General features: G+C 37.9%; 2 protein-coding genes and 1 pseudogene across 2 annotated transcripts; 1 reads left to right on the forward strand and 2 right to left on the reverse strand.

Annotated features, from left to right (window-relative positions):
• Positions 1 to 8,397: 8,397 nt before the first annotated feature.
• On the reverse strand, positions 8,398 to 9,256 carry LOC111908568 (uncharacterized). Its single transcript, XM_023904386.1, has 2 exons — positions 9,082 to 9,256; positions 8,398 to 9,002 (listed from the first exon to the last, which is right to left on the reverse strand). Exons 1-2 carry the CDS (start codon positions 9,254 to 9,256, stop codon positions 8,398 to 8,400), a joined length of 780 nt encoding a protein of 259 aa, XP_023760154.1.
• A 213-nt stretch (positions 9,257 to 9,469) lies between these two features.
• Positions 9,470 to 10,865, reverse strand: LOC111908567 (uncharacterized). Its single transcript, XM_023904384.1, has 2 exons — positions 10,431 to 10,865; positions 9,470 to 10,291 (listed from the first exon to the last, which is right to left on the reverse strand). The coding sequence occupies exons 1-2, from the start codon at positions 10,863 to 10,865 to the stop codon at positions 9,470 to 9,472; spliced, it is 1,257 nt and encodes a 418-aa protein (XP_023760152.1).
• Positions 10,866 to 30,231: 19,366 nt separating this feature from the next.
• On the forward strand, positions 30,232 to 33,089 carry LOC111908566 (plastidial pyruvate kinase 2-like; annotated as a pseudogene).
• Positions 33,090 to 69,728: the final 36,639 nt, after the last annotated feature.

Here is a 69,728-nt window from a genome sequence, read left to right on the forward strand (position 1 = left end):
AATGGGTCAGCCTTGGTGCCTTCCACCCGTAATACCGGGAAGATACTTACCTCGGTTGTTGAAAACAATAGCTACTTGGCTACCAATCCAAAAATCTCACACTATATATATATATATATATATATATATATATATATATATATATATATATATATATATATATATATATATATATATATATATATATATATATATATATATATATATATTACCTTAATTAGGATTATGACACAAACCTAACCAAGGGCCCAAAAACCTAAGTCATATATATATATATATATATATATATATATATATATATATATATATATATATATATATTACCTTAATTAGGATTATGACACAAACCTAACCAAGGGCCCAAAAACCTAAGTCCAAACTCCTCCAATATGGCCCAAAAGCCTTTCTTCCTAAATGGGCAAAATGTGTAAGGTCCAAAAGAATAATGGGCCACAAGACCCAAAAGGCCTAACCATGCCACCTATGGTCCAAAACAAATACAAAGTTCCAATAACTCTTAATGGGTCTAGGCCCAAGGCTAAATAGAGCCCAAATAGATCAAAAGCCCAATGAAGCCCAAACTCCACTGGGGAGCATATTCCTAATGTACATCATCATTACGGTTAGCATACTGGATCCTTTGGCTGTACATGCAACGTACAAATCAGTACCCCCAGCATACAAGTTGGTTTTGCAAAAATCACCATTAAATGATTACTTCATGTAGTCATTTCGTCAGACTCCAAATCTAGGTCATATTAGAGGTCCTAGGGCATAAAGTTTGCAACCTTATGCTTTTGCATGCCATATGGGAACCCAACACTTCATTTTATCCATTAAGTCTCTCTTTAAGACATTAAACTCATGCATGGTACCATAACATCCATCAAGTTAGTAGTTTTATGCTTTTAACCAGACAAAGGGACCTAGATCTAACATCCTTAACCCCTGGAGTTGCTCAAACTCACAAAAGAGGATCCATGGAGCAAAAATTAACTCATAAGTAGCACTAAATCACTCTAGCGAAAGGAATAAGCAAGGTCTAGAACTTTTATTTCCAAGAGCTCCCCAAGATTAAGTAGATGTAGGATCTATAAGCTCACCCACATTCAAGACTTGACCACTGGCTTCTCCTTCTTGCAAACCTACTAAAACGGCCACCAACACTTTTAAGCTCAAGGATCACACCCTTTCGCAAAAATAGGGTTTTGGGATGATAAGAGGCAATGGAAGCTGTTGAGGGTGAGATCCAAATAACATAAGAGTGTTTAAATAGGATCCTTTCCCTAAAATTAGGGTTTTGTTCTTGAGCCACATACGTATTAGGGTTTTGTTCTTGAGCCACATACGTATTAGGGTTTTGTTCTTGAGCCACATACTCCCCACGTATGTGGTGCATGCCTGCATCCATTCCTCCCTAGTATGCTAAGCGTACGCATATGTACGCCCAATGTACATAGGGACCCTCCATCCAAAAGTAAATTTATTCCAATGGTAGAAAGGGTGAATATCTGCATTATGACTACTACACAATCACCACCTAAACACCATTTATGCCGAAAAGTTCACTCCATCAACCATACCAATAAATGGTGCTACCATTGGCAAGCCGAATGCCCGCTTTACCTTTTCCAAACCACCAACAAATGGCATATAGCCAGATACAAACTAATCTCTTAACATACAACACCATGCTCATACAGTTATATGTGCCATTACAACAACCCGGACCCAACTATAACTTTATAACCCAAACCAAGACTACCTCTCAAGAAGTGTCATATCTCCTTTTTGCAAAAGAATTACTTGACTATATGATTCCAAACACAGCAAAGCTATCACACCTAAAGACCTACATTGGCTCCAGTGACCCTGATAGCTACATATACACGAATAAGTGGACCATGACCTCGCTAAAAGTCGACAAGCATTTTCTAGTGTACATACTTCGTGATAACCCTAGACGACAATGTAGGCACATGGTTCCAAACACAGTGACTGAGAAGTATATACAACTCTGGGCAGTTAAAATACCTCTTTCTTAAAAATTCCGTGCAACTTAGAAAATACAAGAGAGGTTCACATTCCATCATTGGGTGCAAACAAAAGAAATGGGAGTTCATTATAGATTACTTCACAAGGTTCACGTATGCCACTTCGAACATTCTTGGACGCGACAAAGGCCTCAATATCAGAGCATGCAGATGGGAAATTTTTTCGATCCCTCTATCTTAAAATTTAATAGGAAAGAAGCCCAGATACGTGCTGAGATTAATTAGATATGGATATACACAAAAAGGACGACAACCAAGCACCCACATTGACATCGATAATGTCGCCATATGCATGCAAGGATTATCATTCTCCCATAAGGACCCGCAGGTCCCGACATAGAGAGGATGACACATTAATCATCCAAGGCTCAATAAGGAATACCACGATACAATGGGTATACATCAACACAGGAAGCTCAGCAGACATCATCTATGAATATTGTTTTCGTCTCCTCCCAGACAGGTGGAAGGATGGCCATAAGCACATGGCAGGGTGGATAACAGGCTTCACCGGATACAAAATGTGGCCCTTGGGAACAATCCACTTACCGTTTATGATAACCAGTTATGACAAGACAAAGAGGAAGAAAATGCTCATAGATTTTATGGTGATCTGACACCCGGCTGAGCACGACATTATATTAGGGCGGACATAACTACTCAAATTTGGCACGATATCATCCAGCATACATGGTTCCTTAAAGTTTAGCACGAAAAATAGGCTAATGATAGTTTTGGAGACCCCACCCAATAAACTACATTGCACAAAATTATACAGCCGGCAAACATCTCCAAAGGAACCAAGACACCACAGACAGAAAAACCAAACGAGAAGGAGGTCGTGCATACGGAATTCCCAAACTAACAATGTATAGAAAGAATCCTTAGAGAACCTATCTTCCCAATGTGGATCGCAAACCCAAAAATGGTAGAAAAAAACACGATAGAACATGGAGAATGTGTGTTCACTATTCAGACATGAACAAGGCTTGTACCAAGGATTGTTACCCACTACCTGAAATCGACTAGAGGGTGGAATCCCTCCATAGGTTCAGATGGAAATGCTTTTAGATGCATACTAGGGCTACCATCAAATACTCATAAGCGAAGAAGACGAAGAAAAAACGACTTTCTACACAGATAATGGAATATTCTACTACAAGAAATGTCGCTTGACGTAAAGAATACATTAGCTACTTACCAGGGGCTGGTAGACTCTATATTCTCTAGGAAGATCGGACGCAACGTGGAGCTCTATGTGGATGACACGATCATAAAGAGCCCTGGTGAAACAGTTCTGCTTAAGGACATCAAAGAAACATTCAAGGCCCTGGAAACATATCAAATGAAACTCAACCCAGAAAAATGCATGTTTGGGGTAAATGAAAGGCATTTCCCAGGATACTATGTGACGAGCGAGTTTATTCAACCAAGCCCATCCAGGGTAGAACAACTGCTAGAGGTGGGATCCCCACATAGCTTGAGAGACATGCAAGGATTGGATGGGAAGCTTACGACTCTAGTCTGTTTCATATCTAAGTCTGTAGAAAAGGCCATGCCACACTTCAAAATGCTTAAGGGTTATGTAGAGAAAAACAACTTTTCTTGGACCACGGAAATTGGAGCGACGCGACAACAACTAAAGGAAACGCTGCTTGGGGGGACACTCTACAAGAAGGATTCATGATTTCATGGCAAAATTGTGTTGATAGAACCATAGTCAAAGTAGCGCTTCAAGACCTTCATGCAAGACCTACCAAGGCACACGAAAAGACATTGGGCACTTACGAGAAAAGTCCTCCAGACATGGATATACTAGCCAGACATCCACAAGGATGCTACAATGCTAACAAGAGCATGTATAGAAGGCCACACCTACTCTCCAATATAGGATCTTCCCGCGGCACCATTAACGAGCATTACAAGTCCATTGCCTCTCTACTAATGGGGAATCGGCATTATCGGACCGTTCCGGAAAGCCCTAGGAAAGTTAAATTCCTAGTGGTGCGGTAGACTACTACTCCAAATGGATTGAAGCAGAGCCCCTTGAATGCATCTCGGAGAGGCAAATCATCAAATTTCTATGGAAGAACATCTTGATAAGATTCAAAACACCAAAAGTCTTGATAAGTGACAACAAACTATAGTTTGCTGGAAACCCGTTCAAAATTTGGTAAATTAAGAAACACATAGAGCAAAGGTTCACGTTGGTAGCACACCCCCAGACCAATGGCCAGACATAGGTGTCTAATAGCTCGCTAATCAATAGCATCAAAAAATGGTTGGGGAAATCCAACCATTTTTGAAAGTTGTTGAAACCTACTAATGGGGGGGGGGGGGGGGGGGGGGGGCTACAAAGTTGTTGAAACCTACCAAAATAGGTCATACATGGTGGAGACCTTAGACAAGAGATCCATACCCAAGACGTGGAATACCAAAAACTTAAAACGCTTTTCTTCTAAAGAAATGTCAAAAGAAGACAAAATGAATCAAGTATAGAAGGCACAACAATTTAAAGATAGTTTGCTTTATTGGATAAAGGATAAGCTCATGACCATAGTTTATTTGTCATTAATCAATTTTATAATGCCAAATAATGGAGAAAAATAATAATAATGGAGAAAAATAAAATAATAATAATCTAGCCAAATTCACTAACTATTTTCCAAATTCATAAAATCGCAGCCCATAAAGACCATTTGGGCCCATCTTCAATTTCGGTGGTTATATTGCCATTTCTTAATTTTATGGTTATTTTTTGAAAGATATTTAATGAATGTGTCTCGAGTCTTTTTCTAAAAAGAATCTCGTGACAAAGGATAAGCTAAAAAATCACATGCTCTTAACATTTCATGCTAGTTTAATAATACGTGTGTATATTGTCTGCTACGTGACTCAAGATCATCTTTAATTACAAATAAGAAATTTAGTCAACCATCAATTCTATTCTTTAATGACTCATATATCAGTATTCGTCTCATGCAGCCATGCGTTGCCCGTATATCAGCCACAAGTTAAGTAACAGGAACAATAGAGAATGATAAACAGAATCCATATGTATGACAAAATAGATATTTTTTGAATAAATCTTACGAAGGTATATATATATATATATATATATATATATATATATATATATATATATATATATATATATATATATATATATATATATATATATATATATATATATATATATATATATATATATATATATATATATATATATATATATCTTATTGTATTCTAACTAATTATTATGTGGATGTAAAAATGATTGTCGACCAATCATTTTAGTTAATTTAAAAAAATAATTAATAAATATTATTGAATTAAATATAATTAAAAAATATCATCTAATTTAATTACAATGGTATTTTAGTCAATTAATATAGATTTAATAAAGGAAAATTGTATATTTTAAGGGATCATAAATTCTATTAATTTTAAAAATCTGATTTTATGCATTATAATTCTTTTATTCAGACATTCTGACAGAATATGTTTATGACTATATTGAAAAATAAAAATATTCTTGAACCATAAAATAATAAAAATATTCTTGAACTTATTGTTGATCATGACTTTAAAAACTTCTTGTAGAATAACAAATTCTTGAACCACCAATTGAAGAATAAAAATAAAAATTACATTAATTATTATAGAATACGGGTAACAATTGTTAAGAATTACATTTATTGTTAAAGAATAAAACTAAAAACACTTTCAAATTGGGAAAAAAAAACATCAAAATCTAACAAAGACACTAATACATTCTAAAACAATAATATTGCTAAGAATCACTTTTAATTTTGTGGTCCGTTCTTCATGCATCAACTTCTATGAAAATAAATCTAATTGTAATTTATAATCTAATAATGCATTAATAAATGAAAATAAAAAACTAAATTCATTTGGAAAAATATACGGACTTGTGAATTGCACCAAAAGCAATAATCAAAAATTGTAGAACATGCATAAAACAGTGAGAAGATATTTATATTTCATTTCAAAAAAATTGAAATTCATGATTCCATTACGACAGAATTGGAATTCAAGATTCAATTACTGTATGCATTATGTTAGAAAAATATCTTTCTTTCGGTCTCTCTCAAACATTTCTTCAAATAATTTGTATATACTTTAGTTAAGCATGTTAAAAATGTACCATAATAATATTCATGTTAACTTACATTAAAAGACAATAGGAATTTCGAATGACAATAATTAGTTAGAACATATGAAAACCTTAAATGTTTTGTGTAGCACTAAACAAGAAAGATATTATTATCATTAAAATCACATTGTTAGAATATATAACTTTATTGTGGATTAAATAATCAATATATCAAATTAAACAAATTTCTAATATTGCACCAGAAAATTAAAAGAATATGATTATAACCGAAATTCATGAACAGAACATCCAAACATGAATTTAATTTAACAATATATTAATTTGACGATAAACAATTGTTATTAGGATTTGCATCCATCGATTCATTGAAATTTCAAAAAGTGTTTAAGTTATTCATTTAAAAATAACAGAAAATACTCATAAAAACATCCAACAGATCTAATGAAAGTTACTGAATCGGCCAAAATCATATACGAGGGGAAGAAATTCTTTATCAATCAAAAAAGACAATAAACTACATATAGATTCTTATAGATATTAACCTGACACGATTTTCTCCCACCATTAGCTTTAGCTTTGCTGCCTACTTTTTCCTTTTTTTTCATATATCCAAATCTGAGTTTTCAAATAAACGAAGGAACCCACAGAGGCATAATCGGCGACGATTATGAAGAGTGGTGCTCGTGACGGCTGGAATAAAAGTGACGAAGAAATAGTGGTGTTGTTTATGATCGGTCGACGATTAAAAAAAAAAAAAAAAAAAAAAAAAAAAAAAAAAAAAAGAAAAAAAAGGAGAAAGATAAATAGGGTTAAAAAAAGGTAATTATCCATAATTATAGGCCAAATTTGGTCATTGTGGTTTGCCAAAACCTTTGGATGGGGTTCAAGAAGTTTCCAGCTTGCACCAAAGGTCCAAGATCAAGGTTTTAATGGGTTATTAGTCTATTTGTCATTGTTCGTTTGTTTGGAGCCGTTAATGCCATCACGTGCCCTCCATGTGAGGGCATTTTGGTCATTTTAGGTCCTTATTTTAAATAATAGCATATTCTCCTTTATATACATACTCATACGCAATCCCCTTATTCTTCTTCATTTTGATTTATAGAGAAGCAGCAACAAAGGTCTTCTTCTTCTTCGTCTCTCATCTACTTATATTGCTTTGAGCTTCAAAAATGGTGCTCTGCTTCTGTGGTAATGTTGTTGTTGTGCGAACCTCATGGACCTCACGAAACCCTGGTCGTCGTTTCTATTCATGCCCTAAAATGGTAAACAAACTCATATTAGGTTATGATATTTCGGTAGTTATGCAATAAATCTTCTACTTTAATGTATTCTTATAGGGATCCAGATATGGATTTTTGGGGTGGGTCGATCCCCCTATGTGTCAAAGATCAATTGTTATCATACCAGGACTGTTGAGAACAATGAATAGGTATGAGGTTGAAGTGGGTCAGCTGAAGATGCGTTTGCTTGCCTCGTGAGTCTTGTTTATGTTGTTTGTGTTGTTTTGGAATTAGGAATTTGAGTTTAGGGCTTTTTTGTTGGTAATAACCACTTGATAATGTTGTCTTTTGGTGCTAGAAGGTTTAATTGTGGTTGATATATGTTGTAAGTGTTTTTATTTTGGATCATTGGATATGTAATGCTTTTATGACAATGGGAAGTGTAATGGTTTTATCTTTTTATGAATATGAAATTATAAAGGTTTGATCTTGACATGATATGCAAGTGTAATGGTTTTTCTCTACTATTGAATATGCAATTGTAATGGTTTTACATTCATATATTAAGTGCATTGCCATAACATCTTCATGCTTTGACAATATAAAATAAACCAATAACAAACTAAATTACCAAAAGGGCACCATAACAGATTAATGCCAAAACACAATCTTTACCAACAAAGGGCATCAAAGTACATTACCAAAATATTAGAGTACATTGTTCCATAAAAGGGCATCAAAGTACATTATCAAAATGGAACCAAAAAAAGGCATCAAGGTAACATCTAAAGTGCATTAGCAAGTCTTCACAAACATAAACAACTTAAGTATTTAAACATCAATTCCCATCTTTGGCCTTGCAGGTCCTGTCATTGTGATCCTTTTGCTTACACTTACTACATGTGACAGTCAAAAACTTCCTACTCAGTGATTGAGTTTCATTATCATTTTGACTCTGACTGTTTGCTTGCCTCTTACATTGCTAGATTTCAATCCTTTCCTCTACTGTAATCCTCCTTTTCTTTTTTGGCATGCCTATAGCTTTGTTGTGTGGTGGAGGCACAAGAGTTATTGGGCAGTCACTCTTAGGCCACATGGCTCTACCTTTGATAGGCTCCACCTTGAAGGAGTACATCTCTTTCCATGTATAAATCCAATACACCTTATGCACATAGGTGTATAATTCTCCCACCTTTTCATTATTTTCTACCATTTCATTTAGGCTTCCAATTACATGCTTGCAAGGAATTCCAGTTAGCTCCCACTTTCTACAACTACACTCCCTTTTCTCCATGTCCACCACATGTTGATCATTCCATGGACCTTTCACCTGATACTTTTGTCCCCTATTCGATTGTGCATGATACTTACTAGCAAGTGTTGTGTTTGCTTCCAAAATCCTAGTACCAGTTGGAGTTATTGGACCTTGACACTTGTTTAACACCTTCATCACATTGCATACTCTCTTCATAAGGTACTCTCTGATAAACTCCAAACATCTGATAATTGGTTTGTCTCTCCCTTTAACAAGTTTGCTATTGAACACTTCACAAAGGTTATTCAATAACATGTCTAAAATTGCCCTTCCTAGTAGTTCATTAAGAAAACAACAGTTAGTGTATATCAATACTATAATAAAAAATAAGACAACAAATTGAGAAAATACCTGAAAAATGACTTCTAGCCCAATGATGTGGAGGGATTTTCAAGAGCCATTGATATGCTTCTATGTCATAATTCCTTAGCTCTACCATTACAGCTTCAAACTCTAATATGGTGGTGGCTGTATCACACCTCCAAAAATACTCATTATACTCTGTAGTCTTAAATAACTTCCTCATGTTCTGGTATATATGTGTCTGATACAGAACCTATGTTCTGCATTAGGAAACAGTTGTTCTATGGCTAGTAGAAGACCTTGTTTTTACCAAAACAAAATAAGTAATTAGCATTAGTCTGCAATGAAACCTAGTATGCAATATTAAATGTAACTATAGTACCTTCTGTCTATCACTGATAAAGGTGAAGTTGGAATTTGAATACAAGTCAAGATCTTATGCATGACACTGAAGAAACCATTTCCAACTTGAAGTGTTTTCACTTTCAACAACAGCATATGCCAATGGGTAGGTTCCATTGTTGGAATCAACACCAACTGCATTTAGTATTTGACCTGGGAAAGGTCCCTTCATGAAGGCTCCATCTAAGCCTAAAAATTCCCTCAAATGTGCCTTAAATCCTTTCTTTAAAGGACCTAAACACACATATATCCTTTTGAATTGCCTGGTTGGGGATGAAACCACATGTTCAGAAACCACATCAATCTTTATAGTTGTACCTTCATTTGTCTTTTGTAGCTCTAGTACATACTCTCTCAAAGCTGCATATTGCTTTACGTAATCCCCTGCAACATTTTTGGTGGCTAATGCTTTTGCCCTAAATGATTTCTCTTCTAAAATACTAATTCCATATGTTGATTGGAGTTGCTCTTGTAGGGCACGAACAGGCAGTCCATGATTAGCTTCAATCTGATCCATAGTACGTTTGGAAAGAAATGTTGTTGTGCAATATCTGATTTTTCGTGTTTGGAGGCTAATGTGTTTCTGATTATAGGTCTTAATAAACCAATAGTCTTGTTCACTTGACCTAGATGCATGAAGTTTCCATGTATATTTAACTTTATCTGAGTTTACATCTTTACCCTTTACCTTTTTCCTAGAGGTAGGTCCACCTACCCCACTTGCATTTACAACTACAGTTCCATCACAAACAGTTATTAATCTACTCTTGTCATTTTTTATGAATGAGATATTCCTCCTTGTCTCTAAAGCATGCAGGTCGACTTTATCTTTCAATTCTTTCTTGGCTTTATATTTCTGCCCAATATGAAAAGCTACATTGTGCACCTCATCAGCAAAACATAATGTTTTTCCCCAACTCTTTGATCGTTTCTCTTATTTTCCTGTTGTCCCCTGAGTCATCAGTTAGTGAATCCCACTCGTCATTATCAGTTACCTCCACATCCTCTTCTTCATCACTATCTTCATTTCTTTGACCACCCAAACTTTGACATCCATTGAACTCTGCTTTTGTATCAATATTTAGATTGAAATCCTCCATGTCAACTTCAACTTCTTCAATTATGTTGTCCTCATCAATTAGAAAGTCATTATCTTCATCTTCACTATTTTGATTCTCAAACTCACTGTCATCAGGCTCCTTTTGTCTCCACTCATCATTGAAAGGAATATTATCTTGGCCTTCAAACCCATTAAATAGGATGCTATTTTGATTTTCAAACCCTTCAAAAGGTTGAAAGTTTCTCATTAACTCATCATATATGTTGATGTTAGTTGAAAATTCATTGACTCCTTGAGGATCATTATCCATGACAACTCTATACCCCTCATCTGCAAATCCTTCTACACCCTCACCACTGGATTTGTTCATGTTAACTTCTTCATTCACATCAATCTCTTTGTTTAACTCTTTTTCTACATAAACTACTGATGGGTTTTGGCCATATGAACATTCCTATGTGCACATGCAAACCCTAATGCTTGGATCTAGGTTTCTCTAATTGAACATACATTGAATCCAAGACTTCTAATGGCTAATAGAGTATAATAACAATAAGAAATCAGAATTAGATGATTACCTTGAATCACTTGCTTGATCTTCTTATTCTTGGAGCTTTAGAGTCACAATTGTCACTCCTCTAATGGCTTACAAACACCAACTAGCAAGAGGATGATTTGAGAGAGAGGAGAGAGGATCAAGAATCGGCCAGGGTTTCTTCTAGAGCATAGGTGCTGATTTCCTTAACCCTTAGGGTCTATTTATACTTGTAAGGCTCCTAGGGTTTCACCCTTAAAACCCTAATTGGATAACTTAGGCCCTAAGCAATCGACTACCCTAATTGATAAGCCTTGGACGATTTCAAGGCCTATCCAAAGTCCTCAAAACCGTCCCCCCTTATCCTTAAGGGATTTATAGCCCAAAGTACAACTATCAATCAATTGACAGTTTATGCCCCTTTATTCAATTAATCTCTTTAAGTCACCAGATTAATTCCTAATTAATTTATGACTTATATTAATCAAATAATAATATTATTATTCCTTATATTATTCTAATAATATATTAATAATATTTCTTCTCTCATAATAAATCATATTGTCAAGTTGCTATGGTGAAGGCAACCAAAAAGGACCATGCACAACCGGGTCAAATACTTGCCTAATATAGTTGCAGCCTTAGACACTATTCCAACAGTCTCCCACTTGGATAAGTCTAGTAACTATATATACAAGTATAATCTGATTAGCAATCGTTGCTCTTAAAGTCGCTGTCAAACTCTGATCTAATCAATCTTGTCCTTCAGATAAGGGATCGTACAGTCCTCTGTTTAGATATCATGCTGACAATTCTATGGAACCAATTTGTCTAGCATTTGGTTTCTCGATCTCAGATTTATTTGACATAGAAATTAATCGAACACATCAATTCAGTTCTGACCAGGCCCGACACATAAGTCAAATCAAATCATCGAGCGGCCGAGATATCGCTTTTATCCTCTTAGGATAAAAGTAACAGATAAACTTCGAATTATATGCATTTACTTATTCATTAATCAACTATACACAACAATGTGTTTTATAACATCAAGTTACTGATGCGGTTTCGCATTATCAATGAACAATCAATTAACAAATAACAAACCATATATCTCGGTTTTAAGACTATATGATATTATCGTCTTGCGATCACCCTTTTATCACATTCCATAAGGTGATTCCAGCAAGCGCGGGTTTGTTCCAATGCTTAAAACTAGTTCATAAGCACTCATGAAAGTTGCAGCAAACTTTTGCTATGTCTAATACCATTTAGACAATCTACACACCAATTCATGACAATCTTCATTCATACCTACTTCCAACATATGAACGATTGTGGATAATTTAAATAATTCGATTATTCTTAATAAACTCAATTATTCTGGAAGTCAAAACGTGCAAAGTGAAACAATAGTTAAACAATTAACATAAGACAGTAACATTACTCATAAATAATACTCTTTTATTTAATCATCAAATGTTAATTACATTTATCTATTACACGTTTCTAATACTATCTAATCTATACTAATATCATCCTTCAGCCCAATACTCCTAGCATGCTACAAGTGCTTAACCCTACTTAGTCCCTTCGTAAGCGGATCTGCTGGGTTATCTTCTGCTAATATCCTCTTAATCACGAATTGTCCTTCTTCTACACGATGTCTAATAAAGTGATATTTTCTGTCGATATGTCGAGATCTACCATGATCCCTCGGTTCCTTGGTCAAGGCAACCGCTCCTTCATTATCACAGAAAATCTCCATGGGCTCCTTTATGGCAGGTACAACTCCAAGATCACCGATGAAGTTCTTCAAACATATAGCCTCCTTCGACGCTTCGCTCGCTGCAATGTACTCTGATTCACACGTTGAATCAGCTACGGTTTCTTGCTTGGAACTTTTCCAAGTTACTGCTCCTCCATTCAGGGTAAAGACCCAGCCCGACTGCGAAAGGTCGTTGTCCCTGTCGGTCTGAAAGCTGGCGTCACTATACCCTCGCACCTTCAAGTCATCACTTCCTCCGAGGACTAAGAACCATTCCTTCGTCCTCCGAAGGTACTTAAGGATATTCTTGACCGCAATCCAATGGGCTCTGCCAGGGTTCCCTTGATATCTACTAACCATGCTCAAAGCAAAGGCTACATCAGGGCGAATACAAGTCATAGCACACATGATTGAGCCAACTGCGGAAGCGTATGGTACTCGGCTCATTTCTGCAATTTCAGCTTCGGTACTCGGACTTTGAGTCTTACTCAACTTGGCATTACTTTGTATCGGTAATTCTCCCTTCTTCGAGTTTTCCATACTAAAACCTTTTTGTACTTTATCTAAGTAAGTGTTCTGACTAAGTCCTATTAGTCTCTTACTTCGTTCTCTCACTATCCTTATTCCCAGAATATAGGAAGCCTCTCCGAGGTCCTTCATAGCGAAGCACTTCCCGAGCCAGGACTTACCCTCTTGCAGATTCGGGACGTCGTTTCCTATAAGTAGTATGTCATCGACATACAGAACGAGGAAGCTTACTATACTCCCACTGGCTTTGACATATACACATGATTCATCTTAGCTTCGTACAAATCCAAACTCTTTGACTTTCTCATCGAAACAAAGATTCCATCTGCGAGATGCTTGCTTAAGTCCATAAATGGACTTCTCAAGCTTACACACTCTATTTGGATGCTTCGGATCGACAAAACCCTCTGGCTGAGCCATGTAAACATCCTCAGCCTATTCCAATTAAGGAAAGTGGTTTTGACATCCATTTGCCAAATCTCATAATCATGAAATGCGGCAATAGCTAGCATCACTCTAATAGACTTTATCTTCGCAACTGGTGAGAAGGTCTCATCATAGTAAACTTCGGGAGTTTGAGTAAAGCCCTTCGCAACCAATCGCGCCTTATATTTGTGTATGTTTCCATCCATGTCAGTCTTCTTCTTGAAGATCCATTTACACCCAACGGTCTTACGTCCGGGCACATTATCAACCAAATTCCAAACTTGGTTGTCATACATGGACTGGATCTCGTTGTCCATTGCCTCTTTCCATTTCGCAGACTCCGGGCCTACCATGGCTTCCTTAAAGCTATTAGGTTCATCTATATTTATTAGTGTACCATCACTAATATACGTATCCCCTTCGGTAGTAATATGAAAACCATAAAACTGGTGTTGAACTCTAGCTCTTTCGGAACGTCTAAGTGGTAAGGACTCGTCAATCGGTTCAACCGGAGTTTCCTCCTCGGGTTGAGTGCCAGTGGTAGAGGTTCCTTCATCTATCGACTCTTGAATATCTTCAAGCTCGATTTGCCTCCCACTGTCTCCTTGGCTTATGAGTTCTCGCTCTCGGAAAACTCCTATCCTCGCAACAAAGACAACATTGTCCATCGGTCTATAGAAGAGATATCCAAAGGATTTCTGCGAGTAGCCGATGAAAATACATCGCTCACTACGAGGTTCGAGCTTGTTGTGAGTATCTCGTCTTACGAAAGCCTCGCAACACCAAACCTTGATATACGCTAACGAGGGAGCTTTCCCTGTCCACATTTCGTGAGGTGTTTTGGCAACCTTCTTAGTAGGGACTCGGTTAAGGATATGGGCGGCAGTCTCTAAGGCATAACCCCAAAAAGAGATAGGTAGTGAAGCACGACTCATCATAGAGCGAACCATATCCAATAAGGTTCGATTACGCCTTTCTGCCACACCATTCAACTGCGGTGCCCTAGGAGGCGTCAATTGCGAAACTATTCCACACTCCTTGAGATAATCGTGGAATTCAAGACTTAGGTACTCTCCTCCTCGATCGGATCGAAGCATCTTGATTTTCCTGCCCAATTGATTCTCCACTTCATTCTTGAACTCTTTGAACTTTTCAAAGGTTTCTGACTTTTGCTTGATTAAGTAGATATACCCATATCTACTATAATCATCGGTAAAAGTCACGTAGAAGCGGTTCCCATCCTTCGTGGTTGATCTAAATGGTCCACATACATCGGCATGTATGAGGTCCAATAGACCCTTACCCCTTTCACATGTACTAGTGAAGGGTGACTTAGTCATCTTTCCAAGCAAACAAGACTCGCATGTGTCATCTTCCCTAAGGTCGGATGACTCCAACACTTCATCCTTTTGGAGTTGGTCTATGCGCTTCTTGTTGACATGTCCAAGACGACAATGCCATAAGGATTCTCTATCCATACCATTGGAAGAATCCATGCATAAAACATCATTTCCTAAGTTATCTACAATCATAACAGTTTCATAAATTCCATTACACGGTATTGCTTCAAAATATAAGACACCATTTAGATAAGCAAGAATAGAACCATTCTCATTATTAAAAGAAAATCTAAAAGCTTTTCTAAACAAACCATGAAATGAAATGATGTTTCTTTCCATTTCTGGCGAATAGCAAAAATTGTTCAAATCTAAACATAAACCATTCCTAAGCACTAAAGAATAGACTCCAATCTTGGTCACAGGCGACGATCTTCTGTTCCCCATGATTAGATTTATTCTTTCATGCTCCACATCCCTATTTCTTCTTAGTCCCTGCAATTCAGAACAAATGTGGTAACCACAACCGGTATCATGGACCCAAGAAATAGCATGAGATGAATCATTAGATTTAATTGTGTATATACCTGCGAAAGACAGCTTGATCTTTCCTTCCCTGATGGCTTGCAGGTAGTCTGGGCAGCTTCTCTTCCAATGCCCTATTTTGTGGCAGTGGTGGCACTCTGCCTCCTTTGGGTTAGGGTTAGGCTTAGTGGGATCAACTTTGGTCCCACTAGAGGAGGAACCATCTTGGGACTTTCCCTTGCGGTGACTCTTAGACAGAGCCTTCCTCTTCTTGCCTCTTCCTTGCCCAATGGCCAAAACAGGAGCAGCGGGTGGATTGGGAGTGGGTACAATTGACTTGTCCTTGAGGTTCCTTTCAGCAACCCTAAGGAGACCTCGGAGCTTACTTAGGGTGACCTCTTCTATGTTCATGTGGTAGGTCATCCTAAATTGATTGTAACACGGAGGCAAAGAGTGAAGCACCATGTCGATCGCCAAGTCTTCCCCAAAGTCAACATTCAACTTGCGAAGACGATCGATATACCTTTGCATCTTTTGCAGGTGCACGGTTAGAGATTCTCCATGGCCCATTTTAGCGGAGATCATGTTAGTGAAAATCTCATAACGCTCCTGCCTCGCGTTCTGGTGGTATCTCTCCAACAAGTCTTGGTGCATTTCGTACGAATACATGTCCTCATAGGACTTTTGGAATTCGGCGTTCATTGTGGCTATGATGATGCAATGAAACTTCGTTGCATCACGTTCATGAGTCTCAAAAGCAGTCATTTCAGCCGGAGTAGCGATTTCTGGGTTGATCTTTTCGAGCTTCTCATCGAGGACATACTCCTTGTCCTCGTAGCGAGCAATTGTGCGAATGTATCTTATCCATTCGCTAAAGTTCGTCCCATCAAAAGTCACCTTTTGGAAAAGGCTCATCAATGTGAACAAGCTAGCAGCAACGTTGTTCGCGTTCGGCATATACAAATAGAAAGGACAAAGATAGATTAGAATTTGAATCCCCAATAATCACCCAATAAGAAAATTAGGGCTAGGATCCAACAACAATATTTACATATTAGAAAAGGGATGTCGTAATCTAACATGCAAACAATTTGAAGGTAAGTGAATAATGATTCACTAATTCTCCACCATGAAAACATAACTTTAAGTTCTAAAAGTATTGAGAATTCCTAGGTTTGGATGAGATTCATTGAAACTTTTCAATGGCATGTTTAAATCTCGATATGCCCCTCTCGTTTGTGACTGGGATACCGAGAATCACAAAGTGGGTGTGAATTACCATGCAAATTCACATGGTGCCTTCATTGTAACAATCACCTATTCGATGTGCCGGTAAACCACACACGCTCCATCGAACTATGATAAACAAAGAATCACCCTTTTCCACCTTTGCTTAGAACCAATTAGTGTGCCGGTAAACCACACACGCTCCACTAACTTCTTAGCAAGGGTGCAAAGTGTAATTTCATGGGATTGCATCAATTCACTTTCCTAAAGTAAGTAGGATTGGGAATTTTTGAAAAACATGTAGTTACTTTGTATTTCATATTATACTTTTAATGAGGAGGTGAGGTTGCCCTATCCTACCCGTTCGGCTAACGACCCTCCACCGATCAAGCAAGCGGTGGGTGTGAGTGTACACCCATTAAGCGCCATTTTATAGGCAGCAACCTTATACCCACCTTATAGACCGGCTTCGTGAATGAGGCCTACTAACGGTAAGACTAGCATTTTAATTATACATATATATATATATATATATATATATATATATATATATATATATATTAATCTTGTAATATTATATTAGTATAGGGTTGAATTTTAAACTTGTAAAATTCTAGGGTTTGAAATTTAAATTGTCTAAATTAAATTTTTAATCACAAAACATAAATTTCAAAACTTGAGGGCAAGTTTTAAACTTTTCAAAACATAGGGGATCAAATAACAAATAATCTAAATTAACATTTAATCACATAATTATCCATATTTGATTTATTTAATAATTTCTTGCAAAACAATTTACCAATTTAATTAAAATAATTAATCAATTATCACATAAGGAAATAAATATTTTTAGTAATTGATAAATATCTTCAATTAGGTCAAGAATATACTCATATATATCATAAAATCGGATTTATATTGACCTAATATGATTAAGGCAAGTATCTAAAAGATAAACAGCAAGAAATCCTGAAATTAGCTCTTTCTGACGCTCGGACTTGCCGAGTACCACAATGGACATGCTGAGTCGAGCCTACTCGCCGAGTCCACTATGGGACTCACCGAGTCCAATAGGCAGAAACACAAAATTCGAATTTAGCAAGCATCAAACAAGCAACCAATGCATCAGTTCAATAGAAACCAATCTAGGCTCTGATACCACTGATGGGTTTTAGCCATATGAACATTCCTATGTGCACATGCAAACCCTAATGCTTGGATCTAGGTTTCTCTAATTGAACATACATTGAATCCAAGACTTCTAATGGCTAATAGAGTATAATAACAATAAGAAATCAAAATTAGAAGATTACTTTGAATCACTTGCTTGATCTTCTTTTTCTTGGAGCTTTAGAGTCACAATTGTCACTCCTCTAATGGCTTACAAACACCAACTAGCAAGAGGATGATTTGAGAGAGAGGAGAGAGGATCAAGAATCGGTCAGGGTTTCTTCTAGAGCATAGGTGCCGATTTCCTTAACCCTTAGGGTCTATTTATACTTGTAAGGCTCCTAGGGTTTCACCCTTAAAACCCTAATTGGATAACTTAGGCCCTAAGCAATCCAATACCCTAATTGATAAGCCTTGTAAGATTTCAAGGCCTATCCAAAATCCTCAAAACCATCCCCCCTTATCCTTATGGGATTTATAGCCCAAAGTACAATTATCAATCAATTGACAGTTTATGCCCCTTCATTCAATTAATCTCTTTAAGTCACCAAATTAATTCCTAATTAATTTATGACTTATATTAATCAAATAATAATATTATTATTCCTTATATTATTCTCATAATATATTAATAATATTTCTTCTCTCATAATAAATCATCCTGTCAAGTTACTATGGTGAAGGCAACCCAAAAGGACCATGCACAACCGGGTCAAATACTTGCCTAATATAGTTGCAGCCTTAGACACTATTCCAACAACTACAACAAATTCAGGAGGCACAAATTCAGAATGCATTGGCTCAACATCCTTACCTTTATCAACTTCACCACTTGCCATTTTTTTTCACCACCTTCCCAATCCAAGTTAACCTTTCTACTACAAGACGATGCCCCTTTACTATGTTTCCAACCATTAGACCTACTAAATTCAGGTGTTGCTGATTTGTATAAGGTTAATGCTAACTCTAAATCAACCTCACCAACATCAATTTGGATTGGAGTTACCACTTCATGAGCAACTACAGGTGATGGGGTCTAAGAGGATCCTGATTGTCCATGTCTTCTATTATAACCCTTCTTGGACCAGTTGGGGACATAGAATATGTAAGCAGGTTCATTTGACCATGCTCTGTGTACACTTTAATCATTTTGTTATGGGTAACATACCGTGAGAGATTACGCACATCATCATCATTACCTAATGCTCGGAGTCCAAAGTCAATTCCTTCGTTAGGCAAACGGAAATGGTAATACATGATTTCAGTACCATCATACCCTAATTCTCTCATTATCAAGTCTAGTTCATGAATAGAAAATTCATCAATGTTGACAACATCAAAGTACCTTACTTGCCCATTAATATACCTGATATTTGGAAACTTTGTGAAACTCCCTCCGTGATGAAGTTCAATAGAGAATATGTTAGGGTAACCATCTTCAAAACAGAAAGAGACGAATGTTAGAGTTTTTCAAAGTTTGAAGCTTGATCATCAAAGACAAAGTTTTTCTAAGTTCTTTCAAAGTTTGAATCTTAACATAAACTTCTTGAACGTTAACATTCTCTCCAACATTTCTAAGTCCCCACATTTTCAAAAGCATGAACACAAGCCGATTCTATGATAATCGTTACGGTTTTTGCGTGTGGCTAATTGAGGTATGAGTAGAAGACGAAGGAGTGAAGTACACTCTGCAATCTTATAAATTGAAGTGGCAGCAACGGAGGCTAGGACCTAAAATTACCAAAATGCCCTCACATGTAGGGCACGTGATGGCATTAACGGCTCCAAACAAAAGGACAATGACGGAATGGACTAAAAAGCCATGAAAACCTTGATTTTGGACCTTAGGTGAAAGCTGGAAACTTTTTGGACCCCATCCAAAGGTTTTGGCAAACCACAAGGACCAAATTTGTAGTTTTGTCTTCTAAATAACGTAAGACATCACTTGGCGGCAATGTCAAGCCTCAAACTTTTTTGAGCCTTGGCGAGCCACGTTGTTTGTAAGGCGTGACTTAGGGCTGCAATTTTGTATCTAATTAATATTTTATACGTATTTTCAATTATTTTTTATTTTATACACATATATGAGTTAAGACAGCGTTTTGGTAAAGCTTGGCTGCAAGTACAAGCCTTGGAGTTATGGCGTGCCATGGCGAGCTTTTTAGAACCTTGATTATAGGTGATTAATATTTTCTTTAATTATTTAATATTATTAATAAAAACTCAAGATTAATAATATACCCTTAATTATGTTTTTGAAATGATTGGTCCATATTGATACATACATCCACATAATAGATAATTAGAACATATGAACCTAACTATATATATATATATATATATATATATATATATATATATATATATATATATATATATATATATATATATATATATATATATATTATGATCTATCTTTTCTTCCTTCCAAGAAGCTAAAAAAAATTCACTTAAGTATTTAGTAACAACCTGATTTATTTAAACTAAATGGATAATTATGTTATTAGTTCTCAATACATCATTTACTTGGAAGGAGGAAGAAACAAACTCTCAATACATCATTTACTTGGAAGGAGGAAGAAACAAACCATTTTATATATATATATATATATATATATATATATATATATATATATATATATATATATATATATATATATATATATATATATATATATATATATATATATATATATAGACTTAGTTTATTGTATTCTATCTTATTATTATGTGGATGTAGGAAGGATTGTAGACCAATCATTTTAGTTACTTTTAGAAAGCCCTATATCCATATTATTAAATTAAAAAAAATAGAATAATACCTTTTAATTAAACAAAATTGTAAAATTGTACATTTCCATTACTTTCAAATTAGGAACAAAAATTTTAAAAAGGAATTTTCGGATTTTTTTTATTATCTTAAATCTGAATGATGATTTTTTTTATTAATTCAGTTTAAATAATTCAAACATAATTTTTATTCATACCCAGTTTTATTCTTTCAGAATGACATTCTTTTGTAATGTTATTCTATGAAAATGCAACGCATAAACTAATAAAGAGACTTACTTCTCGAAGAATAACAAGTATTTAGATACAGGTTAAATTTTTTCTATCACATTTTTAAAAAAACAAAAAACTTTATATTCTATTCTATGATAATATAACACTTATTGATAAAAAAAACACAGTTTGTAAATTATTCTACCAGAATATAATATTATATATAGTCTTATCATTCTATTGTAGATTATTCTGCCAGAATATAATGATGAGTAATGCTTTCGTTGGTGACCATTGTTCATCTCAAATACACACAAGATCATCCAACCTTCATGTCCTTATCACCATGTTCCCTTCACACATTCTATGAGAATAACTGCCATTAAATCGAATTATGTAATAATGACATTCAATTAGAATGCCTTTATAAGACGAATAATAAAACAAACTTTAGTAATTCTAATAGAATGCATACCACATGGTGAGATATAATACTCTCCACCAAACTATAATACTTTCTATAGATTATTGTAATAGAAATGTACATTAGTTGCAGAATGTTTTTAAAGAATGGAACACTTGAGCTTTTAATGAGAGATTATATAATTTGTTGAAAAATTATATACTTGTGTAAAGAAACTTACAATTCAATCTCTTTTTGTCTCTTCAGGAGCTCATCAACAACCTGCAATCAACAGATGTCAATCATACTATGAAATTTTTTACTACATCAAATAGGCAATAACTTTAAACTAAGTTTACTTGAGCTCTTAGTTCGTCAACAAGTTCTCATTGTCTATTCTCATTAGGAGCCTTTTCTCCATTTCTCAAGCAAACCAAATGAGCTATTGCTCTAAATAGACATCTCCCATCTGCTGGAACCCTCTAAATTGTTATAATTTTAGCTTTTTAAATCTACTCATGTCCTATTAATTGTACGAGAACTATCTAATATATAGATATGGTAAAGGCCCAAGCTTCAACATAGAAACTGTAACATCCGGACTCCCAGGTATGTTATTTATTTATTTAATTTTGAGATCTATTCAGCAACTCGACAAGTTGGTGCCTCAACTCGTCGAGTAGAGACTGATTTGACCATGTGGGTATAATAACTGACTCGAAGATTCAGAGAGCCGACTCGCCGATTTGGTGCTGTGAGATGAAACCCTAAATCCCCGGGGTTGAGGCATATTTAAGAGCACTTATGACCTCATTTGCGCCTCACCAGCTGCCCAACTTCCCTGTGTGAAACCCTAAACGTGTGTAGTGAGCTAAAAGAGTTCTAAGGCTAATCTTTGAGTACTTTAGTGCATCTTTTGAGGAGAAGAAGAAGTTTATCCATCAAGGAATGAGGAGGACGTGTTGGAACCAATGCTATATTATCCAGAGCTTCGGTGGAAGAAAAATCTTACACATTTCTCATCTAAATTGTTAGATCTCATGATTATGGAAGTTTAGGGTTCTTACCACCTTTTTATTGGGACATTGAGTGCATTTAGTTTATCAGGAGGTCTAGACTTCAGATCTGGACCTTGTAAGGTCCATAGACTCCAAAGGTCCCAGCTTTATTCAGCCATGTAAGAGTTATTGAGCATAAACATCTTTATTAGAGTTGTATTGGAATTTTGGAGCAAAATATGTCATGCATGAACGTAAAGATCGAAGCTTTACGTGACATTCGAGTCATGGGAGCCTAGATCTAGAGTGTGGAGGGGTATATCTGCCTTAAAACATCTGAACGAGAATTCAGAATGAGGGGACTCGCCAAGTCAACGAACTGACTCAACGAGTCTGCTAGGGTTTTCCCCGATGACTCTGGACATGGGTAATTCGGTGAATTGATGAGACAACTCGACGAGTCATATAGATGCACTCGGCGAGTTAGGTCAACATAGATAGTTGACTCAAGTGTTGACTTCTGTTGACTTTAGGGTTTGGTCAAGGCAGGGAGAATGGGAGCCATGGTGGGGTAAAATGCTCTTTTACCCATTGCAAGAGTTTGAGAGAGACAATAAACTATTTTATTTTGAGTCGTGATTTAAGTGTTAATTAGAGATCATTATCTTATGTGTTAGGCAGAGGCTAGTACGAGATTTGTGTACGAGGTTATTACTTGCTAGCTTACGATGTGAGTCTTCTCACTATACTTTACCTAGAGTGGTAGTCTTTGTGTGACCGGAGGGTCTTATACGCTTGTATTGAGTATTGTGATATCAAGCATTATGTCTTTGTGATTTGTGATGTGTATTATTCTGAGCTACTGAGTTAGGACCAGAGGGTCCACCCGAGTTTGAGACCAGAGGGTCCCACTGAGACACATTGACCGGAGGGTCTTATTGAATATAGCCTCGAGTGGCTAATAAGCTATGTGTGGTATTTTGGGGAACTCACTAAGCTTCGTGCTTACCGTGTTATGTGTTATTTGTTTCAGGTACCTCTTAGGATCACGGGAAGGCACCAGCTTGATAGTACACACTGGAGCGAGATTTTTTTTATGATTCTGGGATAGTGATTTTTCACTACAAGAAAAAGACCCTTTTACGACGCGCAAATTACGACACTCAATAATTTATGTTACGCAAAAGAGAGTGATATTAAAAAAGTGTCATCTATTAAAAAATTTAAGGATTTAGGTCACACATTATTGCGTGCCCTTAAATTAGTGTCAAAAGAAAAAAAAAATTAAAAACACGGAGGGCGCTGTATCTTAAATGTATGCCCTCTATAAATGTCGCTTTATATTTTTAATGAAAGGCGCGTTTAATAGATACGGGGGGAAATGAAATCCCCAAAATTTTGAAAACCCGCTTGAATTTCTCTCCATTTCTCTCTCACGATCATCTGCAACCCTAGCTATCTTAATTTCTCTCCATTTTTCTCTCTCACGATCGAAGGACAAAACAAGACACAAATTTCACTTGCGCGCAGAAGAGTTGGTGATTTCTCTCCATTTCTTTGTGAGTTAGGAACAAAGACACATAGAACGTAAAAGAGGAGGAAAAGACACACACACACACACATTATGTGTGAGGTGCAGTTGCCATAGCTTTCACTTCCAGAAGAGTCGCTAAGAGTCGGTGATTCCATCTAAGGTTCTACAAGCTTAATCACCCGCTTATTTATTAAATAAATAAATGAAAGACTCGTAGCCCTAAAATAAATAATTATGTATAAAAGGATGGTCTCGTAGAGTTAATTGTCACACTTTAAGAGATTTAGGGTTAAAAGTGTAAAATCCAGACTTAAGTTGTAAAGGATTTACATGGATGAGGTTTAAATGGTAAATTATGGCCTAATATTGAAAGGGACTCGGATGGGAGGGGCTTATTGTGCCATTATGGAAAACTTATGTTAGAGGCGGGTATTAATGTTCCGCAAACCCTAACCTAACTCAAAGAGTGCAGCCGCCATCAACGGAGTTCTCTAGTCGCCATCTTTCTCCGTGGTTCCGATCAACGAGTCCGGCGAGCATGTTGTTTCCCAACCGACGTTAGTCATCCACCGGATACCACCACAGTGTTTCCGCTGAAGATGTTGAGCCATCACCGTGACCTCACCAGTTGCCAATATGAAGTCGTTCAGCCACCAACGCCAACCACAGACTTGTTACCAGCGAAACCACAATCAACCGCTGTCTCCATTGCGTCGCCGCTGCTGGTACCACCATTCGCTGCTTGTTCTTCTTTGCTCATAGCTCTATGACGACCCACCGAGGCGCCGCGCGCTGAAGACGAAGCTTCTGTTGCCGCCGCTGATGCCAATCTAAGCTCTTGTCACCGGCGACGATGGGGACTTGCTAGCAAGCGAACGTCTTTCGCTGCTGTTGCTGTCGTTTTTGTGTGTGTGTGTGTGTGTTGCTGCTCCTCCGTGGCGTGTAAAGGACTACTCGTTGGACAGAAAATCTCAAGGAGAACCACCATGCCGCCAGCCATGGTGGTTGCCATCGCTCTTTTTTCTCCGCCGCCAACTACCACCGTGGGTGGGTGGCTGTATGCGAGTAGTAGGGTGTTGTTGCATATACTTTGAGGGTGAAGTTGTGGAGTTGTAATCTTGGCCGGAAATTGAAGAAAACCACCACCATAGGATGGTGGCTGCCACCATGTGCCGCCGGTATGTGTTCATTTTGTTAGTGTGTGTTTATTTTGAGCTTAGAATTGTAATGTATAAATTGCAAATTGGAATAATGAAGGAAATTGAAAACCACCACCTTAGGGTGGTGGTTGCCGCCTCCTGCCACCATCGGCTGCCGTGTCGGGTAGCGGTGTGCTTTGCCTCATAGTGATGATCCGTTTTGGGTGCTTGAAACCCTAGTGGGCCCAAAGAAGTGTTGGATTAATGTCTAAGTCCATAACTATAATTGGTAAAACTTGACCCGACCCGGCATGGTCCATTTGGGTTGCATACCATCATGCACTTGGATAGACTATAATGAGAGAGATAAGACACTTATGGTTATTAATATATTATAAGTTCTAGTATATTAATAATAAGAATAATAAGATTATTTAATTAGTATTGATCAAGAATTAATCTAGGATTAATTAAGTGATCAAAAGAAGGCTAATCAAATATATGGGTTGATTGTGTAAATCACCCATACTTGTATAGTGGGCTAATGCTCCATGGATAATCAAGTTGGGCTAAAACCCATAGGATGGTCCATGGTTGCTCCATGGTGTATTTGTACCCATGGATCATGGAAATGAAAGGCCATGTCAATTAGGGTTTACATGGTGTAACCCTAACTATATAAGCTTCTTATTCTTGACCAAAATTGGCCGCTAGTGTGTGAAAAGAAAGGGCTAGCCGATTTCATGTGTTGTAGAATTCTCTCAAGCTATTCTAAGTGTTTTGGTGATTGTGATTCCACTTGAGGCTTCCACACTATTGGGGCAAAGCTCTTAAAGCTTGAAGACATCAAGCTACATCAAAAGGTATGTATTCTATCTTGTTACATTCATTGATTTGTATGCTAGATTAGGATAATACCTTGGAAGTTCTTATTTGCATGTATCATAGAGAAAACATAGATCCAAGGTATTTAGGGTTGCATGTACACTTAGGAAGTGTTAGAATGCTCAAAACCCAACAAGAAGCTCAAATGCGCCTAATGAAGCTCAATGGACTCTAATGGACCCAATAAAACCCTAATAGGCTCAATAGTATTTTAGTGGGCTTAATAGGCCCAGTAAATCCCTAATTGACCTAAAAGCCCAACAAATTGATAAATGGGCTAATATTTGGATTGGAAAACCCTAATGCCAATAAAACCTTAATTTGGGAAATTAATCGGGACACACGGGAATTATTTAATAACTTGAGAAATTAAATAATAATCATTGGCAATGATTAATTTAAGCAATATTGGACTTAATGGATTAAGTCCTTAGTGGATTAAGTCCATAATGGGTTAAGTAGGAAACTTAACCCTAATCATCATTTTATGTGAAACCCTAATTTCACTTGGATTTATTATTGGACCTTTCATTTGGGCCATGATGATTGGATTATAAATGGGCCATCCAAGATCAAGCAAATGGACTAGAATAATTAATGGGCTTTGTGGTAAGGCCCATATGAGGAGTTGGGCCTAATTTGGAAAATTGGGCCATAGTTTGGGCCTTTATGATTATGTGATATTGGGCCATTAGAATGTTGAATGTTGGACTGGACTAAATGGTTGGGCCTTATGGTAAGACCTTGTAAGGGTTTGGGCCCTATTTACAAAATTGGGCCATATGTTGGGCTTTGATTCCTAGTTGGCTTTGGGCCTATGGATTGGGCCTTGTTGGGCTTAAATAAGCCAAGCCTGGGGTAATGTAGTAATTATTCAAGTATGTATCATGGTTATGTGTTGGGACCCAATTATTAATTGGGTGTTATTTTGGTGTTGACAGTTCGGGAATCTGTCAACCAATAGCTAGGGTTCAGCCTGCGGGACTTCAGCTGTGTGGGATTGTGTGTATTGGACTTCTGCAGTGTGAGGTGAGTTACCTTCCAGTAGTGGTGGGTCTATGGCCACAATGCCAGCCCATCGTAGGAGTTGTATGATTAGATGATTGTCTCTGTGATATTCATCTAGGTTTGCTACTACCTGATATGTTATATGCTAGTATGATATGATGCTATGTGCTAGTGACAGTAGGGAAGATAGTCCCCAGATTACCGGTCGATAGGGCTGAAGGGGTAGTCACGCCCAACCATGCTAGATAGATTATGTGATATGTGTTATGTGGTAGTAGTAGGGGTGAAATAGTCCCCAGTATCCGGTCGAGAGGACCGAAGGGGAGGCCAGCACCCAGATATGCTAGTCAGTATCCGGTCGAGAGGACCGAAGGGGAGGCCAACATCCAGATATGCTAGCCAGTATCCGGTCGAGAGGACCGAAGGGGAGGACAGCACCCAGATATGCTAGCCAGTATCCGATCGAGAGGACTGAAGGGGTAGGTCGAGTACCCAGATATGCCTGACAATATATGTATGTTATGTGATTATATGGTATGTGGTATGATGGGGGAACTCACTAAGCTTCGTGCTTACGGTTTTTAGTTTTGGTTTCAGGTACTTCGTGTTTAAAGGAAAGGAGCCGGCTTGATCGCAGCGCATCACACTATGGTTTTCCGCACATGAGATCTTTGGGTTTACACTCTCATATTGTTTTATGATAACATGTTTGATTATTTCTACTTTGGTTTTGACATGACATGATATTACAAATGTTTTATTACACTGTTGGTTTTATAATGACGTATTTAAAAATGAAATTTTTGGCCTGTATTTTTGGGATGTTACAAACATCTTACCTCCTACATCGTATTTCTTCAACCATTCGTGACCATTCTAGAGTTTAACATGTTCTATAGCATTCTAGGGTTCGACATCTGTTGAGATTCTTTAACATTGTTCACTAGCCTTCTAAACTTTCTCTGGATAGGCATCGACTCCAAGGTAAGAATAGATCTGTTACATTACTTTGTACAATCCTATCATCGATTTGGTTTAATTTCATTTTCCTTGCTCTGATTCTCATCTATTCATAAAGAAAATTTATGCATTCTAGCCATTCGATGAAATGCCTGACTTAAATTAAACAATTCTAGAATAATAATAAGAATTGTTAATGTCTCTTAAATAAATGTATCAAAAGCATCTTCCTTCATGTTTTTTGAAAAACTTATTGGAAGAAAAATTAAATAAACAAATATAAAAAAAAAAACGTTTTTCCATGGTTTCCTGATACTGAGAAGTACTTGATGAAGACTTTTTACATTCGGTAAACTGCATGCCTTTAGCAGGTTCAGAAGCCAAGTTTGTAAGAAGGGCTGCCTTTTTAAAACATAATCTATGGTAGCCCTGTCGAAAATACCCGATACCCGAATTACCCACCTGATTTTTTCGGGTATCGGGTAAATCGGGTCAGGTAAATCGGTTATCGGGTAAATTTTTTCGAGTAATTGGGTAACCCGATTTTTTTTCGGGTCGGGTAAAGGGTATATTTTTTGGGTTTCGGGTTTACCCGAATTATTTTAAAAATTCTTTTTTTTTGTAGAGTTTGTACTATATAGCAGGTATTTGATCACGCTTAGACTAACTATCATTATTGTAAAACATGAATCTATTTATTATGACAATATGACACTAACAATAGTTAAAAGTAATTGTTTATATATCGTCATGTTCTTTAAAACTTAACTGTTTTCTAGATTATAGTTTTTATTGCAACTAACAAACTCATTATCTTGACAAAACTTCAGAACATGGCAAAACTTATGGCTACAATTATCTTAAACATTTTAAACTTTTAAATTAAGATCTTTAAATATTTGTTTTTTTAACATCTTATTAGATTAGATTAAGTTGTTAAAAAATTACGTGGTATCTCAGGTATTATTGACTAAAAAATCTCAATGTTTAAAGCTTGAGTAACTTCGTTTATGTCTCGTGTGTTTATATAAACAAGACTAATAAAGCACGGCATATTTATTTCATTAAATTTATTTACAGGTGAAATTAAAAAAAAAAATTAAATATTTCGGGTAATACCCGAATTACCCAAACCCGACCCGATACCCGAATTACCCAAACCCGAATTACCCGAATTTAGTTTGGGTAGGGTAACGGGTATTTTTTCTAACATGAAAAACCTGAATTACCCGAAACCCGAAAAAATTACCCGATCAACACCCCTAATCTATCGATCACACCGTATGCTTGTGGTGAGGATTTCCCCAGAGGAGAATTTCCCAACCAAAACTTGTGTGTTGGTGAAGGTCTGGCTTCATGGGTCTAGCAAAATCGATCTCTTGAAGAAACCGACATTGTTCTCTGGTGACTAAGTATATTTCCTTGATTTTTTTAATCAGTTTGTGCATGCTTTTCGTACAATATTTTCTTATATGAAAATTTGCAGGTATGTATTTAGGATAACTCATGTTCCTAGGTTGGAAGATTGGTCTGTGATGCCAGTACGGATTGGGTTTATGCTTCAGGTATGTATGTTTTTTAATTGGTTATGTATGTTTATTTTATTTACAAAAAACTATAAAAAAATATATAAATGTTTTGGTTTTGCAGCCACATGGGTTCTTTAACTGCTCTCCTGCAATGGATGTTCCTCCTAGTCCTGGAGCTTGTGAGTCAGATGTGAAGGAGGGCCATGTGAAAGAGTCGATTGCCACCAAGTCGGTTTCAAATGGGTTGATAGCCATGCTTTGAACATCCATTCACGTGTTTGTTTTTTAAGATAATGTTGTGTGAATATGAATGAGTACAATCGTTGTTTGCTCTTTAAATTTCTAGATTTCAGAACACTTAGTTGCTCAACTATCGATCTTGATGAACAAGCTACCATATATGTATATGATAATAAATTTTGGTATCAGAAATTTTTGGGATAAGAACACCTCCTCTAAGCTAAGCTAGCCAGTAAGTAGTAAGATATGCTACTGAGTTTCACCTCTCTAGATTTGCTGTTTAACAAACACATGCAAGTGGATAGCTACCAAAATTTACTAATACTTATGATCTTCTAATAAGATCATAGAGTATTGAAGACATTTTCTTTATCAAGAACATGACTAGCTAATATTATTTTCATATGATCGCCCAACAAGAGTTGGGAAGAAATGGTTTTAGGATAGATTGTAAAAAACAGTGGATTAATTAATTAAGTTGAATAAAATTATAGGAAGAGGTAATCAGGACATGTCGTAGCATGGGAAAAGCTATAATTGTTGCAACAAATATGCTTGAAAGCATGATTGTTCATCCCACACCAACAAGAGCTGAGGTCTCAGAATTGCTATTGTTGTTAAAGAGGGTGCTGATGCAGTCATGCTTTCTGGAGAAACTGCTCATGGAAAGTAAGCCATCTTTCTCTTTTGACTTAATGGGTTAAGCTAAAACCTACCTTAATGTATTAGGACTTATATTCTTATTTATTTATTTATTTTGTCAAATTGTAGGTTTCCTCTAAAAGCAGTTAACGTGATGCACACAGTGTCATTAAGAACCGAATCAAGCTTAATGAGTGGGGGCACGCTTTCTAGTCTTAATCAAGCATTTCAAGGTGGAATAATTATAGATTTTGTTACTGAATTCGGATAATGTGTGTCTAAAAACAGTAAAAGGGTACAACAGAAATTGGCTTTGTATCAAGGAGTTTGCCCCATTTACATGGAGTTCTCAGATGCATCTGAGAAAACATTTACAGATGCTCTTTCTCTCTTGAAGGTGAGATTCACTCATAAGAAAAAGTATTGGTGAGCCCAAATTTTGTACACTTTGTAATTGACAGAATCACAAAACAGCGTCAGATGTTGTGATTTGTCACGGTTAATTCAGCCAAATTAAAACCGCAATTAAAGAGCATAAATCACATGGGATATTGTTGTTTGGAGTAACAAAAGTAAATTCAAATATCTGTCATATCTCATATGGAATCTTCCAATTTGTTGCATTTCTCTCTCAGCTTAAAAGATTATTAAACTTATGTTCTACAGATCCCAATACTAGATAGAGAAGAAGCATTAAAAGTCTTATGTGTAAGATCATAGTCTTACTATAAGTTTTCCTAATTCAAAAATACTCTTTAAGAAAAATATTTATTCAGTTATCTTTTACTTCTTAACATTGGTAATGAAAAATAATTCAGTTATATTAAAGAAAAGGGCTACATATGCAAAAAAAAATGTAAAATAATTCAACAAATTTTACCTTTAATTTTCGAAGCATTTTAAGTCAGATATGAGGGATACTAATTAATCCTTCCACTTGATGCTAATTTTGCAGCCATTAATCTGTAAAACAGATTCGTTTGCAAAGATGGATAAACTAAAATTTCTCCAGCTCAAATATGTGAAACTCATGGGGTCCAACAAGAATTTTCCAAAATTAAGATGGTTGTGCTGGCATGGATGTTATTTTACCAAAATACCCTCCAGCTTATTGATGAGCGCCTTGGTGGCTATAGATATGAGTTATGGAAACTTGAAAACGTTTGAACCTCTCATGGTAGGAATTCAATGTTGCTATTGACTTTATATCCTCTCATTTTTCAACAGTTCCTTTATGAATGTTGACCCTAGTGTCCTTTAACCTGTTTATGTTTTGCTTACATTGTTTACCTTCAAACTCATGCGACATGCCCCCTTTTTAATTGAAGCTTCATCACTCATTCCCCCTCATATATATATATATATATATATATATATATATATATATATATATATATATATATATGGTCCTGCTTTAAGATTTATTACCTGTATATTGGTTCTTATGTGAATGTACAATGATAAATTAAGCTTTTTATTCTTGGTATAGGTTCTTAATTCGTTGAAGATTTTGAATCTCAAAGAGTCTTGCAAACTTGTCAGTATCAACAAACTTTCATGGCTTCCTAATCTTGAGAATTTGATTCTCTGGAACTATAGCAGTCTGAATCACGTTTGTGAAAGCATTGGAGGCCTTGAGAGTCTTGTTCTATTGGACTTTACTAGGTGTAAGAATCTATGGAAGGTTTGATCGAACAGGAGTAACATAAATCTACTTAAAAGGCTAAAAACTTTATGTATTGGTGGAGGAATTCCAAAACAGTCCTTGTTTTCCTTACCAGACTCGTTAAAGTTTTTGTTTCTCAACAACTGCGACCTTGGGAACAACAATGATGTTCCATTGGTTTTTAGTGGCCAGCCATTATTTTACATGAATTTAGGCAATAATATGTTTAAAAAACTTCCCAGTAACATTAATCTTAAAACGCTCCGGGTACTCAAATTGACTTTTTGTCCAAATATTAAATCCCTCCTTAGTCTCCCAAGTACGCTAGAAGAGTTGTATACATATTGGTGCTTTTCACTGAAGGAGATAACATTCGAATCACATCACTTTATATTGAGGAAATTTATGTATCAAGGTTGTAGCAAAGTGTTTGAAGTTCAAGGCCTTTTCAAATTGGTGTCGGTAGCAGAACTTGATGAAGCAGAATTAGGACATATGAAATGGATTAAAACATATAAAGATTGTCGAGGGGACCTCGTCAGTGATGAGATTAGTAGAGATAGAATTTGGCATACCCTGGTACCTCTCTCTCTCTATATATATTTGTTGTTGTAGATTTTGTAACTTATGGTTGTTGTTGTTTGCCTCCTCTTAAACTCTTACACTCCCTCCTACAGCAGTTAAAATTACTAGTAAGCCCTTCATCAATGAACAGGGTAACACTTGCTAAGGTTGCTACAACACCTCCAAGAAAATGACTTTGTCCAGAACCCATGTTGATGTTAGCTTCCATGTTCAGCCCCTTTTAAGAGAACTATGGCAGAAAACATACAGAGGGTAGTATATTAATTACATTAGTATCCATTCAGATGCTGAATGTGGTGCTACTAGGTCTTATAGGTACGAGGTAAATTGGTAACTTGTTTAAACATAAAATTAAATGAAAGTATGTTGATATATCTTACATTTTAACCCAACCCTAATGTTTATGGTTGATTGTAAGTTCAGGTTGTTATGCAAGTTGGTGATGCTGAGCTTGAAATGTGTGGAAGCTGCAGTGCAGGTCAATAGGTGTGCCATCATCTCTAATTGCCCATTCCCTTTGTATTTTGGATTGAAGGAATTTCACAAATCCATTTTCAATTGATCTCATGTGCTTGCTTCACTGTGGAATACTTGAACTTGATGAACTAACCACCAATTTAGATGTTCCAAATGCCGAAAGTCTGGTTGCTGCTCTTGTAAGGTACATTTTTTACAGTTGTAATTAGGGATATTCCAAATGCTAAACGAGATGATTATAGGTTGGGCCAAGGAGTGTCATCATAAGCTTTTGGTTTTTAAGGTTTATTTTGAGAAGGCTATAATTCCTTAAGATGAGATTATTAAGACGAAGTCCTATATAGGGTTTGGTGATAATTTTGAGAAGTTGGATTTGTCTCTATCTAATTTCTTCTATGGCTTCTATCGTGATTAATGGTTCCCACATATGAATTTCAGCTTCAAAGGGTGTTGAGATAAGGAGACCTTTGGTACCTTTTTTTATTTATCATTGTGATAATTTTGAGAAGTTGGATTTGTCACTATCTAACTTCTTATAGTCACTGATTGGTTTCTTGTTATGCTTAAATCTTAACAATTATCATGGCAACCTTCAACAGTAGCAGAAGATATCGTGTACGTGTTCTTGTGCTGCCATTGTGGATTCGGGAACATCCTTGCTTACTGGTCCAACTGTATGTATCTCACGTGAAGCTTCTGTTAGAACTATTAATCTCAGAGATTTCAAGTCTTTCATATTTCTTGTATATAATTAGTTTGTAAAATTCTATTACAACTTCTATTGATTTGTTTTATTTTTTCATGGGACAATTATTTGCTTGACATTAAATTTTATGCAATGAATTGTATGTTTTGTATATGATATTTTATTTTCTATTATGAGACATTAAATGCAAATTTAATTTGAAAATTAGTAAATCTATAAATAATATTTTTTTTAAACATTTAAAATTACGATACGCAAAAATGTGTGTCATCTTCATTTATGACATAGCCTTTCTTGACAGGGGCTTTAATGATACGCAATGTGAGTCGTAAATGCGCGTCGTAAGGTTACGACGCACAAATGCGTGTCGTCTTCCTTTATGACAGGGGCTTCCTTGATACGCATTGCGCGTCGTAAATGTGCGTCGTAAATGCGTGTCGTAAATGCGCGTCGTCTATAGACGACGCGCAAAAGCGTGTCGTCTCTCGTTATGACATGGCCTTCCTTGACACGTATTTGCGCGTCGTCTCAGCATTTTACGACATGCATTGCGCTTCATAAAAGGTTGTTTTTCTAGTAGTGTTTACTTGTAGATTGTTGACATTTGAGAAACTTGTGGTTTTGAGAAAATGTAAAAATGAGTTTCGTTGTGTTTTAAAATGAAATTTTTATTTGAAAATTTACGGTGTTACAACTTGATATCAGAGCCTTGGTTTGAGGGATTCAGATATATCTTCAGGTGTGTATGGACTCAAACTGAGGATTCGAGAAAAAATTTCAAAACAAATAGATTTTTCTAAAAATGAGAAAGAGTTTTAAGAGAAAATGAGTTGGAGCAGTGTGTACAATCAACCAGAGCCCGAACGGTGATTTCCAAAAATACCCTTAATTTGCGTTAAGAGATACTTATGAGATATTAGTTATGCACGCTAGAGGATAGGCTAGATATTTCATACTTTAGGACCAGAGTTGCCTGATTTGTGATGCCTTAGCCTAGGAGCTGCTGCTATCTGTTATGTGCCTTGAGTATGTGTTGAGTAAGAGTATTTAGCAGGAGTCACTTAGAGAGAGTTCTGAGTCTAGAAATAATCTAGGAGATATACCTAGATGAGTATATGAGAGGTCTACTGAGAGGGTAGTCTATTATTCGTAAGAGTTAAAGTATTTGTGAACTGCTATCCTAGGAGGAGGACTTGGGGTGACTACAAGTTGGTGCAGAAGGTAGTATTGGGCCCGTACTACTAGAAGCATCGGATCTGTATGCAACCTAAGTAAGAATATTTAGGATGCTAAGGAGCAAGTAAGGGTGAGTGATCGAGTGTGATTTTACTCGAGCAAGTCTCTGATGATTTTGTGTTGTGTTTTAGAGGCATCATGGTGGGTACACGCCACACCCCAGGGAGCAGTCGGACTAGCGATGATAAGATTTGCAGGATGATTCATGATGAGGTGGATGCCGCCATACAAGAGGCGATTCTAGAGATGTTTGGGTATATCAAGACCACCCTGATCGAGAAATTTGATGAACGGTGCACCACTGTTAACAAGGATGTTGTTGTTGCAGCCACCGCAGCTGTCACCGCTACCAGGCCACAGGGAGGTGACTCGTTGTTGTTTCGAGAGTACAACAAAACGAAGCCACCGGAGTTTAATGGGACTCAGGATCCGATTTCTGCGATTAGATGGATCTCTGACATCGAGGGTTGTTGTTACACATGTTCTTGTACTGATCATTTGAGGGTTCGCTTTGCGCTGAACCAGCTTCGCGCAGGGGGCGAAGGGCTGGTAGAAGTTTGTGACTACCAGTTTTACTCCTGCAGATCATGATGCGTTCTTAATTCTCATAACTCTGATTTTGTTTTCATTTCTCGATTCAATACTTCATCAATTGGTATCAGAGCAGCAATCATATCTCTGCGATCTGTATTTCATTCTGAATCAAAAGATTTTTGAATCAATTATGGATTCAAAAGATTCCGTGCCTTTTGTTTTGAAAATGTTCTTGATCTAGAATTGTGATTCGATTCTACAACTGATTTGTTGAATCGAGTGTTCTGCTTGAAATCTCTAATCGTTTTAGCTATTTACTTTCAAAATCTCTTAAGTTTTTCTGAAAAATTCATCCGTACGTTCATGGATAATTTCAACTTGAACTCAATGACATCCTATTCTCATCTGCTAGGATCTTCAACGAAGATTCCTATGCTCATCCCTGAATACAATGATCAGTAGGTTGATCGCATGCAAGAGTACTTGAACGGGCTAGATGAGGAGCTTTGGTCATGTATTACTGGAAATGGTACTCCTCCACCTAATGTTTAAGCAATTGGACCTTTATCTGGTACTCCAAGTGTTGTTAATCAAACTAATAGATTGAAAAAGAATGAGAAAATATGTATGAGGGAATTGCGCGGTGCATTGCCCCCTGTTGTTTACAACTATGTCAGAAGTTGTATAACTGCAAAAGACATCTGGAACACTCTCAAAGAAAAGTTTCAAGGGAGTGATAAGACTAAGATCAATTCCGTGAAACACTGTTTGATTGAATCGAAAGAATTCAAACAGAAGGATGGTGAATCGATTGACGGTTACTATGATCGATTGAATGAATTAATCTACAAGTGCAATCGTCATGGAATTACACGAACAACCATGGAAATCAATTTGACCTTCATCATGGGTTTTCATAAAGAATGGAGGAATGTGACACTAATGGTGAAAACTCAGCAAAGTTTCGACACATCTACGCTAAATGACTTGTACAATCTGCTAAAAATTTATGAAGGAGAAGTAAATGAAATTGAAATTCCTGAGGAATCGAAAATGAGTCTAGGAGGACCATAAGCTTTAATGTCGAAAGTTAATGAGAAGGAATCTGGTTGAAAGGAAGATTTTGATACTGAAGTTTTTGATAAACTCTGACGATGAAGCTTTTGCATTTTACACGAATAATAGGGCGAAAAAGTTTTTCAAGAAACCGTTCAGTTCAAAGTCGAAAACTGGTGATGTTAAAGAAAAATTCGTAACAAAAACTGGAGGAGAAGAGAAAAAGAAGAGTGAAAAGAGTGATGTTGTAACATCCCAAAAATCATGACTAAAAATTTCTTTTAAAAACATTACTAAAGCCATAAGTATCAAATCGTTTCGACCATAACTAAAGGTTTATATATCAAATTAGCATATCATTTCAAAACATGTTCTATTTATCAGAGTAAAAACATCCCAGGCTAAAACTTATTAGTGTGTGACATGCGATCATCCCGAGCTATTCCCTCTGCTACGAAAAGTACCTGAAACCAAAACTGAAAACTGTAAGCACGAAGCTTAGTGAGTTCCCCAACCTACCACATACCACGTACATAACCACATACTAGGCCCCCGCCCGCTGCGTTGGGACTTGCCCAGCATTGAACTAGCTCTAGGTTGGGCCCCGTCCGGCATCAGGCCCCACCTGGCATCGAGTCGTGCTCGGTATACAGATCTGTTCTCTTAGGCCTCGCCTGCCTCTGGGCCCCGCCCGCTAAGCATATACAAACATATAAAATAACACATGACAAATAAGTTAAACATACTCTACTATACTCCTGATCTAAGGCATCGTTTAACTTGGGCCTCGCCCCTGTCCTGCTACTGATGAGTCATGGAACCCCATCCACACTACTGCTGATAGTGAGAAACGGGCCCCCGCCCATACTCACCTCCCACTTAAGTCGGGCCTTGCCCCTGCTCTACTACTAATGAGATACGGAACCCCGTCCATACTCAACTAGTGAAGAGATACGGGACCTCGCCCGAACTCACCTCCCTACCAGGCACATACAAGAATCACAAAGACAACAAGTATAATCTCCCATACAACACAAGAACCTTCCTCGGGATTTCCCCTAGCATCAGACTCCCAATCTGGAAACATACTACTATCAAACATACTTTGGGCTTGCCCCGACATCAGACCCTCGGTCCAGAATCTATCATACCTACACATGCAAGAATCACAAAGACCTCTAACATTCTAACATTCCCCGGGCCTCGCCCGGCATCAGGCCATAACCTGGAACAAATAACAATAAGTACCTAGGTCTAGCACCCGAGTCTTCCTACTATACATAAACATAAACATAATGGGTCGGCATTGTGGCCGTAGACCCGTGCACACAGTGAGGAGACTCACCTTGCTCTGTTGAAGACTAGCTGAACACTTCTGGCTGCTATCCGGCAACTCCTGAACTGCTACTCCTTCGGCTCCCCGAACTATTAATACCCAAAATAACACTTAGACCACAATGCCCTCACAAGTCAAACCAGGTTAAACTTGCTCGAAGTCAACGTTCCGAGTTGACCCCCAACTCGTCGAGTCCCACAATCCACACGTAACTCTGGACTTCGATCCTACTCGTCGAGTCTTCCTTAAGCTCGTCGAGTTCTCATTCAAACATGTCGAGACCATTGTTCAACCGATTCGCCGAGTTTACCTTTAAACTCGTCGAGTCCATCTACATAAGTTAGGGATTTTGCCTTAGACTTGCCGAGTTCATCCTTGGACTCATCGAGCATGATGATCTTCAAGTCCATAATGAACCCAAACGGCTGAGTCCTCTTCCAACTCAACTCATACCCGCTAAGAGAAGCGTTTTGGGCAAGAAAACGGTCTGACTTGTCGAGTCTTATGAGTGACTCGCCGTGTCCATCTATGTCCAATTCCATTCAGATGATTTCTAAGCCAAACAATCTCTCCCAAAGGTAGATCTAACCTCCTAGAGCATGCTTTCCATGTAAAGTTGCAACCTTTACATATGAGTAGTTCCCACAAGCCAAAACTAAGCTACAAGGAAGATTTTTACTATGGAGGAGGGCTTCAAGTCTCAAAAGCTTGAGAATTTCATGCATTAGGGACCTTGGAGAGTCCAGATCTGAAGTTGCAAACTTCAGATCGTGCTCCATGCAAGCACTAGCCACAAATGTGCTAGAAAAGGCCATGAAGCTCAAGATGAAGAATCTATCAAATGAATACTCAAGGTAACAACTTGTTACCTTCTATTAGCTGCCAAACTGAACTAGATGTTGGATCTAAACTCTCCTCCTCGTTCTTTGCTTCTAATCTCCTAATATATGCACCACAAAACAACATTTAGCTTCAAAATGCTTTCGTTTCTGGACTTGAGAGAGTAGTAAGGAGGATGAGGGAGTGTTATAATGTTCTTTAAATAGGGTATAAGAAACGAATTTAGGGTTTCGCAAACCCTGACCAACTCATCGAGTCGGTCTACTGACTCGTCGAGTAGGTCACTAAATCCGCGACCAAAAACGTGCTCCTACTCGTCGAGTTCCTTCCTAGACTCAATGAGTAGACCTCCTGACATGGGGTTTTTCTTTCCTTTCTTGACCTTCTGAATGTGGGGTGTTACAAATTTCCCCCACTTAAACTAGACTTCATCCTTGAATTCTGCCACATCTACTACCATACAACCTCTCACATCATACCTATACAATACATACTTCGCCTGCTCATCCAATCCTCGGAGGGCTGCTTCAATAGGCCCTCCTTCCAGTCTTCCACATAAGCAAATCCTTGGAGGTAGAGACCTCGAGAGCTCTTCTAATCGCTAACAATCCTAGGAACACTAATCTTACCCAACTGACGATCCTTTTGGTACTCCCCGAGTACTTATGATGGACATCTTAGGGGTTCACCCCTTTCTCCTGCTCGTTCAATGGCCTTCCCGAGGCAAATTCCCAAAAACAACAACCTTTCTTCTCTCTGTGAAGGACATACCCTTTGCTGTATCTACATCTCCAGCTACTCCTAGCCCTATTTTCTTCACTGATACCTACTAAAGGCTTTCTCTTTCTATATCCAGACGTTGAAAACCCCTCCCAGCAAATGGATCCGATAATCCTTTGAGTAAAAGAGTCATCCCTACAATGGTTAGACTCAGACAAGAGTTGCGTAACAGAGTCAAATCACTCACTCTGAGATTATTTAATCCTGATGTTAGCGGCTTAGAACCTCTCAATCAACTAACTACTCCCCGCATGAATCCTTTTGTCGTTGTCCCTGTCCGAAGATTCTATTGTCTCTTATCCACTCTTTGGATGAATCGAGACCACCCTGGTCCCAACTGATCTACTATTAACTGGGTTACCAGACTCCCACCAGTTACTACACCCAAGCTCAGTCTCTCGGTCGCTCCCAGCGACTTCCGAAGAAAACTTCGGCTGACTGAAATTGTTCCTTCTACTCTGCCTCTCCGGCTCTATAAATCCTGGGATCCCTGATCCCCTATCTTGACCCTAAAGGTCTCTTCTAGGTCCCACCTGCGCTGCTACGATCATACGGACCTCTCCCATGGGTCTCACCCAACCATATCTTAGAGTGGCCTCTCCCTCAGGTCTCACCTATCTAGAGATATGCAGGCCTGACTCCATACTGAATCTCAATGAACTATTCCTTCCTGATCCTAATCATACTAACTAGGAGATACAGGCCTCGCCCACACTCCGCTAACTAGGAGATACGGGACCTTGCCCACACTCCTCTAACTGGCTACTAATGAATGTTATGGCTAACCCAAAGTCTTGCAACACTCTCCATGCTGTCTCGACCACCTTCTTTCAGCCCGAAACATTCCATGCCAACCATGCATGTAGTCTAACGTCCTAACTCACTTGATTCTTGCTGGAGGCTCTCCAATCAGGTTTCCCAAACCAGCCATCTATTTTCGCAATGCACAAACTCAACGTTGGGAAGTTTCCCAAACTCCCGACTCATACACTCCTCTACCCTCATAGCCCTTTGGGTTGCTTTCCTCCCTTCTCAAGGGTTGCAAACTCATCCTAGTTTCGCACTACTTCTGCCCCTTAATGCTTGGAGGGTTCTCCCCCACTTTGATTCAACTAGCTCCTTACAATTCACTTGCTTGGAAAGGATTCCCAATCCTTCTCTCCATCCAATGATAGATTTTCTGACAACCAGCACTTACTACTGCTAATGTTCCAAAACTAACCAATACCGAGATGCTACCATCCTTGAAAGCTGGCGAAATACTTCTAGAGTCCCCATTCACGCTTGCTATAGTGACCGCATCCTGAGTAACCTACTCTAAAAAGGAAACGACTTCTATCCTACCATTCTAAATTCTAGGGTATGCGGATGGCATATAACTCAATCATAAGCACAAAACAAGATCCCAAAGTACAATCACTAATACTGATGTAGTACCATAGCAAATAAATCATAAATAAAAGCTGATAGAAGAACAAGAGATACACACCTGCAACGTCTGGTGCTGCTCACGTCTCCAAATTAGAGAAATGAAAAGCCCAGCTCCTTACCGCAGACGCCTCTGCTCGGCCCTGATAGCCATCGGTAATCCTCAAAGTCGTAGGGGCAGGTGCTATCACTTGTCCCATCGGAACCAAACTCGGGCAGTAGGCCTTCTTGTGGCCCCGCTGACTACAATGGAAACAAATCAGGTCTAATCCCTGGGCGGTCGTAGCTGTACAATCGCTGCTAAAATGACCAGTCTAACCGCACCTGAATCAGCCTGAATCACCACCAATTCCACTCCTACATGCACCCTTGTGCGTCTTGCCACACTTGCCACAACGGCTGCGGCTCCGGAAATCCCTCGATCTCGAATCTGACCCCTTGGGTCTCTTGCCTGAACCTGTGGCTACCTGAATCTCATGTGGCTTCCTCTTTCTCTCTGAATCCAATTCAATCTCTCTCTCTTTCTCTCTCTCTCTCTCTCTTTCTCTCTCTCTCTCTCTCTCTCTAGCTTGAGCGATCATGTCTTCCATCGTCTTGTAGTTGGATCTGATCACAAACTGTCTGATGTCATACCTCAGCATCTAGTGGTATCAGGCCTTCTTCATTCCCTCATCCTCCACAATCTGCAGAACAAGAAGAACCCTCTCCCTGAGCTTGGCGGTTATCTCGGCCATAGTCTCAGTCATTTGCCACAAATCATGAGACTCGCGTACTAGCTATTGTACCTCTATCACTGGTGCAAACTCGACCCTAAACATGGTCAAGAAATCACTCCATGTCATCACGTCCAATGCGGCATTTATCCCCAATGGCATGTCCAACCTCCTCCCACCAATCCAGTGCTCTGTCCTTCAGAAGACAGGAGGCAAGTCGGACCTTGTCCCCCTCGGGACACCGGCTCGTACGCAAGACGTTGGCAACATCCGCCAACCATCTACTTCTATCAATGGGGTCACTAGACCCATGGTAATCCGGAGCTCGAAAAGCTCTAAACTCTCGATATATCAATGTACGCGCCCCCATCATGGTCATCATCTCAGTGCGGAAGGCTCCCAGCCTCTCATCCAAAATCTCCAGTATACCCTCTTTGACCGTACCAAAGATCACAGGAGTCTAGCCCAGAACAATGTGCGTAATCTCAGCTGATATAAACTCTCTCATCTGCTCCCCAAGTTGCTCGTCTCCTGAACGCGCGCCTGATCCCTCGTCGACGCCTGAGCCGCCTACTGGTCTCTCACGCAACGTCACCATTCTGCACATAACATAACTATTATCAAAATACCCATCTCTACTGAGGGATCACACACGCATTATAGGTTCCCCGGTCTTGTCTTAGCCATTCTCGAATCGAGTACGGATCCTCTGCTTTCAGTAATACGGGCCCGTACTACCTTCCACATCTATCCGTACTTTCCTCGAGAATTGCCTCGACTCCACCAAGTCCCTTACTACTACTACTGCTCCCAGCACTAATCTCATCCTAGGCTTACACTAGGGAAAACTTTAACCTAAACCTATTCCTCAACTACTGAAGGTATCTTCATAATGTCAATTAGCCATTACTTGAATACCATCACATCTGACGAGGCTCAGATAATCCTTCGAGTAAAGGACTCGTCCCTACAGCGGCTAGACTCAAACAAGAGCTGCGCAATAGGGCCAAATCCAACACTCTGAGATTATTCAACCCTAATCACGTGTGACTTGGCGTATTCACCTAATGGCTAACTCCCATAACTCAGAGTCCCACAAAGCACAAAGTAAGTAGCATTCAAACAAAAAGGAAAGATCTAACCATAACATAAGCAAGCAATCATATTCACATATTAAGAATCTGCACTAGTATGTGATATAAGCTCATATAATTAGGCATAACCTAATAAGGTTAACCCACCACTATCTAACCAGTACTAACATGCAGCTCAATAAACACATATAACAGACATATAAGGCATCCTTCCTATATCCTTAGCCCTAAACTAGCATGCTGATCACATAAACTTGTATGGGTAATTTGGGAGAACTTACTTGAGCTCTGCTAGTTGCAAGCACTACACCATTTTCTCTTTTCAAAGTTATTTTCCTCTTTTCATAAGTTCTTTTTATAATAGTGATTTTGTTTTGAAAATTCTCATACTATGTCCTCAGTTTGAGTTCAGACACACCCGATGGTGTATCCGAATCCCTCAAATCAAGGCTCTGATACAAACTTGTAACATCCGAAAAATGATGACCAAAACTTTCTTTTAAAAACATTACTAAAGCCATAAGCATCAAATCGTTTCGACCATTACTAAAGTTTTATATATCAAATCAGCATATCATTTGAAAACATGGTCTATTTTTCAGAGTAAAAACATCCCAAGCTAAAACTTCTTGGTGTGTGCCATGCGATCATCCCGAGCTCTTCCCTCAGCTACCGGAAGTACCTGACACAAAAACTAAAAATTGTAAGCACGAAGCTTAGTGAATCCCCCAACCTACCACATACCACGTACATAACCACATATTAGGCCCCCGCCTGCTACATCGGGATTTGCCCGACATCGGACTAGCTCTGGCATCGGGCCCCGCCTAGCATTGAGCCCCGCTCGAAATACAGATATGTTCTCTTAGGCCCCGCCAGCTAATCATATACAAACATATAATATAGCACATAACAAATAAGCTAAACATACTCTACTATACTCCTGATCTAAGGCCTCGCCTAACTTGGGCCTCTCCCCTGTCCTGATACTGATGAGTCATGGAACCCCATCCACGCTCTTCCTGATAGTGAGATACGGGCCCCCGCCCACACTCACCTCCCTCCTAACTCAGGCCTTGCCCCTGCTCTACTACTAATGAGATACAGAACCCCGTCCATACTCGGCTAGTGAAGAGATACGGGACCTCGCCCGAACTCACCTCCCCACCAGGCACATACAAGTATCACAAAGACAAGCAGTATAATCTAACATATAACACAAGAACCTTCCTCAAGAGTTCCCCGACATAGGACTCCCAGTCCGAAAACATACTACTACCTAACATACTTCAGGCTTACCCCGACATCGGACCCTCGATCCGGAATCAATCATACCTACACATGCAAGAATCACAAAGACCTCTAGCGTTCTAACATTCCTCGGGCCTCGCCCGGCATCAGGTTGTAACCTGGAACATATAACAATAAGTGCCTAGGGCTAACCCCTAAGTCTTCCTCCTATACATAAACATAAACATAATGGGCTGGCATTATGGCCGTAGACCCGTATACACAGTGAAGAGACTCACCTTGCACTACTTAAGACTAGCTTAACACTTCTGACTGCTATCCGGCAACTCCTGAACTACTGCTCCTTCGGCTCCCCGAACTATTAATACCTAAAATAAAACTTAGACCATAATGCCCTCACAAGTCAAACCAGGTCAAAATTGGTGAAATTCAACACTTTGAGTTGACTCAACTCACCGAGTTGACCCCCAACTCGTCGAGTCCCACAATCCACACATAACTCTGGACTTCGATCCTACTCGTCGAGTCTTCCTTGAGCTCGTCGAGTTCTCATTCAAACATGTCGGGACCATTGTTCAACTGACTCGATGATTTCACCTTTGAACTCGTCAAGTCCATCTTCATAAGTTAGGGATTTTTCCTTGGACTTGCCGACTTCATCCTTGGACTCGTTCTGAACCTTCTACTCGCCGAGTGCACGAACCTACTCGACGAGTAAGATGAATTTACTCATGAACTCGGCGAGTCCCCCCATGGACTCGGCGAGTCCATCATGCAGACAGCAAAAATTTCGACTTTCTTCACTATTTTGCATCAAGTATCAAACAAACAAGCCTAGGCTCTAATACCACTGTTGGGTTTTGAGCATTCTAACACTTCCTAAGTGTACATGCAACCCTAATAAACCTTGGATTTATGTTTGTCTAATACATGCAAAATTTTATTTTCCAAGGTTTATAACCTATCTAGCATGGCATGGGGAACTTTTAAACATAAAAGAACTAGATGAATTACATACCTTTTGTTGATTGTTGATTCCTTGGAGTTTGAGAGCCAAGCACCAATAATGTGAATGCCTCAAATGGAAATCACAAATCACCACAAACTTGGAAAATGTATGAGAGAGTATACTAACACTTAGAAATCGGGCACCACTATTACACACACACACTAGGGTATCATTTCATGCAACATAAGCTTGTTTATATAGTATGCATGGTTAGGGTGAAACCCTAATAACCCATGTCTTTTCCTCTTCCAAGGATCCATGGGTTAAAAGCTCCATGGATCATCCATTTACTTCCATATAAGCTTAGCCCATTAACAAATGAGTATTAGCCCACACCATATAAATATAACAGCCCATGATTTAATTAGTCTTCCTTTTAATCACTAAATTAATTCATAATTAATTCAAGATTAAAACTAATTAAATAACATGACTTCGTATTAATATATTATAACTTATAATATATTAATAAATCGTAAGTATACAATTCTCATAAAATTGTCCACAAATAGTTCGGGTGAAGTGCAACCCAAATGGACCATGCAGGGTCGGGTCAAGTATATACCAAATAAGTTATGGACTTAGACGCCTTATCCAACAGAGTCCCACTTGGATAAGTCTAATAACTGTATTTGCCTATATTACTTCAGGAACCAACCGGCAATCGTAGCTCTCGAAAACTCTGTTGAACTATGAAGCGCCGTTTTAGATAAGTGATCATATAATCCTCTGTTCTCATGATATCAGTCGGACAAATACATGGAACAACGTCGTACTTATTGTCCAGCAGTTTGTTTCCCGATTTCCGATTTGTTTGACAAAGAACTTAATTGAACACTTCAACTTAGTTCTAACCGGGCCCGGTACATGGGTCACAACAAAATCATTGAGGGGCCCAGATATCGCTTCTATTTCTAGAAGGAACAGATAAACTTCGACTCATATGCTTTTCATACTACTCGTTGAATTGTACACAGAGGCACGTTTTATAACATCAAGTTACTGATGTGTTTTCGTGCAATCAATGCACAACCAACTCATAGGAAACAACTCATATCTCTAGGTTTGAAGACTTATATGATATTACCGTCTCACGATCACTTGAGATAAATTCCATGAAGTGATACAAGTGAGTGTGGGTTAACTCCAATACTCATAACTTATGAGCACTCATGAATGTTGTAGCAACCATTGCTATGTCTAAACACCTTTAGCCATCTACAAGCCCAATTCATGACAGTCTTAATTCATACCTACTTCCGACGTATGATCGACTGTGGAGTGTTTAAATAACTTAGTCATTCGGACAAAATAACCCAGTTATTTTGGATGTCAAAACATGCAAAGTGAAACACAATAATAATCGAATCTAGTGTGGTCTCAGAACCCTTTTGAGCATAAATAGAACACTTTTTATTTATCACCACATTGATTACAATTTATTCATTGCATAATGTTTCAAATAATCAACTTATACTTGAATTGAAACAACAGCTGTCCCATGCTCCTAGCATGTACACTGTGTTTTCTAAACAACAGTTATGCCATACTCCATGTATGCAAACTATGTTTGTCTATGATCCTTTCTTTGTGAAATAGATCAATTGAACATGATTCCGGTGATGCTCATTTCACAATCCCAAATCCTTATCGTAAATGTAAGAATACCAAATTCCTACCATTCACCGAAACCTGTCAGATCCTAAACTCAAATGCATTGATCCTCTTATAATGACTATGCACAAAGTCACAGAAACTTGTCAACAGTCATTACAGAGTCTCATATTCAAAGTACATTGCTTTGAACATCCTTCTTGCATTAAGTTTTCTAATCTTACAGAGATTGAACGAATAACTTCCACCTGTGGAAACATTTCTATAATCCCATTTTGACTATCACTTCTGAACAAGAGTTGCCTCTTTTTCAGAAAATATCAATATGGTCCTACCAAAACTTAACACTATACTTCTAACTGTCCCTGAGCAACCAATCTTTGGCAAGCCTTCGGTTGTCCTTGACAATTGCTTAATCACTTTAGTCACATCCAGTTCTAGACTTTTCCTCTCTCAAGTCCCTAAGCATTTGAAAAATTTAGAAAGGATGAATATTATAGCACATGCAATCGATCCTATATCTGAAGCATATGGGACACGATTCATGATGTTTGACATAAAGACATGATACTAGACCAGTCTTTTGCTGCAATATTTTTTATTTGCCATGTTCTCAAAATTTGACTATGAATAGGGATGTCGTAATCATAATCGAATTTTGAGAATGCAATATATATATATATATATATATATATATATATATATATATATATATATATATATATATATATATATATATATATATATATATATATAGAGAGAGAGAGAGAGAGAGAGGATTTCCTTAAGTTGAACTATTCAAACATAAAATTCATATATATGTCCCTGACTAAAGATGATTAAAATCTCAATCTAAGCTTTTAGAATTGAAATGAAGTATAATTTCCTCTCCCTTAATTATAGCAAAACAACTTTTCAACCCCTGCAACTTCACGAATTGAAACTTTTGTTTTCTATAATTAACATTGCTAACTTGCAATACTAATCATAATTATCATGCTCCCACTAACATGATGATTACTAGCATAACACTTATAATCCCACTAGCTTTGACACGTACTCAGAAGTCAGCTGGACTTCTACAAATCAATACTCTATTGACTTTCTTACCAAAGTTCAGATTTTTTATTCAAGATGCTTTGATAAAATTTTATCAAAATCATACATCTATTTTTAAATAGTTCACATGTATGTCTAAACAATTTTAGAACTATGAAAAGGGATGTCGTAATCAAAGTCTGTCACAACTAGCATTTTTGCTAGGAAATTCTACTCTCATGCAATCATTCACCTAGTGTAATAACTTTTACTCTAAAGGAATATCATACTCCACTCTCATTCAAATATATCTCATATGTTTAAATAAGGGTTGGAAACCCTAGATATCCCGACTCAAGTTCATTATGGACTATGATTCTCTTATTGGACCTAATGGGCCAATAAACCCTTAACTTAATTCTTTTAAGCTAAGAGTCTTAAGTTGGGCCTTATTTGAACTCACATTCATTAAGATATAGTATTTTGGGCTTTAATGGGCCTAGAATGACCCACACCTTTCTCATGGACCTATCGGGCCGAGAACTACCCTAAAGGCCCAATGGGCCGAAAATTTTCTTTATAGGCTTCATAATTTCGAACCAAAGAAAGAATTGGGCCAAGCTAATTCACCCTCCTTCCTCCTAGCCCAAAATCTCGGCCCAAGATCAAATAAAACAAAAAAAGAGGGAAATGTAATAAGAGTTGACTTAGGAGGTGCCACCTCCATAAAGTCCAACATACATCCATGCAAGGACCCCCATACTTCCAAGCATGTCACCTCACAATCTCTCTCTCCCTTCTCTCCATATTCTCGGCCAACCCTCTCACCACCTTCATTTTTCATTCAAAAACTCTCTTAAACACTCTCAAATACCTCTTCCATCTTCCATCAAAAATCTCAAGTTGGTGTGTGCTTTCAAGAGGATTCTCCACCAAAAATCATCATCCTAGAGCCATCTAAGTTGTAAAGCTCCTCAAGAAGCTTGCTAGGGCCGAAATCTTCTCTCAAATCTAAGTTGTAAAGCTCCTCAAGAAGCTTGCTAGGGCCGAAATCTTCTCTCAAATCTTCATCAAAACCAAATCCAAATCTCAAGGTGAGCTTCATACCCCCTATTTTCTGTTTTTATGAGTTTTGTGGGGGGGAATACAAGTGAAAGTGTAGATCTATATGTGTTTTGTATGCCTTGTATGATTTCTATGCTTATATGTGTGTTTTTGTGTGTTTATAATGTTGGATCTAGCCATAAACCCCTAAAAATCGAGATATACTTTATGTTAAATGATACTAGCATCAAATATATTTCTACATACAAAGTGTTCCAAGAAAAATAGCTAAATGGCTTAATAACACTTTCTTTGGGCTAAAAACTTAATTTTTGGACACAAAATGTTAAAAATATAAAGTTGAAGGGCCCAAAATGAAATATTTCGAATTCTGATGGGTGAGATGAGTCAAAACAGTTTCCATAATGTATTTTCTGAAAATATACTTTTTGGAGGATTAAAAACATAAATTTCAAGCTTAATGGGCTAAAAATGACATTTTCGGCCCAATAGGGCCCAATATGCGAAATTTTCTGTTTTGAAGGGCCAAAACCGTGTTGTTCTGGAAAACAGTGGGTTATTAGTGTTCTAAATACTTTTCAAAGGTCAAAAATGCTTTCCATAGTTAAAAAGGACCAAAGTTGCAAAAATTTTCCAATTTGGGCCAAAAGTGTAAAAATTTCGAAATAAAGGGCTACAACCGAGAAAAATTGTATTTTCAGGGTCTAAAACTATTTTCAATTAAAAAGGTGCTGAAAAATATCAATTTCATTAAGTTTTGATGTTAAAATGCCAAGAAAAATGGTTTAAGGACTAAACCGGAAATTAATTTACTTAAAGGGGTGAAAAAGTAAATTTACAAAATAAAGAGGGGTTGTAAACTGAAAATTTTCAATGTTAACTCAATACACTCGTTGTGAACCAAGACTGACACTACGACTCTCGATGAATTACAATACACAATATCACCAACAATCATTATCAAACAAATTGATTCGGTCTCGAATCAATAACAAATCCAAAACTACTAACACTACGACGCTCAATACACACATGGAACTCTCGGAACTCTATACACTCGTGGAACTACTCTAACGTCGACGTACCTTCCTTAGGCCCAAAAGTTTCAAATCATGCTTGTTTGGCCTAGCTAGCCCGATGACATGATCTTTAGGCCCAAAGGATACTTGTTTACATGTAGTTGGGTCCAATACGACCTAACCTCGTGTAAAAGGACTTTCAATGGCAAACGTGCTACTGGTCCCCTAGGGTCCTTCGGTACTGCTAGTAAAGTCGGGAACTCACGATTGCGAGTTGGGCTTCGGGCCCTTCGCATTCGCAATGGTCTTGAACGACGTAGGGAAATACCGAGGGTTTCGCACCTTCTCCTTTTCCCTTCGGTCGTGGGACTACACAAGTCCGGGAGGGTTGGGTTATGTGAATAAGTGCGAGCGACGCCTAAGGGATCACTTGTACGGTTGTCAACTGGACGTTTTTGTAACAACCCGAAGTTGTTCATCGCCGAAAACCCATCCTAACCGTATAACTCGTCGGAGATCGAAATGTCCCGATATTGTTTTTGGGCTTAGTTAACTAAAATTATATGTTTATTATCATTCAATGAGGGTCCAAATCATTTAGGAACTCATGAATTTAGCCCAAAACATTTATTTCATAAGTTTTAGAAATATCCTCGTCGGGTGACGGAAACTCAATCGGGTGCGACCTAAAGCTTCGTTTAAGGTCGGTATCGGGTAGAATTCCACCGTGTCCAAGTTTTAGGAACTATATAAACGTGTTTAACCTATCATTTGAAGCTTTTTCCTTCTCTCTCTACTCTCTCTCTAACCTCTCTCCTAAATCCAAAGATTAAGGGTCCAAAACTCAATTTTAAGGCCTCAAATCCTTAAGGTACCTTCCTAGCCTTACTCTATAGCATATTTGGCTTCCAAATTTGACATTTAATCATGAAATGGGACTTCATATGTGAGTTTACGGCCCAGGAGCCTGCCTAGGCCATAAACACCAATTTGAAGGGTTTTTAGCCCTTAAACTCCTTCCTTAACTCATTTGGACTTTAGATATGGCTAAGGGACTTCAAGATATGGACTTAGAACATTTAAAACTTTGATTTTGAGGACTTTGAAGGAGTTTACGGCCAAGGCATAAGCTTGGGCCGTAAACTCATGTAAATGGGGTTTTTCATGCCCTTAAACCCTTCCAAATCACTAGTATGGCTTAGTTATGAATTATAGAACCTTGGTTTTAGCATTTGGACACTTGAAACATGAAATTTGGGGGACTTATGTGAGTTTACGGCCAAGGCATGTGATTGGGCCGTAAACTCCTCAAAACTTGGCATAAATTCAATTCTAAGGTGTTAGAAAGCCATCCAACACCACCAAAAGCCTTGGAATAAATCAATGGACCAACCAAAAATAGTTTGAGGGCCTTAAACACACTATTTGTGGGATTTTTAAGAGTTTACGGCCAAGGCTTGTTCTTGGGCCGTAAACTCCTTGATTCTTGGTGTTAGAATGCAAACTAAACACCCCTAAGGCCCTTAGATGAATTTTAGAAGTCCTTCCATGCAAGTTTTAGGCCTTGAAACACCTTGTAGCATCCTATAGAATAGTTTATGGCCATGAGGGGGGTCTCATGGGCCGTAAACTCTATAAAACCCTCAAATGTCCCTTGCAAACTCATAATAGGCCTTGAAATAATTCTATTAATCACATGTGATTTGTTCTAGCTCCATTTAACATCATTTTCTTGGAAAAATAGGAGTTTACGGCCATGGAGCCATGCTAGGCCGTAAACTCCCATAAGTGGGTCTATTTTATGTTTTAAAATCCTTTCAAGTCCTTAAACCAAGTCTAGAAGTTATCCCCTAAGTGTTAGAAGTCATTTAGCACCTTAAACCACACCCACCATGAGTTTACGGTCGTAAACTCATGGGGAATGGGTGTTTTTAGACCAAAACTCTTATATTAGTTTACTCATGGGGAGTAAACTCAAGTCCCAAGTCCCTAGTGTCATTTCACGTCCTTAAACACCACCCGGGTCCCTCCAAACACTCGTATCGGAGTGTTTTCGCGACTTGAAGCAAGTGTCCCTATCATATGAATAAATTAAGTCCTAATTAGATACAAATGTGTATCTTTACATTATAATTAGGAACCTCATGTATTTACAAGCCCCGGATCAACTCTTAGCATCCAAATCGTCACATTTCTCGTCCGGTGAGTTCATACCCCTACGCCTTTTTCACTGTTTTTAACTGTTTTCAGGGGGAATACAAGCAAACCATAACTGTTTTCAAATCATAACATTTATGTGTTCAAATAATATCTGGCAACTTATAAACTCTTTTACTCCTTATGTATTATGTTGAGCATAAGGAATGATTTATCGATTACAACTAAATGGATTTTAGTTAAGAAAATAATCAAACTAATCAAATTATTATGGGAATAATTTGGGGTTCTATGTTTCTCTTTATATCATGTACTGATATCTGTATTAAGTTATTAGATAAACTATGTCTGATTCAGTTTATCTCCGTATCATTGAATGTTTTGCCAGATAATTTCATAGTATGTAACTATTTTCACTGTATCATGTCTTAAAATCTTTGTATGTCTGGTATCGTATGAGAATCCTGTGAATAGTTTAATACTAGCTTGTGAGATAGTCACTACCCTTTATGGATGATCAAGTAAATCCTCTCCGGAAGTGTAACCAGAGTCTCCTGGAGGGAGAACGAGGAATTTGTGAATAGATCTATTCGGGACTGACAATCCCACACCTTAACTGCTAGCTACAGTTAGGCGGGCACGCCTGGGGTGACAAATTTTGTATATCATTCGACGTCTGACTAACGTCAAGGAGGTCTCGTTGTCATATCAGCATTGTTACCCAACTCACAATACGTATTAATATAAACTTATTCACAGCTAGGATTTTGTTTAGAATCTATATCTTGTTCGGGATGATAATCCTATGGTCTTAAATCTATATCTTGTACGGGATGATAATCCCATGGTTTTATGTCTATATCTTGTTCGGGATGATAATCCCATGTTCTTGTATCTATATTCCGTTCGGGATGGTAATCCCATAGTTTTATGTTTATATCTCATTCGGGATGATAACCCCATGATCTTGTGTCTATATCTCGTTCGGGATGGTAATCCCATGGTTTTGAAGCTAAATCTTATACGGGATGATAATCCCATGATTTTATCAATCTATCATATATCTAGTTTTGGAATAGTGATCCCATGGTTTATCAAGCCATCTTATATCTATTTTCGGGATAGTGATCCCATGGTCTTTATCGAATTATCTTACAACTGGTTCGGGATGTTAGTCCCAAGATTTTCAAAATACTTTCTATTTACAGTTCGTCTAAATTATAGTTTTGTATATTAAACTATACTATGTGTTATTCAATCAATCTTGCATTTAGGAAAATATGGGATTTTCCTGGGGTTAACTTATAACTTGTAACAGAATTGTAACGAAAGATAACTTAACTATTTTACATAAGAAAATATGGGATTTTCTTGGATGTCAAATCTTTTCAGAAAACTAAAGGAAACCGATACATTTTCACAAAAAAAAACCGCTTATGAACTCACCAGCTTTATGCTGATTTTCAAACTGCTTGTATTCTCAGGTCCAAGTTAGACAGGTACCCGGCGATATCTTTTGGTGAAGACGGAGTGCTCTGAAGACTCGTCTCTTTTGTTCATATGATATATGTATAACTTTTGTACAATTTACTTTTGAACCAAATGTAAACTTTCATATATATGTAATGTAATGGTTGATTACTGTGATTACTATGTACATTGGATTTGATACTCAACGTGGAGTCAACCCCGGGAACGTTTCCGCCTTTGGTTTTCGGGGTGTGACAGATTGGTATCAGAGCCCTTGTTTATAGTGAACAGAGTATACCAAACCTTACATGGTATAAAACTATAAACATTAAGGGGCCTAAGTGCTCTGAACTAAAAGTATCCTACAATATATAAGTATTTTCAAAAGTATTTAAGTATGCCGAGCCGTCGAAATCCGTAACTATAAGTAGAACAAAACATAAGTAAATGGGTGTTGTACACTGCGGTTAAACCTGGGCAGTTATGTAGTCATGTCTAGGGTCAATATAGCCTGGCCAACTATATTCATTCGAGACACGGCCAACATGTGCTTGGGAGTGACTGTGGCATGCGGCATACCTAAAACTTACCCAATATCCCAAACAACAAATCGTTGCTGCAGCGAACCATGAAATACTATGGGAGTATTTCTCGAGCCGATCATTTGTAGAAATTCTCATATACGCGTTATTCCTTGATCATTCCTCTAGCGATAAAATGTTCTATCTTGATAACTCCTTCCTGCTTTATCGCTTTGTATAATGCTATATTTGCCTTGATGAGATATCTCCTGTCCCATATCTGTAACAACCCGAAGTTGTTCATCGCCGAAAACCCATTCTACCCGTATAACTCGTCGGAGATCGAAATGTCCCGATATCGTTTTTGGGCTTAGTTAACTAAAATTATATGTTTATTATCATTCAATGAGGGTCCAAATCATTTAGGAACTCATGAATTTAGCCCAAAACATTTATTTCATAAGTTTTAGAAATATCCTCGTCGGGTGACGGAAACTCAATCGGGTGCGACCTATAGCCTCGTTTAAGGCCGGTATCGAGTAGAATTCCACCGTGTCCAAGTTTTAGGAACTATATAAACGTGTTTAACCTATCATTTGAAGCTTTTTCCTTCTCTCTCTACTCTCTCTCTAACCTCTCTCCTAAATCCAAAGATTAAGGGTCCAAAACTCAATTTTAAGGCCTCAAATCCTTAAGTTACCTTCCTAGCCTTAATCTATAGCATATTTGGCTTCCAAATTTGACATTTAATCATGAAATGGGACTTCATATGTGATTTTACGGCCCAGGAGGATGCCTAGGCCGTAAACACCAATTTGAAGGGTTTTTAGCCCTTAAACTCCTTCCTTAACTCATTTGGACTTTAGATATGGCTAAGGGACTTCAAGATATGGACTTAGAACATTTAAAACATTGATTTTCAGTCATTTGAAGGAGTTTACGGCCAAGGCATAAGCTTGGGCCGTAAACTCATGTAAATGGGGTTTTTCATGCCCTTAAACCCTTCCAAATAACTAGTATGGCTTAGTTATGAATTATAGAACCTTGGTTTTAGCATTTGGACACTTGAAACATGAAATTTGGGGGACTTATGTGAGTTTACGGCCAAGGCATGTGCTTGGGCCGTAAACTCCTCAAAACTTGGCATAAATTCAATTCTAAGGTGTTAGAAAGCCATCCAACACCACCAAAAGCCTTGGAAAAAATCAATGGACCAACCAAAAATAGTTTGAGGGCCTTAAACACACTATTTGTGGGATTTTTAAGAGTTTACGGCCAAGGCTTGTTCTAGGGCCGTAAACTCCTTGATTCTTGGTGTTAGAATGCAAACTAAACACCCCTCAGGCCCTTAGATGAATTTTAGAAGACCTTCCATGCAAGTTTTAGGCCTTGAAACACCTTGTAGCATCCTATAGAAGAGTTTACGGCCATGAGGGGGGTCTCATGGGCCGTAAACTCCATAAAACCCTCAAATGTCCCTTGCAAACTCATAATAGGCCTTGAAATAATTCTATTAATCACATGTGATTTGTTCTAGCTCCATTTAACATCATTTTCTTGGAAAAATAGGAGTTTACGGCCATGGAGCCATGCTAGGCCGTAAACTCCCATAAGTGGGTCTATTTTATGTTTTAAAATCCTTTCAAGTCCTTAAACCAAGTCTAGAAGTTATCCCCTAAGTGTTAGAAGTCATTTAGCACCTTAAACCACACCCACCATGAGTTTACGGCCGTAAACTCATGGGGAATGGGTGTTTTTAGACCAAAACTCTTATATTAGTTTACTCATGGGGAGTAAACTCAAGTCCCAAGTCCCTAGTGTCATTTCACGTCCTTAAACACCACCCGGGTCCCTCCAAACACTCGTATCGGAGTGTTTTCGCGACTTGAAGCAAGTGTCCCTATCATATGAATAAACTAAGTCTTAATTAGATACAAATGTGTATCTTTACATTATAATTAGGAACCTCATGTATTTACAAGCCCGGGATCAACTCTTAGCATCCAAATCGTCACATTTCTCGTCCGGTGAGTTCATACCCCTACGCCTTTTTCACTGTTTTTAACTGTTTTCAGGGGGAATACAAGCAAACCATAACTGTTTTCAAATCATAACATTTATGTGTTCAAATAATATCTGGCAACTTATAAACTCTTTTACTCCTTATGTATTATGTTGAGCATAAGGAATGATTTATCGATTACAACTAAATGGATTTTAGTTAAGAAAATAATCAAACTAATCAAATTATTATGGGAATAATTTGGGGTTCTATGTTTCTCTTACAACTGGTTCGGGATGTTAGTCCCAAGATTTTCAAAATACTTTCTATTTACAGTTCGTCTAAATTATAGTTTTGTATATTAAACTATACTATGTGTTATTCAATCAATCTTGCATTTAGGAAAATATGGGATTTTCCTGGGGTTAACTTCTAACTTGTAACAGAACTGTAACGAAAGATAACTTAACTACTTTACATAAGAAAATATGGGATTTTCTTGGATGTCAAATCTTTTCAGAAAACTAAAGGAAACCGATACATTTTCACAAAACAAAACCGCTTATGAACTCACCAGCTTTATGCTGATTTTCAAACTGCTTGTATTCTCAGGTCCAAGTTAGACAGGTACCCGGCGATATCTTTTGGTGAAGACGGAGTGCTCTGAAGACTCGTCTCTTTTGTTCATATGATATATGTATAACTTTTGTACAATTTACTTTTGAACCAAATGTAAACTTTCATATATATGTAATGTAATGGTTGATTACTGTGATTACTATGTACATTGGATTTGATACTCAACGTGGAGTCAACCCCGGGAACGTTTCCGCCTTTGGTTTTCGGGGTGTGACAGTTTTCATTAATGTATGTTACAACAATTCACAACCCACCGTACACCCAATGCCTCCGGAGCTCAACGAATACACATGTCGTAACGAAATAACAACACATGAACTAATTTAAAGCAAAGTATTAGGAAAACGTCGGGTTTTCCTAGGGTTTTCAACTATTACACCTACGAACTACATAACGAGTTTTACAAATCGTACGCTTACATTTATAGAAAACAAACAAGCATACTTATGGATCTTCACACCTTTTTGACTATACTATTTTCAGAAAATATCGGATTTTCTGGTGGTTTTCAAACAATACAAAACATTGGATTTCAAACACTACTTATGAACTCACCAACATTTCATATGTTGACGTTTTTCTAAATACTTGTATTCTCAGGTAACAGATAAATTGATGGAAGAATTGTACTCTATGATGTTTTGTTGTGTGTTAATTAGTATCGAGCAATCTATTTTTGAGATTGTAATGTTTTGAGACAATGTAATGGATGTAAACACTATCAGTTGTAATATTCAAATGTTGGTGATGAATGATGTTATGATTCATGTATATTCATTGTGATGGTATTCAATTGAGTCACAACAGCCCCCGGACGTTTCCGCCGTCTGGTTCGGGGGTGTGACAGGTTGGTATCAGAGCTCTGTTTATAGTGAACTAGCATATCTAACCATCCATTGATATGCAACTATAAACCAAAAGAGGGACTAACATAACTCTGAACAAAACAAGTTAAACATAACAATAAAACATCCTTGCTTGTATTAGGAACGAGAACCTAACACCGAACCAAACAACATAATGGTAGTATCTCGGTTAATTCAGGACTGTTCTTAGTTGTATCAAGGGGCGGATGTAGCCTGATCAACTACATTCCCTCCAAGGTTCAACCATCACATGTCGTGAAGAAATCGTGATAGCTAGGAACCTAAAATCATACCCCTTAATCTCCAAAAAGGGAACCTCAACTGAATCCATGCAATAGTTGTAGAATTATAGGAGTAATTGGTATGCTATTTGCTTCTAGTATTCATAGCCCTTCTTGCAATACGCTATGGACGAGTATCATTAGCCAGGAAACCCTATCTCCCTAGTCAAGGAATAGTAGGATGGCTAGACCCAGAGGAAGAACCACAGGAGGAACACGAAGTAGAACTCGCAGGTGAACCCGCCAAGTCAATAAGTGGACCCCAAAGAGGAAGAGCCAGAGGGCAATGATGGTGATGACTCGGATGTAGAATCCCATAACATCAACCCTCCAAGTAAAGCCAGAGTACTGACACATCGTGTGGGCCCCGGTGACCCCATGCCCCTCGGGCACACAATATTTGGAGATAGAGTCACCAGTAGGGAATACGACCACACTACAGTAGGAACTGACTTCTCTTAAATCTTGGTCACAGAGGACCAGCTGACCGGGCCCTCCCAGTCGTGGTCCAGGGCACCTGAGGTAGGGATAGCCAAGCCCAGGACACCCCTAACCGAACCAAACAAATGTGGTTTGCTATTGAGAAAGATGAGAGGCAAACATAGGAGGTGAATGGAGACTCTCGAGCGAGACTGTTAGTGTGGAAGTACGATTACAAGCCACCGAACAACAAGTAGCTTGTCTCCGAGGTGCATTCACTTCATCAGCACCACCACCAGACACTTCCCGCCACAATTAGGATCAGCCTTTTCTTTTTCCCCTACTATTCGACATGACTCTCTTTCGCGTACTAAGATGGTACTTACCACTGGAACAATTATGTGGTACCTTTATTTCATACTACTACATAGACTCAATTATATGCTCAAGCGAACTCTCAAAACCGCTAGAAACTTAAGGATCTCGAAACCGGAACAACCTATATACTCTAAGGATAGACGTAACGATCGTGCCAAATCAGTAATTATGTACTACCGCAAATACATCATAGGGATGTAGATGGAAGCAGTGAGAATTATACAACAAGATACAACATTTATAGAGTACAACCAACAATGACGATCATTACTTACGATCTGGATTATCGACGTGCAGCAGGCAAATGCCATCCCGCAAGAATAACAAGCGCGCCCGCGAGACACCACTCCTGCAGATGGACTCTGCTACATTTCAAGCTGTTGTAATGGTAGCAGTAACCGCTGCTATGGCACAGATCAATGCAAACAACCCTAATGGAGGCGGGAATAGCATTGACAACTCCAGCCAAAGGAACAAACATGGAAACCAACAAGTGACAGCCTGTCAAGGAACTCCAAGCCTCAAGCTTAAGAGCAGGAAGCTGAGGTCTAGAGGTAAGAGAAAGGGACAACACACTCAAGGGTTCTCAAGGGAGCAACATGTTGTTGTTGTTCATGCGACCATGACCCCTATTACACCAGCAACCAGGAGACCATATGCTGGAAACCTTCCAAAATGCAACCAGTGCAAATTCCATCATAATGGACCCTGCAGGGAGATGCATTGTAACAAATGCAACCGAAAGAATCACATCGCCAAATTCTGTAGAACTTATCCATGCCAAAATCGTCAGCCAAATGAAAATGACAACAATCGCAACAACCCTAACAACAACACAAATGATGAGACCAGTCGCACCTGCTATAGGTGTGGAGGAACTGGTCACATCAGGCGCAATTGCCCCAGGGATAACAATCGAGGAGCAGAAGGATCAGAAATGGTCCTGACCTTGGGTTAAGGCAAAGCAGATCAAGACCCGACAGTTGTTACTGGTATGTTCCCATTTAACAACTCTTTCGCTTACCTCTTATTCAATGGTAAATCCGAGCGAAGTTTCGATTAGTATCAAATTCAAACACTTACTAAAACAACATCCCCAAAGCTAAGCTAAGCCTTTTCAATGGGCATGGCCAATGGGGAAAAACTGATTTAACCTAGGGTACTTATGTGGAGTACACCTTAACACTAAACAAGCATTCATTACAAATAGGTTTCATGCCGGTAAATATTAGGAGTTTTAAATGTGATAATCGTCATGGTTGGGTTAAGCCCCCACCGTGCTGATACTATGTGTCGCGAGAAGGCCGTTTGCCTTCACCTTCCTAATCATGAAAACTCTAATAATCCATGGTGATAAACCTGGCGCCAATCTTCTCCTTATCTCGTGCATCAAGGCACAGAAGTGCCTGCACCAGAAGGACTACGTTTTCCTCACTCATGTTATGGAAAAGACCAAAGAAGAGGTAGGCATACAAGGTATTCCAGTAGCATGTGATTTTTCCAAATGTGTTTCCCAAGGAACTTTCGGGAATATCCCAGAGAGACAGGTCGAATTTCGAATCAACCTCGTATCGGGAACCACATCAATTTCCAATTCACCCTATAGGTTGACTCCCGCCGAAAATTCATAAAGTTATCCAGTCAACTGAGTAGAATTGTTGCGCAAAGGAATCATTAGACCAAGCTTCTCACCCTAGGGAGCTCCGGTCTTGTTCTTCAAGAAGACAGATCATTCTGAAGGTACATCGATTTTAGGAAATTGAATAATCTCCCTATTAAAAATCGATACCCACTTCCACGGACTGACGATCTATTTGGCCGGCTCCAAGGAGCTCGTTACTTCTTTAAAATAGATCTAAGAATCGGTTATCATCAACTTCGAGTCCGAGAAAGCGACATTCCAAGAACTGCCTTCCGAACTCGTCACGACCATTTCAAATTCATTGTGATACCCTTCAGTCTAACGAATGCTCCCACGGTATTCATGAACCTTACGAACCAAGTTTCCCAACCATTCCTAGTTAGCCCTTTCACTATTTTCATCGATAACATACTCATCTGCTCACAAAGCGAGAACGAAACACTATCATCATCTACGACCAGCCTAGAAAGCATCAAAGCTGGGAATGTCGCGATGAAAGCACTACATGGATGGATAAAACTCTCGCAGTCGAAAGACGAAGCTTTTTGTTATAAGAGTAGAGTTGGGCGTTATCTGGGTGATCGTCTATAGGTTAACCCAATCTACCCATTTCCTGCCAATACAGGAATCAAACAAGATGGAAGGATTAGCTTGGATCTATATCGAGGAGATCGTAAGACTCCATGAAATATCGGTACCTACTATCTCGGATAGAGATAACAGGCTTTCTTCAAGACTATGGCAGTCACTTCAGAGGGCTATGGGAACATAACTAGACATAAGCGTTGCGTACCACCTTCAAACCAATAGCCAAAGTGAACGAACCATTCGACCACTCAAATTCATGCTACAAGTCTAGGTGTTTGAGTTCAACAAATCCAGGGATACCCGCTTACCCTTGGTTGAATTCTCACGCAATGACAGATATCGCACGAGCATCAAGATTGCTCGTTTCGAAACCCTTTATAGTCATACATGCATATCACTCGCCAGTACTCTCATGAGACCAGAAACCATTTGCGAAACAACAGAGAAGATAATCCAAATCAAAGCATGACTTCAAGCATCGCGAGACCGACAGAAGAGCTATTCCGGCAAGCGGCATAATCCAATAGGATGTTAAAGTCGGGGATCGCATGTCATTAAAGGAATCTCCTTGGAAAGGAATGATTCTCCTTAGAAAACGAGCAAACCAAACCCACGATACGTCGGGTTGTACGAGATTCTTGCTAGGATTGCTCCAAAGACTTGCAAGTTGCAGCTACCTGTAGAGCTTAGTAACGTACACCCTGTGCTCAGCGTCTCAGATCTGAAAAAGTGCCTATCAGGCAAAACTCTTATCATTCCTTTGTGAGCGATCGAATTAAACAAGAATCTCAAGTTCGTCGAAGAACCAGTCAATGTATTGGATAAGGAAGTAAAGCGTACAAAACAAAGCCGCATCCCGATTGTGAAGGATCAACGGAATGCAAAACGTAGGTCGGAATTCACAAGTGAATGTAAAGACTAGATTAAGCAGAAATACCCTCACCTATTCTCTCATTCATGAGCCTACCCTTCGAAAGAATTTCGGGACAAAATTCCCTCTAACGGGGGGATGATGTCACAACTAGCATTTTTGCTAGGAAATTCTACTCTCATGCAATCATTCACCTAGTGTAATAACTTTTACTCTAAAGGAATATCATACTCCACTCTCATTCAAATATATCTCATATGTTTAAATAAGGGTTGGAAACCCTAGATATCCCGACTCAAGTTCATTATGGACTATGATTCTCTTATTGGACCTAATGGGCCAATAAACCCTTAACTTAATTCTTTTAAGCTAAGAGTCTTAAGTTGGGCCTTATTTGAACTCACATTCATTAAGATATAGTATTTTGGGCTTTAATGGGCCTAGAATGACCCACACCTTTCTCATGGACCTATCGGGCCGAGAACTACCCTAAAGGCCCAATGGGCCGAAAATTTTCTTTATAGGCTTCATAATTTCGAACCAAAGAAAGAATTGGGCTAAGCTAATTCACCCTCCTTCCTCCTAGCCCAAAATCTCGGCCCAAGATCAAATAAAACAAAAAAAAGAGGGAAATGTAATAAGAGTTGACTTAGGAGGTGCCACCTCCATAATGTCCAACATACATCCATGCAAGGATCCCCATACCTCCAAGCATGTCACCTCACCATCTCTCTCTCCCTTCTCTCCATATTCTCGGCCAACCCTCTCACCACCTTCATTTTTCATTCAAAAACTCTCTTAAACACTCTCAAATACCTCTTCCATCTTCCATCAAAAATCTCAAGTTGGTGTGTGCTTTCAAGAGGATTCTCCACCAAAAATCATCATCCTAGAGCCATCTAAGTTGTAAAGCTCCTCAAGAAGCTTGCTAGGGCCGAAATCTTCTCTCAAATCTTCATCAAAACCAAATCCAAATCTCAAGGTGAGCTTCATACCCCCTATTTTCTGTATTTATGAGTTTTGTGGGGGGGGGGGGAATACAAGTGAAAGTGTAGATCTATATGTGTTTTGTATGCCTTGTATAATTTATATGCTTATATGTGTGTTTTTGTGTGTTTATAATGTTGGATCTAGCCATAAACCCCTAAAAATCGAGATATACTTTATGTTAAATGATACTAGCATCAAATATATTTCTACATACAAAGTGTTCCAAGAAAAATAGCTAAATGGCTTAATAACACTTTCTTTGGGCTAAAAACTTAATTTTTGGACACAAAATGTTAAAAATATAAAGCTGAAGGGCCCAAAATGAAATATTTCGAATTCTGATGGGTGAGATGAGTCAAAACAGTTTCCATAATGTATTTTCTGAAAATATACTTTTTGGAGGATTAAAAACATAAATTTCAAGCTTAATGGGCTAAAAATGACATTTTCGGCCCAATAGGGCCCAATATGCGAAATTTTCTGTTTTGAAGGGCCAAAACCGTGTTTTTCTGTAAAACAGTGGGTTATTAGTGCTCTAAATACTTTTCAAAGGTCAAAAATGCTTTCCATAGTTAAAAAGGACCAAAGTTGCAAAAAATTTCCAATTTGGGCCAAAAGTGTAAAAATTTCGAAATAAAGGGCTACAACCAAGAAAAATTGTATTTTCAGGGTCTAAAACTGTTTTCAATTAAAAAGGTGCTGAAAAATATCAATTTCATTAAGTTTTGATGTTAAAATGCCAAGAAAAATGGTTTAAGGACTAAACCGGAAATTAATTTACTTAAAGGGGTGAAAAAGTAAATTTACAAAATAAAGAGGGGTTGTAAACTGAAAATTTTCAATGTTAACTCAATACACTCGTTGTGAACCAAGACTGACACTACGACTCTCGATGAATTACAATACACAATATCACCAACAATCGTTATCAAACAAATTGATTCGGTCTCGAATCAATAACAAATCCAAAACTACTAACACTACGACGCTCAATACACACATGGAACTCTCGGAACTCTATACACTCGTGGAACTACTCTAACGTCGACGTACCTTCCTTAGGCCCAAAAGTTTCAAATCATGCTTGTTTGGCCTAGCTAGCCCGATGACATGATCTTTAGGCCCAAAGGATACTTGCTTACATGTAGTTGGGTCCAATACGACCTAACCTCGTGTAAAAGGACTTTCAATGGCAAACGTGCTACTGGTCCCCTAGGGTCCTTCGGTACTGCAAGTAAAGTCGGGAACTCACGATTGCGAGTTGGGCTTCGGGCCCTTCGCATTCGCAATGGTCTTGAACGACGTAGGGAAATACCGAGGGTTTCGCACCTTCTCCTTTTCCCTTCGGTCGTGGGACTACACAAGTCCGGGAGGGTTGGGTTATGTGAATAAGTGCGAGCGACGCCTAAGGGATCGCTTGTACGGTTGTCAACTGGACGTTTTCATTAACGTATGTTACAACAATTCACAACCCACTGTACACCCAATGCCTCCGGAGCTCAACGAATACACATGTCGTAACGAAATAACAACACATGAACTAATTTAAAGCAAAGTATTAGGAAAACGTCGGGTTTTCCTAGGGTTTTTAACTATTACACCTACGAACTACATAACGAGTTTTACAAATTGTACGCTTACATTTATAGAAAACAAACAAGCATACTTATGGATCTTCACACCTTTTTGACTATACTATTTTCAGAAAATATCGGATTTTCTGGTGGTTTTCAAACAATACAAAACATTGGATTTCAAACACTACTTATGAACTCACCAACATTTCATATGTTGACGTTTTTCTAAATACTTGTATTCTCAGGTAACAGATAAATTGATGGAAGAATTGTACTCTATGATGTTTTGCTGTGTGTTAATTAGTATCGAACAATCTATTTTTGAGATTGTAATGTTTTGAGACAATGTAATGGATGTAAACACTATCAGTTGTAATATTCAAATGTTGGTGATGAATGATGTTATAATTCATGTATATTCATTGTGATGGTATTCAATTGAGTCACAACAGCCCCCGGACGTTTTCGCCGTCTGGTTCGGGGGTGTGACATAGTCTTAATCGTTTATACCTTTTGCCATTTCTCACAAGTCCATGTTAGTGCGTCGGTAAACCGCACACGCTCCACTAACGACTTTGAGAATGCAAATATCAAAATGCTATCTACTTAAAATCTACTTAGTGAAAGCGTTTCCTCACCATCATTTTCATGAATCGGAGAGAAACCTTATGACACTTAGATTTTATGGTGTATGTATTCCAATCCATGTGAATATGTCAAAACCATAATCACAAGACAAGTTTAGTGACTAATTTAAACTCATATGGATTGAACTTGTTCAATCTTAATTTCTTGCCACTTGGTAGCATAAAAGCCCACCATTGCTTCCAAGTTGAACTCTGATAACTCACATGCATATTCAACTTATTTGAAGTAGGCACAGAAATAAGAATTATGTCAACACGATAGGTTGCAAACCTTTAAGTCGTGTGCTAGTGATAAACTATAGGTTTTTTATTCTTGATAAGTTCTTGAAACTTTCAAGACCTTTAAAACTCCCACTATCCTCTTGACATATAAGTTTCTCTTTGTCAAGAACCATTCCTTGACAACCAAACAAATATTCAAGAGTTAGTGCAGATTCTTATCAAGATAAACACTTCATATAATTGGTCTTAGTTGGTCTTTGTCTTATTTAATACATCACAACTTACCAATTTCAAATGTACAAGAGTAGAAAACATTTTACTCTTATATTCGACAAGTGTTTAAACCTTCTTTAAGATATGTCACTCAAATTATAATCTTGGAATATGACTCTAAGAGTTATTTTTGGAACGAAGTATGATTCATCCTCTTGATTTTAACCATTCCAACAATTCATGACCCCTCTTCTTAGCCATAACAATGCACTAAGATGTCCTTAGAGTATGAATTTGTGATATGGTTTCATTATCATTAAGATGATCATAAAACATGATACTAATGTACTCTCCCATCTTTTCAGTTTTGAGAAACTTTTATCTTTCTACCTAATTTGATTTTTTCCCATTCGTTCTACCACACATTGAAACCTTTCCAATGCTTCAGAATTATATTTAAGCTTGTAAGTATAAACATATTTACTAAGCTTTAGCAAATCATGACGAATAGTCTTATCAATCTTTGTGGTGGACTTGACCAGTGCACAAGCATGTGTATCCCTTTAGTCCTATCCTTGTTCACATAAGGAATTAGTCTTAATTTTCCAAAGATGAAAATTCTCATCCATCATACAATACAGCTATTATGATTCCAAGTTTCGATCCAATTGAAACTTGGGTGATGAGAATCTTTCCTCATTTGGTGAATTCAGACACTACTACAAATGAAAGAATCAAATCCACTTTCCAATATTGCTATTACTAGAAACATATAAGCAACAATTTTTCACAAATGCCATTGTAAGGATATTTTTTTTTAAATAAATAAAATTAAAACCCTTTTTTTCATTTTAAAACTTTGCGGAAAAACTTATCCTTACAATCCATATGAAAACCTTGTTGTTATCTATTCCTAAGCAATTTATCATAACTCTTAAGCAACCGCTCAAAATTCTGATCACTAAACCATGCGATCGAAACCCATCTTCGCAATCAGAATCAGCATATACTTCCTTTAAGCTTCCTATCTTTTCTTTGATTCTTAAAAAACATCAACATGTGACCCATTCACATTATGTAATAAGAATCTCCAAATAGGAACTTAATAGAGTTAGACAGTGGACTTTAACTAAAGTAGAGTCAAACTTCTTGACTTGATCAACCTTATGATCTTTCAGGTAAATATGGCAGCTTCGTAATCAGTGCCCCTTCCTTTGGCAAATGGACCCTTTGGTAATGCCACATGAGACTATCTCAGACTTAGCCTTTCTCTTTACCATTTGGTCAACTGAGTTGACTATGCCCGATCCCTTTCCATTGGGAAGAGAAAACCTTTTTCTAGATATCCAATGCTACCATTGTCAAAGTCCATTTAAGATTTGGGAAGTTGATCTTCTAATCAAATTTTCTTTACTAGTGTTCCAAATCATTGCTGATTCCACAGCACCAAGCAAATATATAAGACCATTAAGGGTCATGTCATAGTCTGTCTCATAGTAGTCCCAAAGGGACTCACTATGTTACTAAGAAAGTGATTGAAAATCCAACTTTCACAAGACTTTGACACCCAACTCTCCCGGCTTGTCAATATGTGACTTTATCTCCAAGACGTGAGCACATATAGACTATGCTTGCCAATAGGGCTTGAGTGACCTTAAACTTGTGGGTTAGGGAGAATAATTGGAGGAGGTGGAGGAAGTGAAGCATGATGTTGAGGGACACCATCTTCAAGAGATTTGGTAAGATCATAGTTGTCTGAACCAGACATCTATAATGGGAGAAAATCAAGTTAGTTGATTTTTAAGTCCTTAATATCACACCCAATATGAAATATTAAGGCTAGGACCCAACACAATATTTTATAACTTGGAAGAGGGATGCCGTAACCCAAGCTATAAAGTATTTGAAGGTAGGCGAATGACGATTCACCAATTTCCACCATGAAAAACGAAATAATTTATTAGGTTTTAATTGGATTTGAAACTCCTAGATCTTTTGCAATTCATTGAACTTTTCAACGGCATGTTTCAATCTCAATTGTGCCCTCTCAAATTTTGTGACTGGGATGCCGAGGATCACAAACAAGGTGTAAATAACCATACCAATTCACACGGTACCCTTAATATTATCACCTAATCAATGTTCCGGTAAACCACATGCGCTCCACCGATCTATGATAAACATTAAGTCATCCTTCGTGATCCTTACTAGTCCAAGTTAGTGTGTCGGTAAACCACACGCGCTCCACCAACGACTTGGTAAGGTACAAAGTGTGAATTCCATGGGCTAGCACCAATTTCACATTTTTCCTAAAGTAACTAAGATTGGGAATTAAAAGGATTTAGTTACTTTATAATAATCATTATACTTTTAATGAGAATTTAAAGTCATTGTCCTACCTGTTCGGCTAACGACCCTCCACCGATCAAGGAAGCGGTGGGTGAGAGTGGACACCCATTAAGTCGCCATTTTATAAGCAACAACCTTATACCCCCCTTATAGACCGGTTTCGTGAATGAGGCCTACTAACGGTAAAACGACTTATTCTTATACATATATATAATAATTAACCATTAATGTTATAAATAGTATAAGTGTTGGATTTTAACTATTAAAATCTTAGGGGTTGGAATTAAAGTTTATTAAAGTGTGTGAAACTTTTCCAAATTCCAAAACTTGAGGGCAAGTTTTGAAACTCTTAAAAACTTTTCATTTCATAACTTATGAATTAAAGGTTCATAAAAATGAAGACTCTTCATTTTTATGTAACTTATGTGATTTTAATGTGTGTTTAAAAGAAGTGACCTTTGGATTTCCATAACTTGAGGACAAATTATGGATTCCATCAAAACACATAAATGATCAAGAATTAATCCTAAACAATTTAGCAAATAATTCCTATCATCTTCTAAATTCATAAGAACATGAACATGATCATCAAAGTTTCAAGAAATAAATGAACACATATAAAGCATGAAATTTTAATATAAGCCATTGTAAATGGATTAGAACTACCATTACACCAACTAAAATAAGTTTTAAAACATCAAACAGTTTAGGGTAATGTTTCTAGTCCATTTCCAGCAGCAAAAGTCAAAAATCTGCATTCTGAACCTTCTACTCGCCAAGTGCACGAACCTACTCGGCGAGTAGGATGAATTTACTCATGAACTCAGCGAGTCCCCCCATGGACTCGGCGATTCCATCATGCAAACAGCAAAAATTCCGACTTTCTTCATTATTTTGCATCAAGTATCAAACAAACAAGCCTAGGCTCTGATACCACTGTTGGGTTTTGAGCATTCTAACACTTCCTAAGTGTACATGCAACCCTAATAAACCTTGGATCTATGTTTGTCTAATACATGCAAAATTTTATTTTCCAAGGTTTATAACCTATCTAGCATGGCATGGGGAACTTTTAAACATAAAAGAACTAGATGAATTACATACCTTTTGTTAATTGTTGATTCCTTGGAGTTTGAGAGCCAAGCACCAATAATGTGAATGCCTCAAATGGAAATCACAAATCACCACAAACTTGGAAAATGTATGAGAGAGTATACTAAAACTTAGAAATCGGCCACCACTATTACACACACACTAGGGTGTCATTTCATGCAACATAAGCTTATTTATATAGTATGCATGGTTAGGGTGAAACCCTAATAACCCATGTCTTTTCCTCTTCCAAGGATCCATGGGTTAAAAGCTCCATGGATCATCCATGGACTTCCATATAAGCTTAGCCCATTAACAAATGAGAATTAGCCCACACCATACAAATATAATAGCCCATGATTTAATTAGTCTTCCTTTTAATCACTAAATTAATTCATAATTAATTCAAGATTAAAACTAATTAAATAACATGACTTCATATTAATATATTATAACTTATAATATATTAATAAATCGTAAGTATACAATTCTCATAAAATTATCCATAAATAGTTCGGGTGAAGTGCAACCCAAATGGACCATGCCGGGTCGGGCCAAGTATATACCAAATAAGTTATGGACTTAGACACCTTATCCAACACTATTAGCTTCCAAACTGAAGTAGATGTTGGATCTAAACTCTTCTCCTCGTTCTTTGCTTCCAATCTCCCAAGATATGCACCACAAAACAACCTTTACCTTTAAAATGCTCAAAAACGGAGTTAGGTGGCTAGGGTTTTGTTTCTGGACTTGAGAGAGTAGTAATGAGGCTGAGGGGTGATATAATGTTCTTTAAATATGGTACAAGGCCCGTATTTAGGGTTTCCGAAACCCTGACCAACTCTCTGAATCGGTCTACTGACTCGTCGAGTAGGTTACTAAATTTGTGGCCCAAAATGCGCTCCTACTCGCCAAGTTCCTCCCTGGACTCGACGAATACACCTCTTGAATTGGGGTTTTTGTTTCCTTTCTTGACCTTCTTAATGTGGGGTGTTACATATGTG

Source organism: Lactuca sativa, chromosome 8 (assembly GCF_002870075.4).
Source record: "Lactuca sativa cultivar Salinas chromosome 8, Lsat_Salinas_v11, whole genome shotgun sequence".
Taxonomy (NCBI): domain Eukaryota; kingdom Viridiplantae; phylum Streptophyta; class Magnoliopsida; order Asterales; family Asteraceae; genus Lactuca; species Lactuca sativa.

Coding starts and splice junctions, on each gene's coding strand:
- LOC111908568 (XM_023904386.1), bottom strand. CDS start 9,256: ATGAGGAAGTTATTTAAGACTACAGAGTATAATGAGTATTTTTGGAGG. Junction 9,003..9,081: donor GGCTAGAAGTCATTTTTCAG/GTATTTTCTCAA, acceptor ATGAACTACTAG/GAAGGGCAATTTTAGACATG.
- LOC111908567 (XM_023904384.1), bottom strand. CDS start 10,865: ATGAACAAATCCAGTGGTGAGGGTGTAGAAGGATTTGCAGATGAGGGG. Junction 10,292..10,430: donor ATGAAGAAGAGGATGTGGAG/GTAACTGATAAT, acceptor CATATTGGGCAG/AAATATAAAGCCAAGAAAGA.